Genomic DNA, 71,684 nt, shown 5'->3' on the forward strand with positions numbered 1-71,684 from the left:
ACTGGGGTCCTCAAGTTAATTTGTGCCAATACTTTACTGTGGAGTCCGAAGCAGTTTTAAGTTTTTGACATCTGTGGAAGTCAAAATCTAAAGTCTGTAGCATATAGACCAGCTGGTGATTTCAAAGCTAAACAGAAATCCTGTGACTAAACATACAAATTTACGATCCTCCTGTTTCTGAAACTTGTAAAAAAGAAATGAGGAAGACATCCCAAAGTGCTGTTTCCTGTTCTCAAAGTGAAACCAAGAAGACTGTGCAGGATCTCTTTGCCATCAGCCACAGGCTCTTGCAGGAGGCAAGGCGGGATGCCTTGGCTACCCCCCTGCACTCTCCTCCTGTGTGGAGGTATAGAATTACTGGGGAATATTTTGGTGCCAAAGGACTTCCCCTGGGAATTGTTCTGATTAACCTAAAATTTTGTTTTTATAACAGATCAATGACAATAATCAAAGCTAAAGTTCCTGTGGAAATCTTCATGTCATAGCTTTCAGTTATTAAGACATATACATACTACTGCTGACACATCAAGCTTGTATTGAATTCCCACCTCACAAAAATGTAACATGCTGCCTCTGTCAAGCAGAGTTGAAAATACAGGGTGTTTTAAGAATGTTCAGAACATAAAATAGCTTTTCTATATCTGCTTTTAATGAAAAAAAAAATATTGTATGAATAGAAATGGAAGTACAACAAAGATTTTTCAATCAGTCTAGGAAAATAAAGGGATAAATAGCACATGTAAAACAAATACTTTAATTCCAGGTTATTTGTATGTCACAAAACTCCTGTCCCTACTTACAGCCACTTATGTTTCAAAACAGCCCAGAAAATAAGAGCAAAACCTCTATGGTATTTTCACTGACATATTCTCAGTTGAAACTTTGACAGTAGGACTCTCATATTTTTTTTTTCATTTCTGTAAGGCCAAAAAGTACAAAAAAAAAAAAAACAGCTAACTTTTTATGCTTGAGGAAGGAAAATGATCTCATCTGTTTCCTTTCAATTTCATAACTTTCAAATTACTACTGACAAGCACTCAGTTGATAAAAAGCAATTGTGTTGCTTTAATTTTTTAATGAGCAATTTCTTGAATTTTATACAACACTGTAAAGTAGCTATGGGCTCATAAAGCATGTTTGCCACCCATAAGGAGATCCATTTTAAGATAACTTCCAAACGCTTTAGGTATGAGGAAAATAATTAAAAAAATCTTCACCAAACTAAAATTAACATACATGTATTCCATATATTAACATCACCCCTGCTGTATGCCTTAGTATGGTCCAGATTCCCAACACAGAGACTATTTATATCATTTTCTAGTGTGTCCATATCTTCTTAAATTGGAAGAAATATGTTTAGAAAAGAAACCTGATCTACTAGAACATATAATGGGGATAGATTAACTTCAATTATGTTACTTGAAATAAAATATCCATTATATAATGGATGAAATATCCATTATATTAAGCTACTGGCTGGTAAGCATTAAATCAAATATAGACCTCTACATACTCTGTATCTGTAGTAAAGTATTATAACATATTAAACAGACCTTTATTTTAAAATCTCTTTCTAGCACAGGAACAGTCCTGTATTATACTGCCTCAAATAAGCTAGCTGAGAGTTATGAGGATCCCTGTCTTTTTTGATACTGTATTCTGAGCTTTTCCAGTTGTTCTACACACTGCGTCTGGGCCAGCTTCAGTGTTCGATTCTCCTCTGTCAGTTCTGCATACTCCTTAGCCAGCTGAGCAGCATCCATGCTTTCTTTTTCCACTTGTTCCAGCCTGGCAATCAGCTCCTTTCTGATGAATATGAAAAAAAAAAAAAAAAAAAGGTTAAACATTGAAGCACACAAAATTTGAGTAGCTGATATGTTAAAGCTGCACTGTAGGTTGCTAATACGGCATTATCTGTCCTGTTGTGCAATAGAAAACTAATTGAGTCTTCCTTTTCCCTGGAAATAATAAGCTGTCAAAATCTCTGACATGTTTGTTCTCCACTGAAAACAAACCTGCAAAATGCTGACTGCCTTCAAATAGCTGTAATTTTAATTAGAGTCAAACTTGCAGAATCAAGTCCCTAGAGACTGTATGCTAACATTTTGCCTTTATGGCTCATAAGAAGAATAAAAATGCCCATATGGTTCATAAGAAGAATATAAAACATATTTGAAAGCAAAGGTGTTGTTGCTGTTGTTGTTATTTTGTACCTTTGGGTGGGTCTTTTGTTGGTTTTTTTTTCTTTTTTTTGGTTGGTTGGTTGGCTTTATTGGTAGAATCTATGAAATACACCTAGTTTCTTTTTCTCTGCCTTATAGAAAAATGCTCCTAGTAAAGACTAAGCACATGAATCTGAGCTACATGCATTATTTTTGTACCACTTTAAGCACAAGCAGACCTTATTTCTACTGCTAAGGACTACCAAACTGCAAACCTGACCCCTCCTGGTCTTTCTAAGGGCAGACACTCCAAGCTGTGGCTTCTTCCAGGAGGGAGTCACACAGTTCCCTGTATTCCCAGAGCGGACTTGAAGCAGCCCTCTCCTGGGCAGCATCCCTTGCAATGACCTCAGCAGACGTTGAGATAAAGGAGGTCTGTAACAACAGAGTATGAGTAACTCCTGGCGTATCTAATCGCTCTCCACTTAGTTAACCCAGCAGATTAGCCTGGCCTGCGCTTTTCTTCCCTCTCCAACTCAAATCACTTCTTCACCCCTGCTACAGGAAACCTCTTTTAAAAGGTTCTTAGCTCTTTTGATCATCCTATCTCCAAGATTAGTTAATCTTTAACTGTTCATAGCCCTGTGACTTTATTTCCCAGCCATGCCAAAGCAATGATTGTTTGTCACTGGGAAAAGATGCAACGTCCTCACGGCACAGAGCTTTTTCCACAAGCTTTGAAGGGCTCCAGCACTCTTGTCAAGCTGGACCAGAGCTTTCAGACAGGAAATTCTTATAGACTAGTAATTCTATCTCTGCAGGTCACAGAGYAGTCATAAAATGCTAAGTCTTCTATATTTGCATAAGGAAATATGTGTTCTTCAGTGCGACCTTCCCTCAGGACCAGCCTAATCTCGTGCTGTTTATTACAGCTCTCAGTGATAGCACAGTTTGCTTGGGGCTCAGTGGGTTGGCTGCAGTCACAGTGACTACAGCTCAAGGAGAGACCTTGGTACACGCTTTTCTATCAACTTGCTTCCCCTACAAAAGCTGCTAGAAAGAGGAGCAGCCATTACAGGAATTTTAACCTGTCCAAGCGTTGACGCATCCAGATATCCTCCCATAGCTAGACACAGCAGCCTTGTCTTATACCACTTTGGTTTGCGATAGCAAAAACCTCTTCTCTTTCCTTTCTTTAGGTCTATAGTACACTCACCAGGTATATCTGAACAACTTTTCAGGAGGAAATATTAAGGCTRTATTTTTGTTTAGCTGAATTCTATTAACATTTGGCATAATTCAGTCATAAAACCTGTAAGAGGAGGAAGCCATTAACAGGTTTATTTCTCTCTTCTTAGGCCATGCCAGACCAACCAGTTTTCAGATTGCCATGATGAATTGATCTGGCTTAGAAAGTTCAATATTCCAGCTCTTGATAATGGGTTATAGACCACAAAAGTGCAATTTCAAGTATATTTTAGGGAGTAAGAAATGCATTTAAGGATAATCGGACTTTATCTATTAGTTTAATCACTTCAGTCACCTAAAGCTTCCTCCGGAAGATTTCCTGTTTCTTGAAGCCAAATGTGAACTATAGTAGAATTCCTTTGCAGTTTTTCTGCTTCTGCAATGCTGGTCTGAAGGATGAAGCTTTTCCAAACTACAGATTGTTCACTCAGAAGTGTACCAAAAAAAAAAAAAAAAAAAAAAAAAAAAAAAAANAAAAAAAAAAAAAAAAATCAGATACATTCCTCCTTAGTTTTTTTATGCTTATCAAAGTCTTAAGGGAGGTGCAGTGAACACACTAATAAGTAATCAGTATCTTCAAAGCAGGTAAAACCTTTTCCGTTTTCAGTATATGCAAAAGAAAGTACCAAGTACTTCTACTGGAAACGAGCCAGGACTGGCACTAGCAGACAGTGTGTAAAAACAAACAGCTCTGCTAATGAATGTCAATCTGGATTTGATAAGAGCTGTTTGTTTCCAAGTCTGGCTCCCATGCTGCTTTGCGGGAAAAGTCATGCAGCACTTTTTTTTTTTATTATTTTTTTCCCAGAGATTTTGGCTTTCCTATTAAACAAGCTACAAATGGACTAAGATCAAAGTATGCCGGTTTCTGGAGAACCTCTCTCCCAGAAAGCAGCTTCCTTGAACTGAGGTAGTAAAATTGCCCACTTCTGAGTCAGCAGAACCTACTTATTCCCTTCCCATCAGTATCAACACCTGTTTACAGGGGAGGGTGATGTTTCAAGCAAATACTGCCAGCCTGCCACGSAGATCTAAAATTAGAGTACCAGGGAATTGCTAAATGTTATGAATGGTGTGGTTTACGAAGCTCACAAAATGATGAGGACACTAACTAACATTTGCTCCTGATCTCATCTAGGATTTGAACTAGCCCTCAGAGGTTAAAGAACATCCCACTAAGCTCTTGCACCATCTAGACTTTGTTATGGATGCTTAATAAATGGGCCTGGCGCTGTGTAATCCATGTTTTCTGTTAATGACTACCCTGTGTTGAAACATTAACAGCATCCACAGAGTCTTTTCTACTCTGTGCCAACATGCTGGAAGCTTTGAGACAACCTGTAATGTATACTCTCAGCGCCGTTTTTCAGAGATAAAGTGGGGTGAGAAGAGAAGGGCAGGGTGATTTGCATCATAAACAAAAAAACACAAGCCACACCATAGCAGGAAGGAAAAAAAAAAAAAGGCATTGTCTTAGTTAGAAATTACTTTTCCTGTCCTTAATGACTACCTGCGTGGACACTGGGCAACCTTATAGCAATACACTTAATGAATAAATACCAAGACAAGTTATTTTTACTAGCTCATCTCTGCTAACAAATGGAGCAGATTAGAGTTTCTGGAGGTAAGTCTATTTGGAGATAGAGTCCAGAGGCTGTTTTGTGCTTCTCCAGTTGTGGATGTATTCAGGATCCTGCATCTGTGCTGCCATACAGTTCTGAAGGTACAGTTGTACCTTCAAGTACAATAATGYCATAAGGTAAATTCCTTATTCTGTATCTGGCATAGCTTTCATAGAAGGAATAGGAGAGCCCAGCGAGCTGGCTGCTGACTGGGAAGACTGCCTTTGCATGTTCAARGTCTAGTAACTTATTTTTAAAACAATGGGAAATTCTATTTTAATGTAAATGACAGTTTTAACATAATGACACCCTTTCTCAGATACCAGCACATAAAAGGAAAGTTTGGCAGGCAGGTAGAGTCTTTTCTTTGATTGGGAAAGTTTTAATTTCCAATGACTTTGGCAGGTAATATGTATTTTGGATATGTGCAAATTGATGAGAAATCAAGTCTAGAAATATTAGTAAGATAAAGATGTTGTCTTCATGGTTTATATTTATACCTTTTTTTTTCTTTTTTTCTGTTTTTTCTAAAGTATCTGGAAGTCAGAAGACTACTTGCCTCGACAGTGTTGGGAGAGATGGTCTAGACACAATGTGCCTGGAGAAACCACTTGGATTTGGGGCCTTGGAAATACTCCTAGGATCATCAAAGCATTCTAAAGCATAAGGAATGGCCCCATAAATGAAAGAGACATCTCCAAGCATGTCAATGGTAATATGTGCAAATGAAGGAAAATAAATCACATCTATGACAAGAAAAGGAGTGATCCTAAATCAGGCGGTAGTCAAATTATATTTTCTGAAGAGTTATATTAGAATTGTCTGGGAGAGAAAAAGAGATAACCAGCCCGAGCTAAGAATATAAGATATAGCTAGCAACCATGGCAACTCTAATATTTAACTACATAATCCAGGGTCATTATCTAGTAATAGCAATATAACTAGTGCTCAAAATAAACAGCCATCCCATCCCTTTCACCCAAACTTAGATACCCCAAAACATCTGTTATGGAAATACATGTGTGTTTCTGGAACATAAATTAAATTACATTCTGTGACCTAAATGTGGTGTGTTCTCACTTCCACACCCTTTTCTTTCTTTTCTATCATGTCTCCCATTCCAGACTGATTTTGTCCTTCGCTTCACATTTTGTTGGCATAAATGGGCAATGTTTGAGTGAAGAGAACGAAGAGAGCTATGATCACTTGTAATAGCAAAAAAATCCAACCAGTTTTCTTATAAATTCTCTTGACTTTTTCCTTATCTTTATTTTTGAACTTCAGAATTTGGGAAAAAGACATTTTCTTTGAAGCAGATGTGTTTGGTTTTTTTTTACTAAAAGATTCCAGCACCACTAAGAACATTCACATCAGATTAACTTAAATGAATTATTTCTCCTAACCATCAATGCCAAAATATTAGATCAATCCATTTTCTGCTTTGATCCTGATCATCATCATCAATACTTCAAGTACAGTTTTCTGCTAGTAGACTTCACAGGTGCAGCTACTGACAGGTGGGATGTGACTTCCACAAATGAGTTGATCTCTTGRGAGAAAGTTAAGAAAACTGGGAGGACAATCATCCAGTAGCGTTTCTTGTTGCATTTGGTATAAAACGCAAATGGGAAAACACTGCACAACTTGTTATTTATTCACATTATAAGAAATAAAATTTTGTCTTTGTCCATTTTATTGCGTTTAATTTTAAAAATGTTATAGATACCAAGTGTATTAGACATCTGTGAACGCAGATCTCCATATCTTCAAATTCAAATGTAAAGATCAATATACTTGCAACTGTTCCTAATCTACTCAAATTTCAGAAAGCTCCAAACAACTCCACCTTCTAGATTTGATTACATCTATTTTTGAGGTTAAAAACTGCATCTCGTCAGATTTCTTTTCTAAAAGACAAAATGTCTCCTCTTCTGAGAATGGAATATTCAATATGCATATTGTCGCAGCCATCATGAACCAGTCTCAACCTCTACACCATAAACTTCCTTTAACTTTCAAACTGCTATTGTTGAGAATGTTTTTATTAAAAAAGTCATTGATCACTAGACAAAAAAAAAGCTTGCTGACTCCTCCTCTACCACACACATATCCTCTTTCTTTTTAGTATTATATAAAATCAAAGATAATGTGTTCAGACCACGCATGTGTATGTGTGTATATCCAAAGGAATTGAATCCACCTTCCAACTTAAAAAAAAAAAAAAAAAAAAAAACTTGATGAGAATGACACAGTCTCACAAAGAGTTTAGTTTTCATAGGTTTTATGAAAACATGCTTATGGAAAAGAAAGACACCAAGAAGGATGGAAAGGCAGTTTTATGAACCTCCCCCTAAATATAACACACAGGAAAATCTACCTGGAGAGGGACTTCATAAATAGTTCCCAGATAGAGAAAGAACTTCAGTTGACACTTGCACCTTTTTCAACCCCCAAATCAAATAATCACGGCACATCAATCTGCAGGATATTAAATATCCTTAATTCTAATACTTGTAGGATCACTTCTTCAGATTAGGGAACTTAGAAGTGGTGGAAGGTGCTGGACATCCTAAGGTTTAGGCATTTCACAGCCACATAGCATATCTATGCCACAAATACGTAACTACGGGGCCCATAAGAAAAACAGTAAGGGAATTTGCTCCGTTAATGATCTCTCTTATTTTAGCATGTGTTTACTGGGTAGCGAAGTCTATTATACACACAGAATAGGTTCATGAAAGATAGCAATAGTGGAAACTTCCTCACATTGTTCCAGTGCTGACACACACTCTTGGAGTCAAGATAAATGTCAGTTTGAGGCCTTTTAATTCATCCGGGATGACCACAGCTAAGAGGTTCATGGTTTCAGAGGTTGATTAGGGTAGCTTAGAGCTCAGGTGAATAATTCTGTGCATATATCTGTCATACTCAAAAAGCAAAATATTTCTAATTTGACTAGCACCATAGACTGCACAGGCATGCAAAAATGCACACAAAATTTCATTTTTGTAGATGCAAAAGTATATGTCTAGCCTTCAAGAGCCTCAAACTTATTTGTAAATATGCAAAACTAATTCAGGCATATCAATAACAACAATGCAGTTATATTAATACACTCCAAAAAAAACCTACTGCTATTTTTTTGAGTTTATACATGTAAAGCTAAGCACATAGAAGCATAGAATCCTTAAGGTTGGAAGCGACATTTATAGACCACTTAGTCCAACCCCCCTGTACACGCAGGGTCACCTAGAGCACGCGGCACAAGGCTGCATCCAAGCAGGTTTTAAAGATCTCCAAAGAAGGAGACTCCACAACCTCTGGGCAGCCTGTGCCAGCACTCTGTCACCCTCACAGTCAAGAAATTTTTCCTTAAGTTCCTGTGGAACTTTTGGTGCTTCAGTTTGTGGCCATTTCCTCTATTTCTATCAGTGGCCACCACCAGAGAGGCCACCCCATCCTCCTCACTCCATTTCTTGAGGTATTTATACACACTGATCAGATCCCACCTCAGCCCTCTCTTCTTCAAGCCAAACAGGTCCTCCCATGGCGCTCTCAGCCTTAAATCACCAGTTCACATAAAACACCAAATCACATAAATCACCAGTTAAAATTTTATATTCAGTTTGGATWTTCAGGGAGGTCAAGCTTGCATGTTTCCTACTGAAGTCACTGAAGTTACAAAAGACACATGTAAGCAGCTTACTTTAGACAATTAGTTTGACAAATCATTATAAATTTATTTTAATTATCTTCTATATTCAGGTCTTTAAATTCACCAATTAATTTTAATTGGCCATGTTTAATTAGCAAAATATCACATGCAAATACTGAAAGAACTTAGCGTCAATCTCTTTTGGTTATTTTTTTGTTCACCTCTACGCTAATGTGTCAGCAATGGAAGGGGATCTGGCAGTGCAAATCCTCAAGCTAATTCCAACATGTTAGGCAAAGGCTTACCATATTGTGCCTATAGTCATCAACGCCAATAAAGACAAGTCTCACTTTCCCACCCTGTGCAGTTTGGACTGAAGGAGATACCTGGCTATCTTTACTGCCAAGACTATAGCATATCAGCAATTTCCCCCACACCGTGCTTCTGCAGCTGAGGGCTCCCACAGATGCCAAGCCAGCTGAACTGCACAGTCAGTAAACTGCACAGTACTGAGACCACTATGAAACAGCTACAGTGATTCCTCCCTACGCTCAGAATCCTCTCTGCTCCTCTGACTTCTGTGGCCATACATCCCCTCCTTCATTCAGTTTCATTCCCTCTTTCATTATGTACTGCACCATCACAGAAAACTCATGCAATATTTGGTTTTACTTTCTCAAGAAAATCCACAGGTTCACACTGAGGCAACTCTCCTGTAGAAAGGCAACATTGCTTGAAGTCAACCCCAGTGCAAATGTGAAAACAGAAAAGCATCTGAAGGGGAAGGAGAATTTACCTAGCTGTAACTCTTCCTTGGGCTTTGTTGTCTGGTAAATACATTCTCTATTCACTGTCCTCCCTCTCTCTCTCTCTGAGAATGGCTTTGTCAGTTTTTATTTTGTGAAAAGGAACAGGGAGTCAYTGAGTGCACTTTGCCGTCTGAGAGCTGCATGAAAATGGAAGGAGTAGGAGTTTGGGTCATAGTCAAATAAAAAGTCGCCTACTTACACAGTTTGTGAGTATAAACAGAGGCATATAGAATGCTGTTAACTAATTTTAAGTCAAGTAATCTAAACCAAAGTGATGCATGAAATGATTCATGCATTTTTCATTAAAACACATGAGGTTAAGTTGAAAATCCTTAAAACTAAAAAAAGTCCTTAAAACTAAAAAATGGGCTTGCACCAGCTGAACTAGATTTCTGTGTAACAAAGATACACGTGTCCTAGAGGTTATCAATGAAAGTTTTAGAAAAGAGAGATGGATAAAGGAGGGCCTAGAGCTAGGAAAATCCTTAGTTCCCAGTATAGCCTAAGAACTGATGGCCTAGTTGTGACTGTCAGGCACAGCAATATCTTCAGAAACTATCATCTGAAATACACAACTTTAGACTGGGCTTTACAAAGAGAATATGCAACAGGAAATGCTTTGAAGTTACTTACTTTCTTTCTTCCAGCAGGGCAATTTCTTTCTTGACTTCATGGTACTCTTCTGCTATTTTGCAGTGCTGTTTGTAGACTTGCATAGATTCTTTAGAGTCATGACAAGGAGGCAGAGGCTTTACAAACAGAAGAAGAAAAGAATAAATACTGCTTTTGAATGACATATTAGAATAAATGCATCAGTTCTGTGATGATGACTTAGAGAAAATTCTTTTTAACTCTCATTGCAGCATCTAGCCTAACAGTCCGAGTAACAGCCTTTCACAGAAGAGATAAACACTTTTATGTATAAGAATATGCATTAACCTTCAAAACTTATTAGTTTTTTCAGAACTTTCCTTATAACCTTGTATCCTCAAGTATACCTGAAAGATTGTTCAATAGAAGATTTCTCCCTTACCCTGCTCTTTCTCTCTTATAAAAATGTTAAGGTTGGTTCACTGGTCATATCCACATCTACACTGTAACATAAAATGTAAGAGCATATTCTCACTGTAAAAGCTATACCACTAAGCAGAATGGTAATTTGAGTGCAAACAAGCTCTTATTTTCCAGTTGTGCAAGATGAGAAGGAAAGATATGGAAAGCTATTGACTATGCTTTTTTTTTTCACAGACAAAATGCTTTTCTCAGCTTAATACCAAATGGGACAGCACATGAATTTGAAGACTGAGGATGGGATGCTGATCCTGCTGGACTCAACAGAAGTGGTACTGCTGACTCCAGTGAAGTCAAGATTTCATGACAGGTTCAATTGTTGGAATGCCACAATCCAACATACTTAGTTAAGACAAATGATATGAGAGTTAAATGTTGCATTTGCCCAGTGTTTTGATTTTCCATGAGATGTGCAAATGAGAGTTAATAGTAGAAAGAAAACAACAGTAATTAAAAAAAAAACCACAAAGGGAGTGACTTGACTATCTACATCAGAGTAGAAAGGATATATATCTTTTAATGCACACTGAAGGTAATAAATATGTCAAAGAAGCCACTCTGCCTTGGAATTCCCCATTCCTCTACAGCTAAGATCTTGAAAAGATAGTCTGGTTAATTGTCAGTGTGTTTTTTGTTCCTTAAGAAGAATGTAACTTAATTTAGGCTTAATATCCGACTGCCACATTTTGGCCATAACACCTTCAGGAAGTATAGTATTTTTAAATGATTAGCTGTGAATCAATTGACTGTAAATGAATTCCAAATAACATGCTTGAGCCATCTGTCTGAAGCAAAAGGAAGCACTTAAAATAGTTGCTTTACTGCCCAGTTAAAGAACATCCATTTGCTTTTCATGATACAAGTGAACAATTTCTTCTTGTTGTCCTACTTTGACTCATATTTATAGTATAATACTGCAATGATACTGGTAGAAAAAGAAAAAAAAAGCACAAGGTCTTGGACATTTCCTGTTTCTGAACTTGCAACCCTCTGTTTCAGTGAATTTAAATTTCACTAAACATATTCAGAGACAAGGATTTATCCCATGGGCAGGGCATCAATAAGCAGATGTAGCTAGTATATGGAGCTTTGCAAATACTTGCATATGGTACATAGTTCCTCATGGATAAATTGAAATAGACACTCATTTTCCAAGTTTTGAATTTAAAAATGCTGACAGAATTGCTTTATGGAACAGCTCTGGATAACCTCAGGGAAAGAGCTGTCCGTTACTTGGTGAAGCTGATTCCTAGCAAAGGAATATTAGTTGTATTTCAATGGGATGAGCAATAGCACCATCCATATAGTCACCCAAATAATAAGCATAAATTTAACAGGACAGAATATAGAAGAAGTCTCAGTGCTCTAATCCGAGAATGCAAGGGTGAGCCAAAGTAGCTCTGGTATCTACCAGAGATCAGCAAACAACAAAYGCATCACAGTAAAACAATTTTGAACAGTATCCAGGGGGAAAGTCCCTAAACAGTGATCCTTTCAAAGAGAAAATAATTGGTTTTGCTTCCAACTTAGTTTATGCAAATCTAGCTGTTTTAAACCATTGTAAAAATTAAAGCAGCATTCAGTTTCTATATTCCATCTTCCCACTCAAAAGTTATATTTAGAGAGCTAAAAATTATCCAGTCATGCTGAGACTTAGTATCTAATTCCCACTTAGAACCAGTTGCTGACTTTCAAACCCCTTCCTCTCATTGTTTCCTCTTCAGTGTCATTTTTTCTTACATTAGTATTTTAAGGTTTTCTCTCAAAATGAACTTGCAACAAGAAACAGTCATTTACTAATATTCTTTTCATATAATTTTGTTTCAGTCTTGAGTGATGCTATCAAGTGCTAAATCGAGAACGTTTTTCACTCTGTAAAGCTTCCTGTTTACCATGTAAAAGTTAACGTTACATTTTTACTTTAAAATGTAAATTTGATTCTGATTTATTGGGAACAGATGACTGATCATTTCGGTTTGCTTTCTTGAAAGCTTGAAATTTCTATCAGAGGTTTTTGCAGATAATACTCAGATAAGTAGTATTTGCCCCCCAGTGCATGAAGCAAAAGCTTATGTGTTCCTTATGTAACAGATTGCTCAATTATAACGGCAAGAAAAATGTGGAGATAAAATACTCAATTTTCTTCTGCCAAACAGAAAATATAAAGCAACACATAAGCACAGACAAATTATTTTACCCATGTCTTCCAGCCTACTTTTTGAGATAAGCAAGAGTACAAAAAATTAATGACACATCTGTCCTCATCTGGAGAAGCATTTTCAGAAGATGTAGGGTAAAACTCCTTAAAAAACATATGCAGAAACAAAGACAAAACTCTCTTGTTTCGAAGCAGTAACCCTAGCTAGTCAGCAGATATTTACAGTGTTATTTTCACAAAAGAGAGAATAACAGAACAGTAATAATTACTCATCTAAATAGAGTTGGGAGGAGTCTACAAAACCCTTGAATCTTGCTATCACAGGCAAATCCTTGGATTCATGGGCTTATTAAGTTCTACYTTAGAACAATTTAAGTCCCCTGACCCAGTCAGAAAACTGTTTCAAATCCTCACCAAGGACTAGAAATCCCAATTTCCACTTAGATTTTATTGAAGACAAGTTTGTACATGTCTTTCCTGTGCCAGCATCATCCTTAATTTAAATAGCTCTTCTCTATCCTGACTGTTTTACCTCTGCGATGTATTATATAATTCTCAAGTCTACATCTTGGTAGGTCAACCAAGCTACATTCCTCTCATCTCTCCTAGGTGACATTTCCACTCTCTCTAGACTATTCTATCTGTCTGGTTCTGTCCCCTATTCCAGCTTCGATATCTTTTTTGAATGCCTATGACCAAGTCTTACATAGTATTATAGATGCTACATGGGTAGCATTCCCATTCCTTTCGCATTCCTTTGGCATTCATTTGGCATAGTAGCATTCCTTTGGCAACTCACCTCTGGCAGAAAAAAAGAAATGGAATTCCCAGGCAGAGTGATTTTCATGGATGAAGCCTGTCTTCTGTTTTTCAGAAAGATTTTACATAGGCAACTAATTTGAATATACCTGAATAAATGTCTGCTTTCAGTTTGTAATTTTTCACTCAGAATCTAACAAATACAATTTCTCCTCAGTACCACCCCGGCTTGCTACTTCATGACACATCTCACCCATCCAAAAATTAATATATATATAAAAGCATACTCGCTACATAAGCAAAAAGCCCCGCCAAAGAAAGTTATATTTAATGGCAACAGTTGCTACTTTTAATCCTGCTTATTTCAGGCTTCAGTGTCATCCACCCTCATTTTCCTGTACTGGCAAAACGTGTGTGCAGCATCTCTGATTTTCTTCACCAAGCTATTACAAAAGCTTTTACTGATACTACTGGTTTATCCTGTTTTCCCTTATTTTCAGCATGGGAAAAAAATTTCTGTAGTTTACCAAATAATGCACATTTTGACAATCTTTTTTCCAGAGTCTAGATACTAAGAAACCACTGTTACAGTCTTCTGCAACTGCAAAAGTGCATATATATATATATATATATGCATATGAGTACATACATATAAGTACATATATGCATATGAGACACACACACTACTTGTTTAAAATTTTATTTGGAATCAGTAAAGAAAGAAGTGGAAAAGACGCTATGAAAAGACATTTTGTAGAGAATAAGAGAGTCTGAGCTTACCTGGTTTTTAAGACAGGTTGAAGGAACTGTTCTAATTAAAATCTAGCAGATATCTTTTTTGGTTTTTTTTTTTTCAGTCTCTTTATTCACTTCACTGGCATGACAAAGTGTATTTTGCCCTTTTTTTTTTTTTACCTTCACATCTTAATATCAGCATTCTGTACCCACACATGTTCACAGCTGCACTASTAAGTTCTGTGTAGTCAATAGAATTACCTGAGTGTCCAAAAACATATAAACACTCTGTTTTTTAATGTACTGGGGTTGTTCACATTTACTTTTTGTTTCTAGGCTCTTTGAAACAAAAAAATCAAAGTGTGAAAAAAAATTAAGGTTTACAGAAAAATACTGTGTCATGCATTTTTGGCAGCTGAACATGTGGACCCATCTAGAGGACAATCGTCAGCATTGGTCTAATTAAGTGCTACCTCACTTTCTGTAGACTTGATTATTTGCAGGTAAACAAAGTCCATTGGCAATGCTTTGCACATGCCCGTGTTAATTATATGACCTTGTGTACTCCTCCACCATGAGAACAACCAAACTATACCACGCAAAAATGATAACTACACATTGCAACCAGGTCTTGTTGAGCAACTGCAAACCATCAGCTAATCTCACATATCTAGTCTAGGAGATCTGTAATCTATTTCTGAAGTTTATTACAAAAATAATCATCTAATCATCTCTCTTCCCTCCAAATATTTCAAAGCAGCAGATGGAAGAAATTGGCAATTTTCGTCTTCTTTATGAGAGATCTTCCATTCTTTTTCTAATCTTAGTATGGTGCTCTTAATCTGTCAATAGGTAGGATTTACATAACCTAAAATAACATTATAGTAATCACAGTAATATTAAAGTAGTCTTATCAAGTGCATAGGCCATGCAACCTAATTCCAGGCTACCAAGACACTTYGGAAATTCTCTTAGAATTCAATACATTTTCAAAAATACCACATATTATAAAATACAGTATATATTTTTTTAGCTTTCTAAAATTATCTGTATGTCTCTAGAGAGGTTATTGACAGCAAAAGTGAGATTTCCATTATTCAAATTCTAGAGTAAACAAGGTTTCTGTTAAATGTACGTGTCACATATAACAAACTGGCCCTTTCATAACATAAAATATCTTCATTGCTTTTTTTGTATAGAGATTTCCAACTGAAGCATGAAAAACATTCCCTTGACTTAATAAAATGATATGATAAATGACCGGAGCACCTTCTTTCTTGCAGCAATTTTATGGTCATCTAACTCCATTGATTTCGGAAGATTTATAGCACCAAATATGATATAAATGCCTCTATCAAGCTCATGATTTCATGCAATAAGGTGGCACGGAGTTATAAGACTTCCTGTGCTGTATATGAGTTCTTTCTTATTCAGTCTGAAATTCTCAGCTGGAATAAAGAGTTTCATAGGAAATAGAGAGAGAACTGAGCAAATCACAGGAAATGTTGGAACAGGAGAGACAAAACACAGGACTAAATAATGTAGGCATTTAACACGGGATACCTTCATCTATATTCAGTGACCTAAACAACAAGGCCTGAGATGCTGATGTAGTGTCTAAATATAGCAAATAACCACGAGTAGACTGTCTGTCAGGGAGGCCACTACCCAAGTGGCAGCTAATCAAAGAGGTTCCTGCCAAGGCCAAGGCCAACTTTTACATGGGGCAAAGGTTAACTTTTCCCAATAACAAACTGACAGACATAGTGAGCGTGGGCACTGCTCTGCACTTTTGACTTCATTAGCTACGCAAAGGGGAGGAAAAAAAACACTGAAACTCAAAAAAGCAAGTGCTTTATCCTCATTCAAAGTGCTGCTCCTCAGTGGGAAAATTAAAAAAAAAAATAGAAAGAAAAGATTGAAAATGAAAGAAATCAGAAGAAATGATTGTATTAATATGATCTTAGTTTTACTTGGGCATCTTAGGAGCTGCATTATTTTTATTAATCCTGAGAGATCTCTCTGCAAAAGAGACTAGGCTTTTATTGTACATAGTTTAATTTCTTTTATTCTAATGTATAGGGATTCTCTCTGAGGTGGCTCTACATACTATTTCTTAAAAATAAGATAAAATTAAAAAAATGAGTTAGAGATGTTATTTTCTTACAAATTATTTGCCAGAATATCTTCCCCTAAAAATAGCATTGAGAAGGTAACATTTTCAATCTSAGCGTAGTAATCCACACAGTAGATCAGAACGCTGGACTGATCATTTTTATTCTTCGGAAGGAAGCTCTAGCTTTCTGCTGTTAGGATTGTCTTCTAGCAAGAGCGGTTTTAGAGCATTACGTATTTGCAATTAGTCTTCCAGAAATACCTTCTCTCAAGCTAGTTCCACCTCTAAGCCTGCAAAGTTGGCATCAGTGCCTTGAGAGCAGGTTTCACGACCCAGGCAGGGGGAGGCTGCAGTGAACTTTCGCCCTGCCATTGGATACCAGTGCCTAGGGAGCAGGCATGGTAGGCTCGTAGTAGGAAAACTGGGAACACTAGGTAACGCTGCTCAAACAGCCAAGTTGTCTGCCAGGGCCTAACATAGAAGGACAAGGGCTTGAAGCCCAAAACAGAGGTGCAAATTGCTTGAGACTCAGGCTGTGGTCTGCTGCCTGCATGCATAAGATTCTAAGGCTCCCATTTTCCAAGTCATTCTACGAGCTTACATATCTTTCAAGCCACTTTCAAAATCCATCCCAAAGATCAACTAATTTGGGCTCTTCATTCTTACAAGTTTTGAAATCTTCCTCTGTATGTTGGAGCGCTGGCAAGTTACCACATTTTTTTAAGTGCATACTATTATATAGCCACCTACCAGGCATTTATAGTTACTTCTTTAAATAAAATACTAATGCCTTTGATTGTATTTACGGCATGGTGATGAAAATCTTGTGGGTCTAGCTGTGATATTTTTATTATGAAAGTATGTACCAGCACTCTCACAAATTCCAGCATTTCAAACTGCTGTGCCACAGCTGATTAAAGGGCACATTTACATGCAACCTCATGTGTGCTGCTTTATACTGGCTAACTTTAGGGTAGAGAAAAGCGTGGATGGAATGACAACGGACTCCACCATTCAATACTTAGACAGGTCCTGCTAAAGTCCATGTGGTTACAGTTAAATATCTATTTAATATGGGAGCTAGATCGTTTCAAGACTGGTTGGTTACATTAACATAAATTGCAACCACATGCGATACAGACCTGACATAGCATTACCAGTTTGGATCACAGTAATTAAAATAAAACAAAACAAACAATAATGTAAATAATAAGAAAATGCAACTAGGTAAATTATAACTTTGTTGCAGCTGTTGGGTGTTTGAAACATTAAAGCAGTTTACATATGATGCAATAATATTAAACAGTTATAACTTTTAAGGTGTGATCCAGACTAACAAAAGCAGAGAAATTCAAGTATTTACTGCTAAGGCAGAAAACCCTGCTATCACAGCATCAATTCAGAACCTTGTGTTGATACAACTACCTCAGCTTGAGCATAAAGGCATCAAAATATAAATGAACATATAAGCTTGAAAAGCTAAAGGACTAACACTGACTTCAGAGTGGCTGACTCAGCCAGATCCGTCTCATAAGTTATCCTTTGAACTCACTGCGAAAAAGAAAGTTTCTGAAGGATAATAAAAAGAGTATTATCTAAGTCAAAATCTTTCATTGTTTCTTTGAATTTATTGTCATCTTGAGATCATGAAGGTAATGGAAAGATTTAGGCTTCTCTTGAAAAAATGCTAAGTACTTAACAGATCAAAAGAGTGTACTTAGTGGAATTGCTCTGTGTGCACTTAAACTCTTACTGAAGGGCTATTATTTATCCAAAGGACTTGAATGCTTCCAGGGCAAAAATTTCAATCTATCATGAAAGTACACATTTACAGAGTACATTATATATTCCAGAAATGGGTTGTAAAAGTCTTAATAGAAATCATCATTTTGCCTGTAAAATATCGACATCTAACACTGGTAATTTTGTTTTTMCATACCAGTGTAGTAGTAATGATAATCATGCTTTGCTCTTTCAGAGCCCTCATCACCCACAGATCTCCATGTTCTTTAACAGAGAAGATAGAAAATATTAACCTCATCGCACAGACAGAGATGCAGCAACTTCTCCAGGATCACACAATCTGTCACTGACAGAGTGAGAAAAATAATGCAGTTTCTTGAATTTCAGTTCAGCACTTCAGCCACGAAACAGTATTGCTGTTCTCACATTTATTTCTGCTGAGGGAGAAWATACCAATTGTCCTTTGCTGTGCTGGAAGGTCAGCAGAACGAAGAGACGAACACAGAATCATTATGGTTGGAAAAGTCCTTTAGGACCATCAAGACCAACTATAAACCAAATGTACTTCCCTCTTCCCTCAGTGCAGATCTGAATTAGCTGTTCTCCCGTTTAATCTTGCCCAGCTATGCCCAGTGAAGGAATCTGCCTCTATTCTCAGAATTTGAGGGAGAGAACGAGTCTCTGCCCTTCTCAATTCCTTCTCCTTCTCCTTTTGATGAGAGCAACAGGAGAGAAAATAAAGTCCTTTAGATCAGCAGCACTCCTGTATTGTCTCKCTAGTTGATGGGGACAGGAAGGGTGACATCACTGGACAACATGGTCTGCTAATGCCATTCTCACTTTACACTCAGGAAACAACTGGCTGCATATTGAAATATCAGAGGAAGTCTAAATGCTCCTGGGACACAGATGATCTGAAGTACCYTGCAATGGCCAACAAACACTCCAGTATGGCCACAGAGGAAAGGGAAATAATCCCTGGATACAGGCCTGGCTCTGAGCCCGCTGAACCACAGAGTTTCCACAGACTGACGTCTCACTGAGCAATGCACCAGGGCTTCATCTTGCTGCTCCAGCATCACACAGCAGCCTGGTCACAAAAGCATTCACCTCTTCTGCCCTGAAACCACTCGGGTTGCTGGTTATGCAGAGTAAACTAAAGTAGCTCTGAGGATGTTATTATTTACAGTGGAGATTAAGCAAGATGAGAGATAAGATGTCACCGCAAAATATACCTCTACACTCTCTTGGAATGCTTCAGAGGAAGGTTATCGTACTGATCTTCACAYAACCTGCAGGTGTTAGCATAGTATGCCTGGCTCATACCTTCTCCCATTGAAAGYGAACAGGAACTGTTCATTGTATGGCAATTGTTCCTGGCCAGGTTTTGCATAGTAATTATAAAAAATAATTTTTAAAAAGCATGTGAGTCTTTAAAAATAGCCATAATTTTCTGCAATTGGATTAAAAATGTCAAATGATTGTTCTGCAGCTCTTGAAAGAAAGTTGTTTCCTCATATTGGAATGTGAAGTCTCAAGAAATGTCAACAATTTAAAGAAGTAATACTGAAAATCCTATCTCAATTTAACATTCAGATTTTTCTAATACAACAAATGTAATTAACATGAAGTAGAAGGGTAATTAAAAATTAATAAATACATACACACAAATAAACAAGTTTACCTGCAGCTGCTGATCTAGCTCTGGAAAAGCCAAAGAGAGGTCATTTTCAGGAGAAGCATCATCTAAAAGGTAAACATGAATTTAGAAGCTAATATCTACTAAAAAAAAAGGCATTTCAAATTATCTGTTCATGTAGCTGTACATTCAACACATCCATTATAGTATCAGGATCCYTCAAATACCTTTGCATTATGCCTACTTTTCTACACTTCAGATACTTTAATAAACTCCTTAGAAATAAGAAAATGTTTAAGTGTTAAAAAGTCAGAAACTCTACTTTGTACTGTGGTGATTAAGAAGCAAAACAAAACCAGTTACAGGAATACAGCATGTGACAATGTGAAAAATAAAATAAAACAAAGCAAAACAAAACAAAACAGCAAATTCAAACAGTCTTTCTTGTTGAGCTGTCTATWCAGTACAAAGAATTAAAGCAACTTGGACAGACAGCATCCTGCTGTCACAGAGGTCATGACTTCAATCAAAGGGAAAAGCCCCATCACAGTACAGTGGCTTAGTGGGGTTAAAACAGCAATAACATAAATGCTTTTCCCCACCTTTCACAGGCAACCGCAAAAAAACAGACTGGCAAAGCTGGAACTTGAAGCCTGTTGCCTAAACAGACACGTTTAGAATGGTGAAACACCATAAACCACTTCATGCTGTAAAGAAATGTCTTTACTATGACCTGTAGATAACTCTCCGTACGTGACAGGCTCATTTCATTTGTGACAATCCACCAAACTGTGCTTTTATTTTATTTTTTTATTTTTAGCACAGGCTTCCATTCCCCAGCAAGGTGGGACAGAGTGTGCCAGTTACGTCAGCGTTGTGATGTGGACACCTGCCCACTAGCAGTTGGACGGGGATCAGAAATATGAATCATGCTTGGTAGCGTCACAACCGGCCACCGCAATAYTTCTTACTCAGTGACTTTCACGCTATCAGTTTTGCATTGGATTGTGATGACTGCTGACGTATCTTACTACAGGTTATGGGAGGTAAAGAGAAGGTTACTATGAGCTAGCTTACGCAGTCAATTATTTGTAATGGGCCAAAATTAAACAGGGATGTCTCTCACAGGAGAAAACTGATAACGTATGTCACATCCTGCAAACTACCCTGTGCTGTTGGACTTGTACACTACAACAAAGTCCCAAAAAGACTAAAAGAACCATATGTCAAAGCAGTATCCCTCATATTCTTAATGAGACTGGGATCTACGTTACGGCTCAGATGTATTTTCTCTCTTTACCCTGCCACCAGTGGTCACACAGAAAATTAGGCTGGGGGAAAAACTGAAATAAGCCATCTTGTACTACCATRAGCAAACATACTAGCTAATTTACAGTCCAAACATTATCTCAACTAGTTGGGCACCAGGGAAAAAAGCTATCCTCAGGCTCAGTCTGTATGTTGTTGTGAAAATCAATGCAAACCAAAAGTCTTAGGAAGGGATTCTTGGAGAAGAAAAAGATACAGGGAGGTAGAGGCAAAAGCGAAACAACGAACTTCTGCAGAAACCAAAGTGAAGTACTATGTCTTTTGGGGCAGGATTCTTGCCCCAAAACTAACAATTATTATTATCCCTCACTCACATACTTTTTTTTCTATACCTTGTCCCAAATATTTCCCTTCTGGAAAATAAACTGTTGTAATTATACAGAGTTRTATCATCATGATATGAAAGTGTTTATCTTTAAGTTGCTGTTGTTTTCTTGTACAATATTTAAAAATAGACGAATATGCTAAAAGAAGAAAGATGAATCATATAGCAGGGCTAAAAGGAAGGACGGAATAAGACTCAGTTGGACTGGGAGCACAGCTGCTCTACAAATATTTGGCTGAATACTTGTTAAATATTCTGACAGCGATACTGGACCTGAGTCGTGGACAGCAGTTAAGCTGATATTTGTTTTGACAATTCCAGCAGTACAACCCTTGGTACAGGACCAGTAAGAAGGGACATTTGATGATTTTAACTTAATAGAAACAAGGCAAAAGTAACCCCAAGAAATTTTGAAGGAAAATTAGCTTTTTTTCCTCCTGAATCATCTATTAGTAATAAAAAGAAGTTAAAGCTGTATCAGGATATTGAAAAATATATTTTATTACCTTCAAAAAAAGAACCAATTAAAAAAAAATCAAAAGCTTGGGAATACTTTAAAAAAGATCAAATAGAGAAAGAAAGTATTAGAGAGGAAATCCTTTCAATAAGCAGATGTTCCCAGCTTATTTTCTGAACTCCAGTGACTGAGTCAATGGTACTAAAATTAGAACATACTGGTATCCTAACCATTGTGGCATACCATAGTACATTTTATAATGGGCCTGCCCTAGCATCTATTGAACAGCTGCTAGGGTTTTTTTTAGTTTTGCTAGTTTAAGACTTATTTGAATCGTATGATGTTCTGCACATCAGATAAGCTGGGGACTTTGTCGGCTTGAAATTTTTTTGAGTTCCTAATTCTCTTAGGCTCTTCTGAAATTCTCAGCTTAACTATTTAGTCCACAAAATGGAAATCTTTAACTGCAAGCTTGTTTCCCACAGAATAAACAAAAACTTTCCTCACAGCTTCCAGTGAAATAAATTACTTCTTCAGGTCAGTATGTATTTCAGTTTTGTCCAAATAAGAAACACAGCAATGACAAAAAAAAAAAAAAATCATTTGGCAAAATTAAGTACATGCTTAGGTTTCACAGAGAGGGAAATGGCAGCAATCAAAAAAAAAAAAAAAAAAAATCATTTGGCAAAATTAAGTACATGCTTAGGTTTCACAGAGAGGGAAATGGCAGCAATCACTCATCTCCCAAGACACTTTCGAGGATATTTTCAGAAAACTTTAGCCTTCTGCATGTTCTTCCAAAAGAATCAATGTTGCCCTTAAAGGCTGGGAGTTATGCAGGAAGTCAGACTAAATCACGGTGGCTTCTAGCCTTAAAAATGTGATTCAGAAAACTAGAAACAGTGAAAATACCTGAGATGGCAATGTCAATGAAATGTCAATTCTGAAGATCAAAAGATCCTCCCAATTATCTGCTTATCTACTTGTATTTGTTCTTTTCTATTCTGCATTTCTTCACTGGACAACAGAATCCAGAAAATTATCTGTTATTTGCTTTTCTCATCTAAATATTTTGCCAATATTTAATAAATTCTGAGACTGGAAYAAGTCATCATTGATACAATCAAGGACTCTTTCTCTAACTGTCAGTAGCTTTTTTATGCCTCACAAACCTGAAAATAAGCAGGCTGCTTCTACACCAAATACAAACTGCATCTCACCTTTTTGCCTTCCTTCTCCATCACTCCTAAACTGAATTTATAAATGAACAAAACCAATTTTGTTAAAAAGATGCTAAAATAAGAATGTTGCTGCATCTGCGATYGAGTCAAGATTCTGGTCAAAACCAAAAAGGAGGAAAAAATGTACRCATGTGTGTTTTGGCCACCCCCATAAAGCCACTCTCACTAACCCATGATGTGAGACGGTCAGGGACTTCAGCACCAGCCTTCAAAGTTCAGATAAGTATGTTAGGTGATTTCTAAGTGAGTAGCTCTTCCTGATTTCCTGCAGATCCTGACATTATTTTTGCTTAATGATTTAATCATGTTCCAGCCTTCTGAAGGTCCCAGTAGCCCAAACCCAAACCCAAATCATGTTCCAGCCCTTCTGAAGGTCCCAGTAGCACCGCAATGGTGACAAACAAGTAAAATTGCTCATACTTTACTGTCTTCCTAGGACAGTGAAGGGTACTGGCCTAGTATGTTCTTATATGGCTGCTCCATTGTGATGAATAAATACTTTAAGGAAAATATCTAAATACACTTGTAGAAAAACCTCACAAATTACAGTTTCTCTAGGATCTTCACAGTTGGAGAAGATCCTGCATGCAAAGGTAGATAGAAATAGAAGATACAAATCTGAATGTGTTAAAAGCACATCAAGGCTGCTAAATCAGGCACTCAAAAGTTAGGAAATGCCAATCACAACTCTGCTTCCTTGAGTAACTGAGTTATGATCCAGTCTTTAATTATATGATCAGGTACTATTTTTTTCTCCCCAAGCGTGGGCAAGTGTATTCAGATCTCTTCCTCCTAAATTAAAGAATGAAATTGGTAACGTAAGAAGGCTGTTATCCTGTAAGCGGATCAGCCCTTGCAGAGGAGCAGGGCTCAAACTGCTGCAAGTCGTGCAACTAGCTAGGGGACAAGAGGGGCTCGGGGGGTCCGGTCCCGGCCCTGGGAGTGCAGCGAGAGCTGGTGGCCACCGCAGTGGTTACCGACAGACAAACACAGACTTCTCAAATTCATCCTGGAAGGCTCTGTGGCTAAGTGACTGAGACTTGGCAGTGGTGTATGAAACTCCCTGGGTTCTATTCACAGCTCTGCCTGAGATGACCTTACACAACCTCGCGGTTACCTCACTCGTAAAATAGTGGGGAACGGTCACCGCCTGACCCAGGAATAGGCTATGAAGGCTCGCGCCGTAAGAGCTGTGGATGTCCCAAAGATAGCAACAGCTCATACCAGAGGAGATAAGCTCCATCTCCAGCATATCTCTAGCTCAGTAAGCCTGCACCTATGCCAAAAAGGTCCTGTGAAGACAACGCAGCCTCTGCCCCTCTGAGGATTAACTTCCTTAAGTTCCTCTCAAACTTCTACACAGGACAACAGTGGGTACTTCCTGTCCTAATGAGGTCCAGCTCTAATGACTGCTTAAAGATATGGTGCTGCAAAGACATGTCCAAGCTCTAGCTAAAAAGTGAAGGTACTGTGATGTTCTCACTAACTCCTAAAGTAATAATTTCTCATTTATATCACAAAAGCACTCCAAAGATCCCAAAGAGGGACCCATGCCGAAAGCCTCTGGACAGACAGCCAAAGAGGACGCATTTCTACTCTCCGGAGCTAACAGCGTATTTTAAGCCAGAATGGTTCTCATCATTTCCAGAAACCAAGGCATTTAATTGTATGCCGAGTTTAGATTTAGGAAATGAGTTTTGTAAATTTTAGCCCCCGACGGTTTTCAATCAATACACTGTCAGCTGGAAATCCTCTGTTGCTATTTCCACCAAAGTGAGGATGGAGAAAGGATGTGAAGGAGCTATTGAAGAAGCAGAACATCAATTCTTCAATTATCAACTACAAAAACAAAGCAAAACAAAACTTCATGGTCATGAGGATAACAACGAGGTGTAAAATAAGTCATTTGCTAATGCTTGCAAATACACAATGTTCCACTGCTTGTCAGCTTCTGCCTTTGGTATCAGTGCTTTTTCTGCAGAGTGCTTATTAAACGTAGACTAATTTCAAGCAAAATAAATAATTTCAAAAGCAGTCATTTACCATCCTGTGTCACCAGCAAAGYTTTTCAGCTAGATTCAGATTTTTATTTTAGGAAGTAAGGTGGGGGGRTGTTTACTTATAAAGCTTTCCTTAGAACAATTACACAATGCAAATCCACTATGCCAAATTTAATAAAGCTCCAATTATAGCCTATCTTAACTTGTGCATTAAATGGGATTTAATGATATAAATAAATACATACTGAATTTCATTGGGTTTATTAAACTGATGTTGCTAAATCACAGCAAGGTTTCCCTTTAGGAATGCTTATTTTACTTTTTGAATACCACATTCCAATTTAACTTCAATTAATCCCCAAATATATAAGGTGAGCTGAAACAAAATATCGCAAACTCTTTAACTTAAAAGRGTACCTAAAGCCAAACTGGTGCTATATGTTGTGCAGGTACATCCTGGGAAACCTATGTTTGATGCCAGCTTAAGTGAACTTCAGTTAAAAAGCCAAACATAGCTATCTATATATACAAGAATAAGAGACATAATACAATTGTATTCCTATATAGCATCCCTGTCAGCAGCTCAAGGGCTGATTCTGCGACTTCTAAGGAATTGGTTAGCCACCTTTCACATTGAAAATACTACACAAGGTTGGCCAGGATTTCTGTCATTGTGTGTTGACTGATAAATAATAGGACATAACTAAATTATTCTTGTATGCTCAGGATAAGCCAAATCCCTTCTTGTAGGTCCAGCTAACAGAAAGTAAGCCTCTTCTCTTGAGTTGAGTGCAGTCTCAACTCTCCTTTCAGTGCTTCTCACACCCAGCGCTTGGTCACAATCCTAGCCAGTGAGATAATCACCACCCAGAAGAAACATTCCATTTCCCCTTTTTATATCTAGTTATGCTGCAAGTTCCTTCTAGYAAGCACTTGTGCAGCTCCTGGGAGGGTAATACGGCCGTACTTGGTGAAACCTGTCACTGAGCCTTCCAAATGAGATAAAATTCAAGGGAAATTTTAAATCAGACAGATTCCCACTCCACTTAGCCCTAGTAAAGAACTTTTTTGTAACCTCACTTAATGCTTTACTATTACACTTAAAACAGACAACTTCTGTTTAAACTGAGAACAGTATCCTTGCCAAGAAGAAAAAAACACAGCAGGAASCCTTGTATATGCATGATGAATGACTGAAAATTATAGAAAATTTAACAAAAAGTAATGGCAAATACTACCTTTCTGTAACTGAGACTCTATAAACTCTAAGAGGGAGACTGGAATTATTAATGGGATAGAAAAGTAAAAAATAAATCATGATGCAAGGTTAAGGAAGTTAAAGCTTCCTGCCTTTCATGTCCTCCTCCTTCCAAGCTATTCACAACCCTGTCATTTCCTACTGCCTTCTCTTGTCACAAATTATTCTACCCTCTTTGATTTTCCCATGGTCTCAGCTTTCCCTGTCTTTAGTTTCTCACATAAGCATTCTTTCTCCATAATTTTAAGAGCACTCCTCTTTCTTTCATATTGCTCTTTAAGACAAGCAAATTTAACAAATTTATAATGTTATTAGAATTTGAGAGTTGGGAATTGTTCATAGTTTCTGTAGTAAAAATGTAATTATTTTAATTTATGAAAAAGAGGTTCATAGACAGCCACGTATATTTCATTATATTCCTTCTCCCAACTTCTCAGTATCACTTATCCTTATGAAATGTAAATTACGTGCAATGATGTATGAAAATGTGTATTTTAAGTCCCTTTGCACAGGCAACGAGATTCGACCTCAGGCTTGTGACCACAAATGAATATTACATAATAATTAACTAAGAAATCTGCTGTACATTTCAGAATATTTTGAATATGACAAAAATGTATCCAGGCTGAAACTGTACTCGCACAAAGCTCAGGAAGCTTCCTGACATAGCACCCCTACAATGCATGCCATCTCACAAAGCATTCAACAGGGGATTTCAATTACCGTTATCAGAGATCCTTGTATTTCACGCTAAAAAACACATCTCAACTTCTTTGCCTTCAGGCACTCACCTTTAACTAAAGCACACCTGGTATTTTTTTTGGGATGCTTCCCAGCTCCCGATTTACTTTATTTTACTCAAATTTTTACTGTATGCCAAAGCTCTCCAGACCTTAATAAAATTTGAAGGACAAGTCCTTTGGATTTTTCGAATCCAAAGGACTCACATCTGCACAGGTTGTGTAGGGGAAGTTAACGCTCAGTCAGCACTAACTGACAGGATAAACATCAGTGGAATTTCTGCTGCTCTGCCGGGGAACATGCCATGTGGGGCATCCGTTTCCTGAAAGCTTTCACCAGGTTGGGCACGTGTGGCACTTTTCAGCCTTCCTGCTGAAGGGAAGGACTCTTCCTGTTCTAGCCTTCAGTATGAAGTTCTTATCTTTTCTTCTCTTTATTAAAAAAAAAAAAAAAACCCAAAGCAGACCCCCAAACAACCCCAAATTTGATATACATGCAAATAAATTTGATAGTTAGTTACAGATCTAAGTATGTTCTACAGGCTGTCGGAAGAACGTTAACATCTGAAATGTCAGTCAAGTGATTTACATCCAGTGAAATTTTTAATGAAAACATTAAAAGTTACTGGGCAGTAAAACCAATCATACGCTATCACTCAGGAAAAAAAGAATCCACCCATAACATTGGACTTCACTCAATACTGTAAACATTAGCAAGAACACGTAAAATGTGAAAAGCAATTATTTCTTTATGGATCTCTCTGTAAATTACACTGTACCTGGGGACTCATTCAGGCTGAAGGCAATTCGCACTGGCTTATCAGCAGGTACTCTGGCGGTGGTGATCATGTGGGCACTCGAGTCAACGCTTTTACTTGTTTGTTCCAGCTGCAATAATAYAAACAATACATTCATTACAGAGCACATGACACCATCCAACAAACGAATTACAATGTTTTTCATGCATTCATAGCTGCCTTTATCATTCCGGCTAAGCAATGTTCAGCATCAAAGTCAAGGGAGTGCCATTTCATATTTTTTTTTCCAGTTAAAAAGGATTTAAGTGCAATTCAGCGCAGAGACTGCCCTTCCTCTGTTATTTGCAGATTAGATAGCGCAGTGGCAAAGGARGCGTCCCCTCTCCTCACCTGCTTGCTTCCTGCCATTGCCCCTCAGCAAGCCTTGACTCGTGGCAATGCCGCCTGGTTCTGAAGGTGAAGAAGGAAGAAGGGGTGGGGAGTGGAGAGTAACCTGACCCCAAGGCTGCCATGTGATTGGAAACGTGCACACCGCTCCAGATGGTGTCAACGAGGAGGAACCCATCCTCCTACCTTCCGCCCATGCTCCCCGACTCAAGCTGTGCCGCGTAGACACACGCATAATGGTCAGGAAGGTAACAGGCTCTCCAAACCTTGGTGGTGTTTCCTCAGTGGAACTCTACGCAGAGGTAGGGGTCTGCCTGCATGGGTTTGACTCCCGGATCGGGACCCTCAGTTACTCCTTTGCTCTTTCTTCCAAGACCACCAGCTCCAAAAAGTGGTTTCAGTGAGATGAAACCCTGTGCATTAAGAAAACTACTCATTCATTTCAAGCAGAGCACCATAGAGTCACTGAGCAACAGAAAGTTTAGTTACTGCTTATCTGTACTAGTACATAAACCATCTCCAAATAAAGTTGCAGTCATGGTTCTATTATATACATTTATCCTTTAGAACACTAAGCTTTGGTACAAGTCTATTAAACATAAAGTTATCTTCCTTGTATAGCGAGCACAAGGCTGCTAAAATTCACAGCTGTTAATCTCCTAATTAGCTCCATGTGTGCAGAACATGAAGTCAATGGGACTTGATGCATGCAAAGGATCTGCCCATAAATAAATAATTTTAAGACTGAAAACAATGCTATCCAGAGTGCACTGTACCCATACCAACTATGTGGACAATTATGATAGCACTTAAAATTACTGTAATGACTCCTCGATTAGAAACTTAAGTTCTTTATGAAAATACAATGAATGTACAACATGTCAATAGATAACATAGCACTTAGCTAGTGAAAACAAAAGCCAATCTATTCCTAAACTGATATTTTGCAGGTGTTCAGTGAAGTGGCTATTGCATTGTACTGAAAACCCAACTATCCATTTTAATTTAATTATTGGCAATCTCAGAAAATCRGTAGAACAGAAAAATGTTACAGGATTATCATCTTCCTTGGCGAGGCACAAGTGAATCAAATTCTTCCCTGGTATCACTGCCTCTGTCATTGGAAGAGTACCAAACTTGCATTTGGCTCATTCATTTCAGCATTTCTTTTACATAGGCTTCATCTGTCTTAGCATTAATCTGAGCAAAGAATTTGTTATTTAAAATGTTTATTTGAAAACAATAAGAAATATTCTAAAATCATTATTTTGAATTATCCTGATTAGCAGCTGAGTGTCTCGATACATGAAGGATCTTCAGTACAGTTCTTTATGCCCCATTGCTAATAATCACAGCACACAGAAACTGAACTGATCAATATGAACTGGACAGAGATACAGAAATGTGCACGAAACTGCCACAGTGTATATTTGTGATCTCAGGAAAAGATATCTGGGGATAAACTAAAATATTCTATTTTGAAGAGCATTGCATTACACTAAGTAATTTTCACCTTCTCAAAGTTATTGATCTCTTTTTTTTCAGAGCCTCACTTTTACAGAAACATTTGAGATATTTCACTCTCTTTTAAGAAGTGTAGCCCAACTACCCCAACATTATTTATCATATTTCCCTTCCATTCTTCCCAATTTAAGGTAAACCAAAACAAAAGTAGATGATGAACAAGGCTCTAAGACATGAGTCTATGTTGGTGGCACACATTCCCCTGACATCTGTTTACTAGCACCAGTGGTCTTCCACATTAGAAAATACTTCACATATCATAGCCTAAGAAATTAAAACAATACATTCACCCAGAGGATTTAAAATTGCCATAACAACACTGCGAGAAGCAAATCTCTTGTCTTATACCAGTCACATACTATGTAGTCTTTGATATTTTTAAATTGCCTCTTTTAACCACCCACCATGAGAGGGCAAAAATCAATATCCCATTCAGTGAGTAATCGTGAAATCCTTCTTCAGCCCAAAGAGCCTTTTCATCATTCACATAAAAAAAAACTCATCTCTGTATACACCAGTAACTCTGCTATCTGTAATTTTTTCTTTTAATGCAATACATCTCTTCACTTTTTTTTTTTTTTTTTAATGCAGATTCGTCAGGCTCTTCATCCCGAAGGACAAGCAAATGGGACAAAAAAGGGGATGGGAATGCTCTGCGTGCCAATAAAGGGATGCAGGAACAGGCTGCCTGCCCAGGCTTTCTKCAGGCACCGGGAGCAGTGTCTCTGTAGGCAGAAAGGTGGGCGAGCAGGCAACCTGTGGAATGCAGTGGGATTGAATGAGCAGCCCCCTTGTTCCTGGCAATTGCCTAAAGAGCCGGCTGATGCTTCCATAGGAAAAAAAAAGGGGGAAAAAAAAAGAAAAAAAAAAAAAAAGACATCCCTATCAGAGCTGAGATAAAGTGTTGCTACAGCTCGATCAATTTAGTCCGGTTTTCACACCTGTCGCCTTACCTCACTTAGTGGAGTGTCTGCACTTGTATAATCCCAGGCCGGCCACTGCCTTGGCTTCTCGCTGCCTCTATGCACTAAGGCTTCAATAAAAGAAAAGGCTGCACCTGCTGCATGGCAACAGGCTGACACGCTCTGAGGAGCTGGGACAGCTGTCAGGGCAACATGCTGCTACCTGCACTTCCCACGGGCTCTGCCGCCCCGAAAGTCGCCCTTTTCCGCTTCTCGCCACAATTCCGCTTCTCCTTCCTCTCCTTTCCCGTGGCAGGGGGTTACGACGCTGTCACGCCTCGGGGAGGAAAAAATCCTTCTGCCACAGGCATTATTAAGCAGCAAACTGCGGTGAGTGCAAGATTTTTAATTCATTAGTCCTGGCCAACCTAAAATACAAACAGACTTGCTTCATGGGACAGGAATGTTTTCAGCATGACCCAATCAGTGTCTGTGTCTATTCCAGCAAACTGGCAAAGATAGCATGACTCCAGTCAGCAAAAATGTCTGAGGCTCCAATCAGCTCGGGGTGACATTGCCAACTTGGACGGGCTGCAGCGGCAGCACGATCAAGCGGCAGCGGCGGCTGTCCAGGCGAGCGGCGAGGGCTGCCCTCGCGCCTCCGCCTTGGCCTCGCTGCACGGAGGCTGCGCTGGGAGCGCGCGCCGGGATCGCAGCGCCCGGGGACGGGGAGCGGGTTCCCCGGCGCGGCGGCCGTGAGAGCGCGCGCGTTTGCAGCCGGGCGGGCGAGGGTGAGGCTAAACGTGGGGTTCAACTGAACACGAGGGATTTACTGGCATGGGTCTTACTGGCAGCGCTTGCTGCTTTTAGAAGCGCAGGCAAGGAATAGATAAATCTCGAAATATCACAACGGAAAAGCCCTTCTGCAGCTTCAGGGTGTATCTGCTGTAGCTGTATCACATAGCCTGCCTACATGACCCTTTTTGATTGATTGCTATCACAGTGATTAAAACAAATGGAGGATAATGCAGAGCAATTACAGAATGATTAGCTCTATTATCATTGTATTTACTCTCCTCTGCTTGCACTTTTGTATTTTTGAGAAGTCCAAATGCAAAACCTTCACCTAACAGAAATCTCCTCTAAAGGCACTGCTCGAATCTCCGGGCTCAGCTGAGGAAGGCAGAGGCTGCCGGATATGTGGAGATGTGAAGGCCTGTCCTAAATCAAATTTCATCTCTCCTCACGCCCTCATCTCGCCTCTCTTTCTTAGCCTGGGATTGGTCTGATTGGTGCAAATCTCAGGAATCCAGGAGTTGCCCTTGCGGCCTCAAAGGACCTTTTTCATCCTCTGTGATGACTAAACTGCTAAGATATTCTACCTACACTTCCTTCCTCCAGCATTGAYCCCGGAGGGTATCAGACAGCAATTSCCTTACTTAGGCATCTGCTGAGGTCTTCTCTGTATGAGTACTGTGCTCCCAGATCAGACTGTAGGCTCTGGCCCAAAGGGGCAGCCAAAAGCAGCAACATGCCCCTGACCAGGCTCACCATTTTCTGCTCTTAATTTGGTCCTGAAAAGAGCAAGGATTCCTCCCTCTGTGTCCCCTTTGGAAGGAGAGAGAGCGAGATTTGTCTTTGCTCACAGCCATCRCTGCTAATAATACTCCATAACACAATGCCATCAGCAGTTGATATTGATCTCCAGCTCGGCGAGTAATTATTTTCAAAGTATTTATTTAAAGATGCAGAAAATCCTGGCTCCACTGAAACCACTGAATAATATTGTGCTTCAGTTTCCATGGAGCCAGGGTTTCCCCCAAATCACAAGATTCTCCTGTGCCTTATGTGGACAGATGGTACTTACACTGCATGAGTGACTTCATTACATGGCATAAAATAAAGTAAAGCCTAAAAAAGAAGCTCTACGTAAAACGCTAAGTCTTGCAAAATCTTCAGTAGCCCTCATTGCTTGCAAGGGTTTTGGTAGCGCACCGACATAGCTGTTACATAAGGAGTTCCTTTAAAATACTAACAAAATGGACTGAAATGATGGTTGAATAGCCCAGGGATAGTTTTTCCACGTGGCTCCACACTTCCAGAGTGACACCTTAGTTGCACACAGTTTAAACAGTACCTGCGTTTGCAAACTGAGTTCATAACCATTTTGTGTTCTATATCCATTGCAGATACATACTTCTTAAATGTTAGTGCTTCCAGTTCAATACTGTAGCATTATATACACTTTACAAAAAAGGTGGAATCATCTGTGCTTCACTTACTACACACATACCTCTTCTGATTAACATATTGCTTTGGAAGGCTGTGAATCATGTGCTAAGATATCAAAACTGCACAAACCAAAARGCCTCTGATCTCCATTTAAATGCTAGTTCTGTGCTGTACAAAATAATTAGTCATCTGAAACTACTACTGAGCAAAAGTCAGTGTATTTTAAAAATATGAGAACATTATGGCATTCTGTATATACAATATTCAGTCTGAAACATCAGGATAAATGATCAAATTGTAACTATTTTATCATCTATTCATTTTGGGGAGTATGTCTAAAAAAACAACATGGATTTAAACAGGATGTTTCAAAAGTTTCTCAAAATGATTTTGTGACAATAATGTGGGCAAGATTTAGTATATCAATTTTAAACAAAAGCAAAATTGAAATACATGGGTCTTCTGTGATTCTGAGAAGATTTGCTCACATTAATATTCAAAGGCACTGTAAATCTTAGGAAGAGATAAAACCCACTTTTCTTACTTCAGTAGGTTGATTGAAAGACATCCAAGAAAATTACTCTTTATTGCAGTACAATAAATACTTCTTTATAAGAGGCTACATATGCAATTTACAGTAATCTCTGTGAAAATCAGAGTGCTGATCGCTCCTCCTCTTTTTTTTTTTTTTCCTAGTCATCAGATGCCTGGTACCCAAGCAAAATTATTTCAGTACTGTATGACAATATAAAACTGGTGAAAATCTAGAAGAGTGGCACACAGGACACCATGTTCTATTTATCAAAGCAATTAAAGAAACATTTTAAATCAGGAATCCTGCCATTTATTGATATCTAGCAATAGAAATACGCAAATTTTAAAGATTTTTTTTAGGATGACGTATCAGTTATTCTACAGCTGGAAAAAAGGCCAACATCTGCTATCTAATAAAACACCTGTTGCTTTCCCTTTTTTTAGCTGTGCTACTTTCAATTCATTTCAATTTCCCAGTATAAGTAGTATTTTAGTAGCGTATGACCTCACTCCTGTTAAAGTGGTGTTTCAGAGATTGCCAGTCACTGTTTAAAAATACACTTAAAATATTGTAGCATATGGAAAATGTCCCAAGGAAAAAAACATCTTAAAAACACTTTGCCTAAAAACTAACATAGAATAACATTTTCACTTTACAGCTCTGAGTAGAAACAAATAATATTGTGGGGAATTTCTGATAAACATTTTTCTGCAGCAAAATCTGTTAAAAAAAAACTGTAGGAGGTAATTGTTTCCCTTGACTCTCATTTGGACTGATTAGGGTGAAATTGCTCCATGTTGTACATAACTAATTTTGAAGGTATAAACATTGTCAAGTCACCTCCTGTAATTCCATATTATCAGATGAATTTCCAATTCCATTTTGATTGTAAAGTTCAGAATCTAGTAAATATTAAAAGCTACAAGGTATATTTTAGCAGACAACAATGRTAATTAAGTGCCTTCAATCATCCACTAAAATATAAAGTCTTTGTTGATCTGATCTCTTCTTGCAGCCTAAGAGAATAATCATTTCATATCTGCATGGAATTGAGTAGTGGGGTTTTTTTAATGTTTGGTTGGTTGGTTTTGTTTTTATGACAGCAGCTATACCTGGTGAGATGAGAACATGGACTACAATGTGATCAAGCACAACAGCCACAACTTTCCCAGCTAGAAATCCCAAATCAGCACCAATACTGCTTTCTTATCTTTTGGGTAACAGAAAAGCGTGTATCAAATATAYATAAGTCTTGTGGTACTTCATTCACCATTTAGCATCCCAGCTCTTAACAACTGGAGTTGCTACAGAGAACCTCATTACTGTTCTTAGATTCCATCTCCAGTCTCTTTCCCTTGGTCTCTCCCACCTTACAGGACTGCTGTCAATTTCCTGCTTCCCGCTGCTGTCCTTCCATCTCAGCTCTAAGTTTCTCTCTCATAGCTGAAGGTCTCTGATCACACTTCCACTTCCTTTTCTCCTTTCATCACAGTTTCTTCATTTGGGTCTCTTCTCTTCGTTCTTTTCTTGGATGTTATTTTTGCTTCCTTCTCTTTCAAGAAGGCAGTTCCCCTTGTTCCCCGTCTTACTCTCTGAACTTGGTATCAGCAACATCCTAACTTTCCGAGAAAATCAGGCTCTAGATTCTATGAAGCAGGAACAGGACCTGACAATTTAAAACTGCACTTTGTCAAGGACTTACATTTTGGATGGGGTGGTTTCTCTGGGAAGGGAAGAGGTACATTTCTGATGAAAGTGCCACTTTCTTGCTGTATTTCAATTCTCTTCTTCCAAGAATTTGGAAAGCCATTAGTAGGAAATATCACTGGTAATTTTAACACAGATAAGATCATGTACTTTCTCCCAAGCTCTGCACTCATAAATGGCTGAACACTGTCAGATGAAATTAATTAAAATACGTGTTTTTTTTTCAAGGTCATGTTATCAATATCCATGAATGTGAGCACTGACTTGATGAGTAAATGTAGCACGTAAAATCCTTACAATTCATGGCAAATTGATGCAATATCTGAATACAGTTATATGGGATCATGTATATTTAATGAAAAAAAAAAGGGAGAAATTAAGAATTGGTTTTGCTCAGGGTAATGTGGAATTACAGGACCTGACTCAGCAATTTTTATATTTGCCTTGTGACCATCTAGAAAGAACAGTTAATCTTGAATCATTTGAAAATCTAACTGATGAAAAGCTCCATCTCATCCACAGTAACCTCTAGACAGAAAMTGTGGGAAGCTAATGCTGCTGACAGGAATAAAACTGAAGCCTTTGAGATATGATGCTGCCAAAGATCCTTGCATATCTCTTGGGCGGAAAATAAGATGAAAGCCGAGTTTAGAAATATTATTGGAAAAGGCTAACTCTGTTGTCAGAAATCAACAGGTGCAAACCTATATACTTCACTTGCATCAGCATGGAGATGGAAATAACCTTCAGAAACTAATTTTGGGAAGAATGGTGGTAGGTCATCTCGACAGAGGATAGCAAGGGAGGATACGGATGGAGATAGTGTAGCAGTTTGCTAGGAGGTCAGCAGCTGAACGTTCAAAGCTAGCATTGGCTTGAGCAGACTTCTGGAAATACTAGTAGAATGTCACAAATGCTTAACACACAAGTACATGGATTCTGCTTCATGACTGTGTCACTAATCCACATCCGACCCTCCAAGGGCAGGAAAATAATTCTGTTCCATGTAGAATTGGAGACATCACTCAAACTGGATCTGCTATTCTGCTAAGGTGATCCTTACATTACCTTAAGAACTTAGCTTAAAGACATTACAGGCTCAGTGGTTGATGGCTGAGGTCAAAATGCTCTCGTGCAGAAGACTTCTGACCCAGTATTTTTCACTGAGCCTTGCTCCTATCAGGAAGGGATCAACCTTTGCCAGAACCTGCAGTAAAATCCCCAGCAGCAGCTGGTGTTCTGTGCGCAGTGGAAGCCCCGCTGCTCATACAGCGCTGGAACTGCCTCTGCTTTAGCGCCAGCTGCAAACACGGAGGCAACTTTAGTAAGGATAAATGCTAGAGTCTTTATTAGCAAAAAACATTTCGTCATTTCTCATTTCAACATTTACGCACAACCTATTGGCCAGGATGTCCTCATGCTTCCTCTACATATATATTGTCTTTCACCCAAAGAGRCAATGTATATGGCATTATAACTAGCAAAGTGCAGAGCAGGGCAGACAGTTTCGGAGTGGAATGGATGCATCAGGCACTTAGGTGTTATGAAAGGCCAAAGTATAACATGAGTGCCTCCATTCATACTGTTCAATAGAATTAATTACACTAAAAAGGTATAATTATGGTTACAAAGTCAAACATTTGCAAACTTATAAACAGCCTGTCTACTTATAGGTGGTTCTAAACCTTTGTGCATCTATGATACACTCTTTCATGATGTTGGGTGGGTGCCCAAGCTATATTCCCCCAGGTACCCAAATCAGACAAACATGCTTGTTCAAAAAAAAAAAGAGAGATCAGCCCTATGAATTTAAAGTTTTTTTTCTTTATACAACTACACTAGTTTAAAAAAAAAGGGGGGAGGGGGGTTGTTCTGGCAGATGAATTACCCAAGACATGTTCTAAGGCCAGCATACCCATGACTAGTTGTTGCCCAGGAGACAAGACCTTACCCAATCTTCTACTTGAATGCTGGCAAGACAAATGGGGTAAGTAAGTAGAAATTGCCTCTTTTTTTATTCTTTTTTTTTTTTTTTCTCTTTTCCTGGCTATGCCCTTGAGATTGGACCAAATACCACCATTTTCTCATTATTAATGTCATATTCCTTCCTCTTACCATGGAATAAATAAAATATATATATACATATATATAGTGATCCATCATATAGGACTAACTCAGAGATTGAGACTTGAGATTATCATTGAGACTTGACATAATCTAATTAGCAGTAGTTGAAAAGATGACATATTGCTTCTAGAAATGACATAATATTGATATTTCTTGCAGGAAAGAAATGAAAATAGTCTTTTGTTTCTTCTCCTCCCCCTCCCCCCCCCCAAAAAAAAGAGATTAATAAAATATCCAACTCTTTTATATAATTTTTAGCATTCCATAAGCGAGAATGTCAATGTTTGAAGAACTTTATCTGAAACATGTCTGCTACTGGACTTTTGACAATACTGGCTCCCGAATATATTGGCTACCTTTGAAAACTGGTCATTCCAGAAAAAAAAAAAAAAAAAAAAAAAAAAAAAAGAGAGAGTAAGAACTAACCTGTTAGACCCTTACTTACATGTAGCCCATACTTGGGATAGAAACAGCCATTTTTAGGGCTATCTGTTCTTCAATGCTGCCCCCTAGAGGACACAGGCAAGAAATTCACCCATCCCAGAAGAAAGATCCTTTGAAGACAATACAAGGTGAACTGGACCAAGACAGGGCCCTTCGAAGCTCCTCGGCTCTTTCGATACTAACCATTCACAATGTGGGCATATTGACATGTAAAATTCCTTAATTACTTTAAGAAAATGTAATTACTTTACGAAATTGTGTTTGCTACATGAATTATTTTTCAAAAAATTAGCTGGATTCCCTGTACCACTTTTGCCCAAGCCCCTTAACATCATCCTGATTTTTATTTAATTTTTCTTCCTTGTCATCCACAATAATTCCACAATATAAGAAAAAAAATTTCCAAGCTAAAGCTGCATCAAATCTTCCTTTCCTTTTCCTTTCCTTCCMTTCCCTTCCCATCCYTTCCCCTTTCCTTCCCCTCCCTTCCCCTTTCCTTCCCCTTTTCCTTGCCTTGCCTTCCCTTTCCTTGCCTTTCCTTCCCTTCTTTCCTTTCCTTCCCTTTTCCCTTCCCTTTCATACCCCTAAATCCTGACTCATTTCTAAAAATGACAGGAATGGTATCTCAGCTATGCTCCTGCAATTACAAATTCCTACAATTGCAAGGAGGTATCAGGAAATACTGATGTCTAACACAGCTGACTGAGCTGCTGACAAAAATGTTTAAGATTTTCTTTATTTTCATGCTTTTGATGGTTCTGGGATATTTTAACTATCAAATCTGACAAGAGAATAACTAAATAAACCTCACCAATTCCAGCATCAATACCTCACCAATATGAATAATATGTGGGATACTTAATGTATATACTTTATATTTCAGTGTTTCATCTTGGACTATGGCTCAGTTATGTAACATCATTATTAACTCTTCCAATTCACGATCACTTTCAAAGGTCAACAGAATGGACCATTTTATTTTTCAGTTCACCTGCACATGCCACCAATATGAGAAAATAAAGGTGGAAGACAAATTGCTGGATAAACTGTATCACAGAGCTGTGAGGGAGGCCCAATGATGCAGCCCCATAAAGGAAAGCATCAAACTACCAGTCAACACAAAGGGAGTTACATTTTTGTTTTCCAGCATGCAGTAAATTGGACTAAACACTGCTGAACRACTCCTTTGGGTTTCTCATCTTTCCCAAAGACTTCTTTTTGAACTCTTTTCCACTGTTTGCTTGTTTATTTGAATTCATGCAAAAAGCAAATCTAACTGCCAAATATTTTCCCTCACAAAACACAAAACATGGTTCAAATGAACCAAAACAAACACACACAGCAGTACACTGTGAGCAGACTSTCTTCACCACTCCTTTCTGTGGAAGTGGTGTCTTTTGGACCAGCCTACCTAAAATCCTTGTAGGTGCTCAGCTGAGGCAGTTGCTCTCTCAGATCTTCTGCAGGTGTTGGGAACACAGATGACTCCCCGCTAAGGTGACGGCACGCTGGTGTTCAGGGTAAGAGCACAGTGCTCGGTGTGGCTCACTGCCACCCTTCGTCCCACCTCAGGAACAGGTTTAATGCATCCTACTGTCTCTTTGCCAGCTGGCTGGTAAAAATGGGCAGGTGTTAGTGGATCAAAATAACTTACGTGAAGCTTTAATATGTGTTTTGGACCATTTTCATGCAGAAGAATGACTAACAGAGAATCTTTCAGGAATCTCTTACGTGGCTCACCGATGTACCAAATTTCAGTGAACAGAATTCAGGACCTGGACCATAAAGAAAACACAACAAATAGGCATTCATTTTACTATTGATTTATATTAAAAAAGTAGAAGGGGAAAAGCTCAATGTATCATAAATAAATTATATTCTTCACTAAGAGTTGAACAGCTAGGCTGCAGAGTTCGTAAGATAAATACTGATGATAAAGAGCAGTTGTGATCATTATCCTTCAAAAGCACAAAGGCAGAGATTCCTTTATTGCTTGGTACTGTTTCATGACTCAACTCTAATATAGGATTCAGAATCAAATCTGGCTGATATCCAACTTGCTACTGCTGAGTCAGGGATCCGTTGTTGTTGTCACCTTCAATCCCTGCCCATTGCAGGCCCCAGTCCCAAGGTACTTCAGCGTGTTGTAACACCTTTTGCTCCACTGAGCTTTCCAGTGTTCATTTAACCCATTTGTTGTATATTGTGTGTGTATGTATATATATATATATACACATATAAAACAGCTACAGATCCAATACTTTGCAAATACATTGGAATCTGTGAGGATAAAGTCATGCAATACCTAAATAGCTGTAGATATTGTCATAGCACCATACAGACACTACTTACTACCATTCAACTGTACATTAAAATAATTTGTTTATTAAATAAACCTGCAAGACATTAACTTCGTGAACTCTTATTTCCGGTGTTGTGCTCATATTAACTGTAACCATTAACTGTTAAGTAGTTGTTTCAAAGGTGCTTATTAAAAATGTCCACTGCTTTTCTTTATATGTAAACTGTGCTGTACAACTTAAGTGCTGCTTAGGCAACTACCCATAATTGTTATACCAGATATAAATATCTAAATATTATTTTTTCTCTACTGTGCAATTTCAGTAACAGTATATTCTTCACCTTCAAAGTCTTTAGGGTGCTAATATGACTTTACTGCTCAGACTATGGTTAAGGGTCACAGTTGTGGGAGTTAGCATGCACTGCTGGGAACAAGTCTTGTGCTGTAATCCCTTATCTTGGCATGGATCCTTTCTGTGGCCTTTGGCGTGCCATTTGCTATCCACTAGGACATGATCTCCTGCTTTGTAACATGTGGAAGTAGTACCTCCTTCTTTGCTGAAAAGCATAGCATTTATTAATAATTCTTTTAAAAATTTTCAAGAAAGTTGTAGGAAATACTGTACATTACTGTGCAAGCCATGACTCCTAACTACCACTAAGAAGGTTATGCAGCACTGAAAAAAAAAAAAAAAAAAAAAAAAGGCTGCAAAGGTGTCCTTGGAAATCTTTTGATTCACAACCAGGGAAGAGTCAGGCCAATTTCCTAGCTGCTGGTAGATCTATGGGGCTGATGGAGTAGCCAGGAAATAACAGGATACATGGAAGTTCTCTAGGTCATGCTGATGGTCACACTCTCTCCTGGCGGCAAGACAGGAGTGCTGTACACATCCTTGGCCTGATTCAAAGAGAGCTGAGCCAGGAGACTCCCACTGATTGAGTTATGGAGACTTTATGGGCTTCTCAACAGGTTTATTCTTATCATTAAGAATCCTCAAATTAATTCCAAAATAAGATTGGAGCTCCAAAATAAGATTTGGAGCTACTTGGACAAGGTCTTTAAGCTTATTTGGGTAGAGAAACAAACTTCTAAATATTAAGAAAACTCTCCATCTTTGTCTTGAAGATCTAGTACTGTTTTAGACCCTCCTTAGAAAAGTCCAAATTGGGAATCCAAGTCAAGGCATGACACAGTGAAGATAAACTTAGAAGATAACACACCCCAAYACCTCCATTGTCAACCATCATGAGGTGTGGTCTTGGCCACAGAATCCTCTATCTTAGCTGCAGTTCTTATAGTGTTCAGAGAATTGAAAGTAATCCAAAATATGTGAGTAGAATCTTATTTCCAGGAGACTGCAGATAGCTGTCATTTCCTTTATGCTTCATGGCCTCAGATCGGTCTTATTTCTGCAGAAGTCTTTAGCTATTCAGTCCCCAACATGTCATCTTGTTCCACTATTTCCTTTCCTTTGCAAGAGCAGCCTAAAATGAATGGCCATTTCTCCCATTTGTCATTTTGAGGTTCTGAGTTTCCTTTTCCCTGAAGTACTGATAAATTATTCCCACCTCCACTAAGAATACCCAAATTTATAATAGCAGCTGGCTTGCATTTCTAGGCTGCTGTGTACTACCCTGGAGAAACTATCTATATGACCACACAGGATCACAGGATCACAGAAAGCTTAAGGTTGGAAGGGACCTCTAGAGAGCATCTAGCCCAACCCCCCTGCACATGCAGGGACACCCAGAGCACAGGGCACAGGGTTGCATCCAAGCGGGTTTTAAAGATCTTCAGAGAAGGAGACTCCACAACTTCTCTGGGCAGCCTGTTCCATGTCATCTTCAATSCCAAATGCACAGAAACGCTGCACTGATTTTCTTCTCTACTGTTTTATGGTATTCATCAGAGCACTTCCACCCTTCAGGTTTACAAAATATATTTTTTTACCCCCTGTGACTTATTTACCTCTTCAAATTCCATTTGCTTCAGCTTCATTTTATTATAACACTAGGTTTCCTTTGCTTCATACAGCACTAGATAACTAGTAATTGCCCCCCTATCCCTACTCCTTCACCTTGGTGCTGCCTCCTTTCATCCCCCTCTCTGCAGCCTTGATGTCGCTGGCTTGAGCAGCACTGGCATAACACCCATATTTATCAACTCAGCAGAGGTGATTAGCCCCCATTTCACAGAGCTGGGCGTCACCTTTAATGTTAGCATATCTCATTAGAAAGGCATGCCCTACCAGCTGGAGTGAGCGCCTAGAATCCTTCCAAGTTCAGTAAATAATGAATGGGAAGGAGTACATTTCTGTGTCTGAGCTCTCACCTTTTGAATATGGACTTAGTTATGCCCACAAGACGAAWGAGGGCTGTGCAGCATCCTAAGAACATAAYTGCAGCAGAATTCAGACACTGTTRAAAACATTACTCTTCCTTTGTGCACCCTGCCTTAGATTAAAGAGAAATGTTTCTCTAGGCCTTATCCAACCAGGGACTTCAACTCCTCATGGAAAACAGAATCCATAATCTAGACGATATATTGTCATTTTTACCTAGTTACTCTTGCCTTTTTGTGAGATGGAACCCAAAAAATCTCAGTAATGTTGCTTTCTCTCATGACAGACACCCTTAGATTGTGTTTTGGAGTGTGTTGCCCTGTTATCACAGCAAGATTTTATACCTCGATCAGATCCACAATAAAAAAAACAAAAAAGTCATTCTTTCTTTTTTTTCCATTCTTTGCCTATCATCCTTTCCAATCCTGTCTGTTYAGAGTAACCTCTGAACTCTTGAAACCTGTGAAGTAAAATGTAGCATAGTGGATCCTTAGATTAGCTAGGACTGTCAATACTCTTCTAAGTCAACATTTTCAAACTTCATCTTTGGCTCTCATGCAAGGGCAACACTTTTCTAAAATCCCCTGAAGTGCTTTCCAGTGACCCAAACTAGCTGGCTTAGCTATAGCAGAAAGCTATACTGATATATTGAGGTAGTTTCCAATAGATATAAAGATGCGCTCAGGTAGTTTCAAAATCTGGCTTTCCTGTCTAGCCTGTATCTTAAGCCTTGCACCCTAGTTCAAGCTAAGTCCAGCATGCAAGCAGCAATTTAGCCAGGAGCCATGGACCAATGACTTAAGAAATACTCATAGGCTGACTAGAGTGCTCCTTCTCACCATGCCAAAAGGGAGATAAGCACAAATTGAGATAGGCTAATGTAACTGCTCTGACGTTACTAAGAGAGAAATGCCCACCTTGAATACTCATGCCTGCGAGCCCTGTGAGGTTCTGTGTTTCTAGAATAATTTTGCAAACCAGGTTTGAACCTCAGGCTTGTCTCAACACGCCACTCAAGCTTTTATTTGGTCAAATATCATTGTTATTTGGCAAACACAGCTAGATATTGTACTTTCATCGGACATTTTTCTATTCCTTGTTTTCCGATTGTTCAGGTTCCCATTGCTAAATAAGTAACTAGAAAGTAAGTCCTGTAACATTCTGTCCTCCGCATGAACTTCTCAAAATTGTTTAAATTTTACCATCCCAGAATTTGACAAACATATGCCTACAGACAAGCTGGGGATTTCCATTTGTACAGTAATAGATTTTGGCTGGTGAAAGGGCAGCCAACTGCCAACAGCCAAACCTCTGACCTTTGGATGGTCCTTTAGCATGGCAATATCTGTGCAGAATATAAACAGAGTAGATGAGTGGCTAAAAAAAGATCAAGGCCAAGACAAAGTCATAATTAGACATTCAGCCCCAAATAGCTCCTATTTGGTTTTAGTGATGTTTTGTGATTTTTTGGGTGTGATTTTTTAGTGTTTTTTAGTGATAGTTTAATATAGATACATATAAACATATATATATGTCTATATATTTGTAATCAAACACAYAAACATATATTCACTAGCTTTCGTATGTTTTTGGCTTAAAAATGAAGCTGGCATAAGCTTCATTGAAGGTACTGTACCTACAAAGCAGTTCCACAAATATGAGATAACATAAGGCAGCACTGACACAGAAAGAGTTTGTTTCCCTGTCTCTTCATTCGACTTTGTGTTACACAAGTTTTTGCACAGCCATGTAGTGAGAGAGCTGAAAGATGATGAGGCTTCTCTTGGTTTAGTTTTAATGTAAGTTAATTCCCTAATTAATTTCACCATGTGGGTTCATAACTGTTTAGCTAAAGAGAATTTGAGTGGAGGAGGAGTGCGGAATTATTGACCACCACTCCTTTTCTTTATGAACCTCGAGTACTTTGAGTTAAACACTGGGAAATTTTACTTTCACAAAAAGATGTCTATATTGAAGAAAACTAGATAGTTGAAGTGCTGAATAAGAAGTGCTGAAATTATGGACGTGTTTTGCTCTTCTGAGCAAGTCATGCGTGTATTAGACCAAACACTAGACTGGAGTGTGAAAGGTTTTATGACTGGGTACTGCCCCCAGTGACTCTCGTAGTTCCTAACTCTGTTTTTAGACTCTGTATCACTACATGTACCCTGAGACACACCTGCRAGGCAAGAGGCTGAGCTAGACAGTGAGAAATAGTTTTTGATGAAGCCAATACGACCCATCACTGTGATACAACCTGTCACTACTTTACTGCTTGGACAATGTTCCTCAGGAAAAACCACCACCACTTCAGTGGTGCCCTTTACAAAAGCGGGCAGTGAGAAGACTAGCAACATAGGAAGTAAAGAAACTGCATCACTTGCTTCAGAAAAGTATGCTACGGATGCCTTTTTACATAAAATGACATAAATGTAAGTTGCTTCAAATACTGTAGAAATGAAATATATTTGGCTTCATTTAAGCAAAATACCAAGCCGTTGCGGGGGGAGGAGGGGGGGAACAGCCCTAATACAGTAATGTCTAATTGCTGCCCTTCTTGCAAGGCCACATCCTTTCAGAAATTCAGAACCCTTCTTTGAGGACAGGGCTTCGAGGCAAGAGGTTTCCGACCCCGCGGCCTGCCCTGCACCGTCTCATGAGCCCCGGGTCCGAGGTCGCCAGAGGTTCCCCAAGGGGAAGRGACAAGCAGCCGGCGCCGCGGCCGTTAAGGCGCCCAACGGCTCCCTCGCGCCCCGGCCCCGATCGACCTTCTCGGCGAGCGACTCCTGCCGCCTGCGGCGAGCGTGGTGCGCGTGCGCAGCGCGCCGCTCTCCCGTGGTCCCTGGCGCGCGGCGGCCGGAGCGGAGCGGAGCGGACATGGCGCTGCACGTCCCCAAGGCCCCGGGCTTCGCCCAGATGCTCAAGGAGGGCGCGAAGGTGGGAACGGCGGCGGTTGCTCCCGCGCGCCCCAGGGCCCCTCCTTCCTTGGTGGTGGGGAGGCGGCATGGCGGCGGCGAGGGAGGGAGGGAGGCGGCATGGCGGCACGGGGAAGCTTCTGGAAGGTTCCGCAGGCTGGCGGGGCCGGCGCTCCCTCTCCGGTGGCTACGGGCCCCAGGATCAAGCGTAGTGCTGCCCACCTGCCGGCACTGCTCGCCCTAGGCCGGGGCTGGCGGGGGGCGAGGCCTGGCGCCCGCGGCCTTCTAGAAAACTCTGCCCCCGGCTGGGGCTGGGGAGTCTCCCCTTGGTCACCTTCGAGCTGAGTGGCCAGCACGATGCTCTTTGGGGAGCGTTTGCAGGGAGTGATCAGCTCCTAGAGCTGGAGCCGATCTGTAAAGGCCAGGCTGCTTCCTGGCTGTGTTTCTTGGCTATTCTTCCACTTTTTTCTTTAAAAAAAAGGCACTGCAAAATAAGCAAGTAGCCATCATACAGTTGCATTTAGCATTAAACCAATATAATGATCGTAACTATAATATAATAATATTTTGACAATTATTAAATGCCTGATGGAGTGTTAGATTGAGAAAGCTGGTAGAAAACAAACTTTATTTTTTCTCTGACTGGGGTGGGGGAAATCTAGTTCTAACTGGATGCAAAAGCAGATTAGGCAGGTCAGAAAGCCCTGTTTTTCCTTTCCAGAATCTTTTCTGGAGGCAAGGAATAGCGTATTTCAGAGGGGTAGGGAAGAAACAGAATAGAACAGATCCTGGTTCTTTAAGATTCAAGAACAATGCCAGCTGTATTTTACAAAACAAGTGAGCACTTGACTCCCTAAAGTGCCTGTAATGTGCCCTGTTCTTTAGGCCCTATTTGGAGGGCCTCCTTCATTCCATAAAGCTTTCAGATAGAAGCTGAGTGGATTAGGTTCTCAGTCSCAACTATTTACTGTGTCATTGTGATTCCTTTTTATTTTTTTATTCAAAGTATGAATGTGTGTTTGAATATAGAGTATAGTTGATTGATCTCTGTAGAATACAAAGATGTGAATAAAAAAGTGTATGCTAAAGCAGAATGGACAAAAAACTTGTACTTTTCCAAGCTGATAAYGTTTTCCTGTGTAGCATTATTCAGGACTTGAAGAAGCTGTTTACAGGAACATCCAGGCATGCAAAGAACTTGCTCAAACCACCCGTACAGCTTATGGACCAAATGGTAAATAAATTCTAATATCACTTAATGTTTTTGAGAGAAAATATGATGTTCAAATGCTAATTCCACYTTGAGAAAGAAGCAACTGCTTATTTGTTTCATGAAAAATTGCATTGGACTCTCTGTTGAACTCTAAATACAGTCTTTGTGCTTATAAAGATTGCAGCTTCAGTTTAAGTGACTCTTAAGGTTTTTGTAGTATGATTATTTTTGTACAATTATTGTATCTTTTTTGCTACTGCTTGCTGAAGACCTACAAAATTAGAGGAGAGACGATCATAATTAGCATAACTGTATGGTGTTCTGACAAACATACCAGAAGATATTGCCAGTGTTGTTTAATTATGTAATGTACAAATATCTCTGGAGAGAAGTGGTTTATTCAGACATAAATGATTTCATCTGCAGGTAACATTTCCTAACCTAAATATCTTTAAGGGTCTCTGAAAGCTTGGAAGTACAGCTAATGCTTTAAGGCATAAGGTATACCTGTTCTGATTATGGAAAACTATGGAACACGCTTTTTAAACATTTTTTTTTTTTCCTCCCCTAGGAATGAACAAAATGGTTATTAATCATTTGGAGAAGCTTTTTGTTACAAATGATGCTGCTACCATCTTGAGAGAGCTGGAGGTAAGTTTTCTTCTTTTGGAAGATTTCAGTTAGGCTGAACTGGTGTTTCTCTTTATGTGGAACACTGCAGTTCTGAAAGTTAATAACTGGGATCGTGTCAACTTGCCTAGTGATCTCCATAGGTCATTTTGTAAATGATTTATTTTTTCACTATATTTGAGTGTGTGAAGTAAATGGACCATCTCCAGGTTAGAAATAGACTACTTTGTGAAACAGCGTTAAGCAGTTGCAGGTGTCAAGTAATTGCCTCCTTTATTCTCCTGAACCAGCATAGATTTAGAAAAGTGTTTGTCTAAGCAATATAGTGTTTAGAAAACTGAATGAGAATGTTGTTAATCATCTGACACTGGGACTTGTTGACTGAGAATATGGCAGCTGGAACGTGGAGATACATGGTGGTGGGGTATGGAGTTGTAGCAGCATCCATATGTGAACAGATAGAAGAATTGCAGAAAAAAATGAGCTATCCTGGCTTTTCTCTTACTACCATAGTATTTATATTGCTACATAAATATTTTACTCTGTGTTCAGTGTTTTTCAGTAGAAATAATGTTATAGAATAGTAGCAAGCAAGTACTGCAAAAGTAAAACTGTGTTTATTACATTTTGTAATGTGTCTTGTTTGTATCAGTGTGAGTGGGAAAAAGTGTGTAAGTCACAGTTCTTTCAAAATATCTGTAAACAACTTAATTTCATGAGTGTTTTATCTTACTTTCTGGGATAAGATGATAGGTGCTCTAAAGATATTCAGGGATAATGTATTTTTATTACACTTCCCTGAAAGAGAAAATAATGTCTATGCAGATGGCAAAGCATTAGAATTAACACATAATGTAGTTCTCTGTTCTAAAGTTATGGATATATGAGCTCAGGGTAAAACCATCAGACTACTTTTTTGGTTGCAAAATTTGATTGTGAAGCCACTGCATCTTGTCAAACCAGCAGAAACAAGTAACAAGGATGTGCAAATAATGTTGAAGAATTGTAGTTAAGTTCTGTGAAATTTTCATAGATGCAGTACTTTATTATGGAAATTATCAGTTAATTGTATTTCTGTACTGTGCATTCTTGGTATGATTAAATATAACTTAAATTCAAAGAGCTTGTGCTTGAAGCATGGAAAAGTCTAGAGCTCTAGTCCAAGTGGGGCTAGTTAAATTTATTTTGGCTTAATTTAGCAGCTAAATTAAGATATGCGACTTCTTTCAAAGGTCCAGCATCCTGCTGCAAAAATGATTGTGATGGCTTCCCATATGCAAGAGCAAGAAGTTGGAGATGGAACAAACTTTGTCCTTGTTTTTGCTGGAGTCCTTCTGGAGTTAGCAGAGGACCTTCTGAGAATGGGATTATCTGTGTCAGAGGTGAGTTACAATTAATGATTTGGTGTACCCTGAATCAGACAGTTCTTGGTTCCATTTAATACTGTGTTTCCTTCAAAACTGATTTTTAGATAAAAATCTATGAAGAAGAGTAGCATATTTTACTCTGTGCGATTGCAGCACTTATAAGCTCTTTCCCTTTTTTATATAGTTATATGTTTTATATCCCTTTCTAGAGAAGATATGCACAGTAAGAATGTATAGTGATGTGGAATAGTGAACTTCTATTGCTTGCTATACAGGTGATTGAAGGATATGAAAAGGCTTGCAAGAAAGCCCTAGAAATTCTTCCAGACTTGGTTTGCTGTTCTGCAAAGAATCTTCGAGATGTGGAAGAAGTGGCCTCCTTGCTGYACACCTCAGTGATGAGTAAACAATATGGCAATGAACAGTTTCTGGCCAAACTTATCGCACAGGCTTGTGGTAAGTGGGCGAATGTGGTTGCATTTAGTAAATGGTGTGAGTTGGACATGATGATTTTCGTATAAGATGAAAAGATACGGTTAGTAATAGTTAGTTACAAGATAGAAAAGATAGGATTATCAGATTCAATAGTATTTGTGGCTCAGACAGGTTTGTGTTTTCTAGGAAATGTTTATAGAAGTAGCATGCCACTGCATTGTCTTTTCAGCACAGACAGATCTTTTTCATCACTTTTCATTAGAAAGATGCGTTACACTTCAGAAAAGCTTTTCACTAGCTGCAGACACAGGACAGTGAAAGCAAGAAGTCACTGCATTCCTTATGTTGTCACCATTTCAGTTTGATAAGCAACGTAAATTCTTTTTTATTTTCATACAGTTTCTATTCTTCCTGATTCTGGTCATTTCAATGTCGACAATATCAGAGTGTGCAAAATTGTGGTAAGTTGGATGTAGCTCACTTTACTGTAGAGCTAAGCTCAAAAGTTTAATGGAGTTAATTTTTAGATCTTTGAACTTAGAAACTTCTTTTTCTATTCTAATCTCCGGTCAGTTAGCTTACTTGGTTAAGTTCTGGAAACTGATCCTTGTATTAAAATACTTCAGAGTTCAGGACTTRGTTTCAGGAACGGGACTCATGAATATGGAGAGTTTAAGCTAAATCAGATCTGTTAACTTAATTATGCCCCGRGATATTGATTGCATCTTTGATTTAGAAGCATTCAGATGGCCAGGCATAGGCAGGCTAGAGGGACAGCAACAGTTTAGTCTTGCACCGTTTTTGTCAGTGGAATATTAGGCCTTAATATGGCCCGTAGAATTGCACCAAGTTTACATCTCATGAATTTCCCCAATTTTTTATTCCTGGTTAACAAATATACAAAAGTTTAGCATAGAAGGTGTATGTTACAGGCTGTAATTAATGTTCTCAGAGCACTGAAGCTGTTGAACTGATAAAACACTGTTTAGTCTCCCCTGCTACAATGCAAAGTTAACGGCTACATTCAAATGAATGTAAGGACTGCTTCTTGTTAGGGATAAAGTGGTCAGTAGGGACAGTAGGTGGTCAGTTATGAGGCTTTGCTTTATTTCATCTCTGCTTTCAGGGAGCTGGTATCTCTGCTTCGTCGGTACTGCATGGCATGGTTTTTAAAAAAGAAACTGAAGGAGATGTTACCTCTGTTAAAGATGCAAAGATAGCAGTATATTCTTGCCCTTTTGATGGTATGATAACTGAAACGAAGGTATGTAGAAGCCTCGGATAAGTTTTGTATCTATTTATTTTCATGTGCAGTTCTAAATCTCTTATTTTAGACTTAATCTCTATGAATCAAGAATATTTATAGTTGAGTTACTACTTTTAATCACTTCAGCAGTTTAAAAAAGTTCATAGATATTCTTTGAAATTTATTTTGCTTTATAGTTTACTTGTGAACCAAGTATATGCTAAAATACCCGAAGCTTGGGCTTTTTAAAAAGTGCTAGAATTGTCTTTATTTGACTTTTGCTACTCCATTGCTTTGGAAAGGTATCAATTTGATTAAAAAAAAAAAAAAAAAAGGGTTGAGGTTATGAGTAGGTTGACACTGTCATATAAGTATTTTTTGGGTGTGTTTGTCTGTTACTTTTCTAAGTATGTATGCAGTTAATACTGAGTTGATGATAGCCTATTTGTTTGCTAGGGCACTGTACTTATAAAGAATGCTGAAGAACTGATGAATTTCAGTAAGGGAGAAGAAAATCTGATGGAYGTGCAGGTGAAAGCTATTGCTGATACTGGTGCAAATGTTATAGTAACTGGTGGCAAAGTGGCAGACATGGCACTTCATTATGCCAACAAATACAACCTTATGTTAGTCAGGTAGGTACTAAAACAGTGTAAAACTTTTTATCTGTGAGGTTTATGAAATTTGTTTACCATATTGATTCTTGTCTCTCTAATTACTTTGCAAAGTATTGGTGATCATTGGACTAGTGGAGCAAAACCTGTGCAGTAGTTCAGTTGTGTGCGTAGCCTATGTTCCTTATTTCACCTTTATATGAAAGCTAATTGGAAGGTGACTTGTGTATGTGGCACGGTTGAGCTGGAAAGGCATTTAAATTAACCATTTTAATTCAAGTTAAATGTATATAGAATTTGTGGAGTTGAGGGGGACTGTGTGGCCACAGAGGTTAAGGCCATATCCTAATGGTTCTTCCTGGCCACAGTCTACATGCGGTGCTTTTTCAGTGGTGTGAAATACACATCAGTACATTTCTAATGTAGTGACAGATAGGTATGTAGTAAGTGGGGTAGGAGGAGTGTGTGGGGGGAGTCAATCTTACTTCATTTACAACTGAGATGATTTATATTTGTACATCTGTRAAATACATTTTGCAAAACATCAGAGTTAAATTTTGATGACATCTCTTCCATCTTGTGCAGAGAAGTGGTCCTTCTCTTTTGGAAACTATGCTTGATTGTTGGTGATTCAAAAAACTGAATTTCTGGAAAGGGAGCATGGTRCTATGAACAGGAAGGACTAGAAATAGAATACAGAGGAATGTAAGGATAAATTCAAGTATAAGATTCCTGAAAATATGTGATTATAACTGTGGGAAGGGGAGGGAGAGGAACTAAGAGGAGTTTGTAACTTGATTCCTTAAATTTTGGTATAGTGAATTTACAAAATGTTTCCAAACTGTAGAGTAATAACTTGAATGTGTTAACATTTGTTCTGAAAACTTTTTTTTTTTTTCCCCCAAGGTTGAACTCTAAATGGGATCTGAGGAGACTCTGTAAAACTGTTGGTGCAACAGCCCTCCCCAGACTGGTATGTAGTTTTCACATGAGAATCAGCATAGAGAGAGTTGGTTCTTCTTGTTAAGTGTGTTTTTTTCCCTTTCTAGACTCCCCCTACTCTAGAAGAAATGGGTCACTGTGACAGTGTGTATCTCTCAGAGGTTGGAGATACTCAGGTGGTTGTGTTTAAGCACGGTACGTATGTTCTGTAAAGTCCTAATGCTGCTATTTTGCAAGTAAGATATTTGTGGTTGTTTTACTTCTAACAAACTGAATTCAATAATGGACATGTTCTCCTTAACAGAAAAGGAAGATGGTGCCATATCTACCATACTCATTCGTGGATCTACAGACAACCTGATGGATGATATAGAGCGAGCAGTGGATGATGGAGTAAATACTTTCAAAGTCCTCACCAGAGTAAGTAAAGGGAACAATTCAGGTGCCATAGCAGAGCTAGGGATCAGTTTGTTGGATCAATTGGACAAGTGTCCTGCTTGCTCGACAGTCTTCATTGGGCACAACTGCTGCAAGCAGCTATTTACACGGTGAACTTAGGAGTGTCCTTGGGGTGTAGAGGCTGTTGTGTGGCATGATGCTGCCACCCCTATCAGTACAGTGTGTGTAAGATTGAGGCCAGCGCATACTGCGCTCACACGGACTGGTTCTGAGGCGGGTCTTTGAAGATAAAGTTCACTGCAGCATTTTTTAACAGCAGTCAGGTCTTCGGCTGTTGCCACAAACCCCTTGTTATGTCCCTTGGGAAGCAGACACAGCAGAAGAGCTAGGAGTGCAGTGTTTTGTGGTTTGGTTTGGTTTTGTGGGCTATCCTCACAAACTGACTGGTTTCACAATGTACTTCTAGTTAAAGGATGACAAGATTTACTTCTTCTACATGCTTATGACAGATTTTATTAATAGAATAATTCAGTATTTTCTAATTTTTTTTTTTTGGCTTGTATTTTTTTTCTTCTTTGGGAGAGGGGAGGGGAGAAAGGCAAAGGTTGTATATTTAGAAGATGAAAAGATAGGAAAGTGTAGGAATTTTGTTCTTAGTAAGTCATGAGTTAAAATCATTCTTCAAAAAAGCATTTTATTTTTATGACATGATGAGACTCAGTTTTGGGGATATTACTGTTAAAGCTTATTTGTTTTGAAGTAGTGCTTAACAAGTCTGCAAAGTTTTGTTGTGTTCTTGCTGTTTGAATTTGAAAAGTAAAAACAATTTGCTGCTGTAAGAAGTCTGTGGGATGTTTTGTTCACAGGATAAGCGTCTTGTTCCAGGAGGTGGTGCAACAGAGATTGAATTAGCCAAACAGATCACATCTTATGGAGAGGTACCTTTTTTTTTTTTTTTTTTTTTTTAAATATATATGTGTGTGTGTAAAACAGATTAATTGATATGCATATATATTACTGTATTCTTAATATGCAAAGTGTAATCATGCAGATGTCCCTCTCTACCTTTCTGGTCCTCCTTGTATTCATTGTAAAAAGCTGAACGGTTTTCACCTTCACTTTAGACATGCCCCGGGCTTGACCAGTACGCAATCAAGAAGTTTGCTGAGGCATTTGAGGCCATTCCTCGAGCACTAGCAGAAAACTCTGGAGTGAAGGCTAATGAAGTCATCTCCAAACTTTATGCTGTGCATCAAGAAGGCAACAAAAATGTTGGCTTTGATATTGAGGTAAATAGTCTCACACAGTAGTTGCTCTTCAGAAATGAAGGATTGTGGGTACTGCCCTCAGTATGAAGCATGAAATTATTGGAGCTCTATTGGGCGTAGTCAAGAGGAGTAACTTTTAAAATGATTGTCAGCAGGCAAGTTAAAATCAGTATAGCAGAGTGGCCTTGTGTAGGAGGTGAAATGAAGAATTGAACCAATATGGTGAACAAAAGATTAACAGAAGATTTTCAGTAATTACCTTTTTGTGTTTTGTCTTCCTGCAATGGATTAGGAGTGAAGGGATGTGTGTGTGTTGTCTCTTTTTAAGATGAAAGCAAGATCAGGAAAGTTATGTTTTGTTCCAAACACATAACTTTGAAAACCCAATAACTTCCAACAAGAAGCATGAGAAACCTGAAAACTGCTTTTTCTCCTGTCTGACAGGCTGAAGCTCCTGCTGTGAAGGATATGTTGGAAGCCGGAGTATTAGACACGTACCTTGGAAAATGCTGGGGGATCAAGCTGGCTACTAATGCTGCAGTGACTGTTTTAAGGGTGGATCAGGTAAAGCTTAGAAGCAACGTGGATGCTAAACTGAAACAACTGCTCTAACTTGCAGAATGCTGATGCAAAATACTTGAATGTATTCGAGTATTCATTGATTCAGCATTCATTGATGTTCGCTGTTCTTCTGTTCATGAAAAGTGGTAGCACTCAGACTTGTGTTTTGGAATGGTACAATGTTGCCACTTCATACAAGCACTGTACATGCTATATATGTATATTGTAACACATGCATGTATAGTGTACATTTTTAAGATTTGGTGGTTGACAGCGCTTGATACCATGTTCAAAAAGTTACCTAAACCTTTCTAAGAATGGGGTCAAAAAATCCCATGAAAATCCCATTTAACAGTGGTAATGATCTTACTGAGAAAWGTCTTAGTTTTGAATGATATTTTGTGAAAGTCTAGCAAAAACCTGTCTGCATGTAAAATTTCTGTAGATTATTATGGCAAAAGCGGCAGGCGGTCCAAAAGCCCCTAAACAGCAAGGACACTGGGATAAGGATGACTGGAAAGATGAACCCGAACAATAGTATGCAGGAAGCTCTGTTTCTCCAGCAGAGAAGTATAAGTGTGTGTGAATGCATGTATGAATGTATTGACACGCTGATCTTCTTAAGAGCACACGTGTGACGTTACTGACCTAAGAAATGTAACAGTATTTATTTTTGTTACTGCAAATGAACTTTAAAAATCCCAAACCTGAGCTCTCGCTGAAAGGTGGCCAAGCACAGTTTCAGTGGTGTGTTACTTGTAAGGTCAATGCAGCAAGGGCAACAACTCTGCCTTTAACAACGTGTCACCAGGGGACACTGCTTAAGAAGTGTGATGTTTACAGGCTCAAGAATGTAGAACTCCAATACTAATAATTYTTCTAATGCTTCCTGTAGTGTGCAGCATGTAAACCAGTCACTGGCGAGTTTGGTTGAGTTTTACACTTTCGCTAGACTAACCAAAGTTTAACTTGCATGGAAACATGAGGTAAAAGTTGTGGTTTTACTCCATATTAGGGCTCAGTTTCTGCTGTTTTCAAGGTAAAATACCTCATTTTTATGAATCAGCGGTGTAAGTGCAGAGCCTAGAAACTGCATGGATTTTGTGAATGCTGATGGCAATATATAAGGAGAAAAATCTCATTCTCCCTCTAYCTCTTCTTTCTCCCTGTTACAGATTATCATGGCAAAGCCGGCTGGTGGTCCTAAGCCTCCATCAGGAAAGAAAGACTGGGATGAAGACCAAAATGACTGAACAGCTTAACTGTGGTTCCCAAGTGTCATGGTTGTTTGAGTTTTGTCATGTTTCAGCTAGGGCCTGTTGTCATGAGTTTTCTGCCTTATCTTTTAAGTTATGAGACTTATGTCCAGCAACGTGCGGAACTTTGAATACTTCAATAAATGCACTTGTCCTTATAAATTATGTTGACTATGAGTTTCTTTGAACTAAGCATGAGTAAGTCTGTAAACAGGTGGATTTGTGGGTGGGTGATGTAGAACATGGCAAGGGAGGGCTTTAGGCTTGGGAGGGGAGGTGGCTGAGTTGCCCTTTACATGATAGAGCAACTGGAATGCATGGAGCTCAGCACAGGGGAAGTGCGGAGYGTGTGGATGAGGATTAAAGGGCAGGCCAACAAGGGCGATGCTGTCATGGAAGTTTGCTACAGGCCTCCTGACCAGGAAAGGGAAGTGGATGAGACTTCTACAGGCAGCTGCAAGAAGCCTCCCGATCACAGACTCTCATCCTTATGGAGAACTTCAACCACCCTGATGTCTGCTGGGATAATCACAATCCAGGMAGTTCCTGCAGAACGTTGCAGATAGCTTTTTGATGCAGGTGGTTGATGAGCCAAGGAGGGGCACTGCTGGAGCTGATACTAACAGAGATGGTCTAGCTGGAAATGCGAGGGTTGAGGGCAATCTTGACTGCAGTGACCATGACATGTTTGAATTCATGATCCTGTGAGGAGGAAGCTGGGCAAGAATTAGAATTGTAACCCTGGACTTTTGGAGAGCTAACTAAGACCAGAGCCCTAGAAGGAAAGGGGGCCTAGGAGCACTGGCTGCTATTCAAGCACCACTATCTCCAAGCCTAGCATCTGTGCATTCCTCCAAGAAGTTGAACAAGGCGAGTAGGAGACCTTGGGTAAACTTCATGAGAAAAAAAGATCCATACTGTGGAAGAAGTGTCACACCACATGGGAAGAAGATGGGCCTGTTTAGCCTGGAAAAGAGAAGGTTGAGAGGGGATCTGATTCATGTGTATAAATAGCTGAAGGGGGAATGTAGGGAGGAAGGGGCCAAGCTCTCTTCAGTGGGGGCCAGTGTCAGGTCAAGGGATAATGGGTGCAAGTTGCAACACAGGCAGTTCCATCTCCAGGTGAGGAGGAACTTCTTTACTGTGAGGGTGAGGGAGCCCTGGACCAGGCTGCCCAGGGAGGTTGTGGAGTCTCCTTCTCGGGAGGTCTTCAAAACCCRCCTGATGCCACCCTGTGCCCAATGCTCTAGGTGTGCCTGCTGGAGCAGGAGGGTTGGACTAGATGATCTCTATMGGTCCCTTCCAACCTCAACCATTCTGTGATTCTGTGAATATAGGAACATTGTCAAGGAATGCCAAAACCCACTTGGAATTAGAGTTAGCAAGGGGTGTCAGGGATAGCAGGAATGGTTTCTATAAATACATATAAATCAGCATCAGAGGAAGACTAGGGAAAACATGAGTTGGCTGCTGAATAGGGTGGGTGCCTTGGTGACAGAGGATGCAGGGCCAGCAGAGTTTCTAAATGCCTTCTTTGCTTCTTTATGGCTAAGGSTGGTCCCCATAAACTGCAGAGCCCGGACACAAGAGAGAGGAGCAGGAAAGAGACTTCTGGCTAGTCAAGGAGAACTGGGTTAGGGATTATTTGGGCAAACCGGCCACCCATATATCTATGGGCCCATATGGGATGCACCCAAGAGTGCTGAGGCAACTGGCRGGGGTTATTGCTCAGCCGCTCAAGAGGTCCTGGAGAGCAGGGGAGGTGCCCGAGGACTGGAAGAGAGCCAACATCACTCCAGTCTTCAAAAAGGGCAAGAGGGAGGAGCCGGTCAGCCTCACCTCCGTCCTTGGGAAGATGATAGAGTGATGGAGCAGCTCATCCTAGAGAACATTTCTAGGCATGTGTAAGAAAATAAGGTGATCGGGAGTAATCAGTATGCATTCACCAAAAGGAAGTCATGTTTGATGAACCTGTTTGTTAGCCTTCTATGAAGGGATGACTGGCCAGATGATGAGGAGAGAGTGGTGGATGTTGTCTACCTTGACTTAAGCAAGGCTTTTGACACTGTCTCCCATAATATCCTCATACGGAAGCTCCGGGACAGTGGACTAGACGAGTGCACGGTGCGGTGGATCGAGGGCTGGCTGGATGGCAGAGCTCAGAGGGTGGTGATAAACGGGGCCGGGTCCAGTTGGAGGCCTGTGGCCAGTGGTGTCCCCCCAGGGGTCAGTGCTGGGCCCGGTGCTGTTCAGTTTGTTCATCAATGACCTGGACGAGGGCACGGAGTGCACCCTGAGCACGTTTGCAGATGACACCAAGCTGGGTGGAGTGGCCGACACTCCGGAGGGCTGTGCTGCTATCCAGAGGGACCTGGACAGGCTGGTGAGTTGGGCAGAGAGGAACCTCATGAGGTTCAACAAGGACAAGGGCAGGGTCCTGCACCTGGGCAGGAATAACCCCAGGCACCAGTACAGATTAGGGGTCGACCTGCTGGAAAGCAGCTCCAGGGAGTGGGACCTGGGAGTCCTGGTTGGCACCAAGTTAACCATGAGTCAGCAGTGTGCCCTCGTGGCCAAGAAGGCCAATGGGATCCTGGCCTGCATCAGGAGGAGTGTTGCCAGCAGGTCAAGGGAGGTGATTCTGCCCCTCTGCTCAGCTCTGATGAGGCCGCACCTGGAGTACTGTGTGCAGTTCTGGGCTCCCCAGTATRAGAGGGATGTGGAGCTCCTAGAGAGGGTCCAGCGGAGAGCAACCAAGATGATTAAGGGGCTGAAGCATCTATCGTATGAGGARAGACTGAGTTGGGCCTGTTTAGCTTGGAGAAGACTGAGAGGAGATAGGATCAATCTGTATAAACACCTGAGGTGAGGGTGATASGATGGGACCAAACTTCTTGCTGGTGGCCAGTGACAGGACAAGGGGTAATGGGTGCAAGCTGCAACACATGCAGTTCCATCTCCATGTGAGGAAGAACTTATTTCCTGTGAGGGTGACAGAGCCCTGGCACAGGCTGCCCAGAGAGGCTGTGGAGTCTCCTTCTCTGGAGGTCTTCAAAACCTGCCTGGACGTCACCCTGTGCCCCGTGCTGCAGATGTCCCTGCTGGAGCTGGAGGGTTGGACTAGGTGATCTCTAGAGGTCCCTTCCAACCTCAACCATTCTGTGATTCTGTTGTGAAGGAGGTGGAGTGTAGGCCTGGTGCAGAGAACTTATAATTCCTGGCACCTGTGATCTAGTCTGGGCAGCAGTGTGCTGTGACACTGTGCACCTTAGTCAGAGTATACAAAATCAAATTAGGTAAAAGAATAAGCACAGTACTAGTTCAATGTCTTTGTACAGTTTTGTTACATGCATCTAATTCTTCATCCTTCCACAGTCCCTGTGCTCTCAAAGGCAACAGTGGTTAAATGTATCTCTTGCTGCTAGAGTGAATTAAGCTGCCTTAAAAATAAATAGCGGCTCAGCGAAAGAGAGGCAGAAGTGTCAGGCCTATCATAGAGTGAACTGGAATCCTTTAAAGGCGCATAAGGGGGAAATTGGGAGACCTGTGTTAAGCTCTTTACATGCCCATAAAAATTCTTAYGCCTTTTAAGTCAAAAGGGAGAAGTGCAGTTGAAATTCAAGCTCCATTAATAATTACTASTTTTCTGACTCCTGCCAGCACTATTCCATTTCACAGCCAGAAGGGAGTGGAAGGCTAAATCAAGTCTGGAGCTTTCTTCTGCCTAAATAAGGCTGTCCTGCACCAGCTCCTCTCCTGCTTGCTTTTTATGCTGTTGCTGGTGTGGCTGAAACTTCAACTCAGCAATTTTTCAGAGAGGATTGGCATACCGAATCATCCACRCAGAGACTACTGCTGCTGGCACCTCAAAGGGCAAGAGGAACACATATACGGGCACCTCTCTTCTTAGCAGGTTGGTGGGTGGAAAGAATACACAACTTGAAAGAGGCACGAGGAAGGTGCAGTTCAAGCATGTAGGAACCAGAATTTCACTTGTGTAAATGCTACRTGCAGCCTAGCCTGCAGGGAAGACAACTTTAAACAAAAACTACAACTCCCCTCAGTTTAATTTTTCTTATTCCTGAAACAGAGACTGCCTGAGGTGCTGTTAGTGAAATGAAAAGAGGAATTCAAGTCCTTAAGCTTGTCCAAAATACTCTGTCAAAGAATTCCTAGAGAGTTTGCAACTCGAGTGCTTATGTTCTAGAAATAAAGGGTCAGTGGAAAGAGAGCTAGTGCTGAATGTCTCAGGTCTTAGGAAGAGACAGCATCTTGTCCTTAGAACTACATGCAGATATGTAACTGAGATAATTATATATAGTTCAAGTTTATAGAACCAGTCTCTTTAAAGTGACATCTGCTGACTAAAAGCTATTAGCAGGCAAGAAACATTAAGAAAACAGTGTTTGATTGGACTCACAAGCTATTCTTTAGAAACTCAAGGCTGTAATTTTGAAAAAAACAAAAAGACTTTTATTTAAGAGTAGTGAAAATGCTGGGAAAAAAGTATAAGTTAGTCATTTCATTTGTCAGTATCTAAGAAGCATAAAGCATATTCCTGCGGTTGTACCCGGCAGCTCCGTGGTGTAACAACATGATTTGCAAGTCCATCCCTTCCCTGAGGGAGCTTCAACATGGTTGCAGAGGCAGGAGGGCTGCTCCGCGCCGCTAGAGCAGCCGCTCGTAGAACAGGAGATAGGCCTGTGCGCTCAGCACCTTGGCCGCAGGCACGGCTTGCACGTGGGTATCACTAATATGGAACCACTGCCCTTTTATTGGTTCAGCTCCTAAAGCTGCAGAACAAAATTTAGGASGCAAAAACGTATTAAAACATACAGAAGTAGATATGCCACGGCTCTGCAGTAAGAGCTGATTAAATCCTAACTTAAAGAGCTASTTCATTTCTAACATTCACCTTGAGTCGATTCTCCTCGGAGGACAAGCTCAGAAAGGTGACTGTTGATATTTCTCATTTTGGCATAGGCAGTGTAGTGCCCGGATCTCATGGTGCCGCTGTGTTCCACAACTCCATACAGAGAATACAGCACCTTCGTACTCCCCTTGGCCACGTTCTATAGAAGCAGAAGTGCAGGTTTGTCCCTGAGCTACTGGATTTTAGCAAGGCTAGAATATAAGCTCCTCCATCTTCTCTTTAGTGAAGCACTGAATATTAGTCACCAGACTCATGCAAGTAGCCACAACCACGATCAGTAGGGGACCAGAAAACTAACATATTCATGTGCAAGTTACAAGATAGCCTGTACTAGCATGCAAAATAACTGAAACTTAATAAACATTGGATGAAGGATTCTGCTAAGCAGCCTAATTTTGGAAACATGGTAAAATATGGAAAGGGAGAATCTGCTCCCCTACTTCGCCAGCACTTACTTTACATTTAACTGAGCAGAACGGAGCCAGGTCTAACACCTCTGGAAACTTGATATGCCTGTTAACTTTCCGTAGATTAAATCCAGCCTTAATAGGACATAAAGAAAAAAAAAGCCAGGGTGTTAGAATTCAACATATTTAGAACCATGTTTCTCTCATCATTTACTAGATATTTCCTATCAAAGACCTAGGAATCCTAACAAGACACACAAAATCAGTCCTACAGTATAAGATGGACAAAATGGCTTCTGCCTCCCCTCTCTCCCTGCCTCTTTCCCCAGCTCACTCCAAGCTTCTCTGGCACTGCCCCCTTAAGGTTAGCTCTTTAACTCACTCTTCTGGTACCTTAGCAATGGAAGCAGAAATGGAGAAGAACCCCAGTAAYAACCTAAGTAACTACTGTGAAGGCAGGGTAGTTCCTGCTTCTCAAATGCTGCAGAACTGTAACATGCCAGACAGGCTCCATTCAAACTGCCAGAACTGAAGGAATTTCTACTTCTACCCCATTCAAATTATACACTGGTATCACAAAAAAAAAAAAAAGAAGAAAGATAAAAGGAAATAGAAGTTGTCTTTTCCTCAATTGTGTCATAGTCACTTTGAGTATTTGATTATYCTATATATTTCTATTTACTCTGTARAATTGATTTTCATCTGCTTAAAAGCTCCACCCCTTATTTTTTCAAGCATTTTGACTCAATCAGTTGAATGCTTTAAGTTCAGGGAAAGGCAATACTAATACTGTCTTCCATACCCTTCCATCCCTTTCCTCTTTCTTTCTTGAACCCTAAAGCCCTAGAATAAAAAGATTCCCATAACTTGGAAGCAAGGCTAAGCCACTTTTCCTTTGGTGTCYGCAGGTAAGGCTCAAGCTCCCTGCCTTCCATTCCCCTTTCCCAGCTTCCCCCTAAGGCTTCCCCCTCCTCTCCTGACTCCRCTGTCCCCTTCACTGCATTTGTTTAGCGACGGATCTTACCCTGCCTGCTCTCCAATGGAACAGTCCAAGACCTGCTGCTGGAGCAGCAAGCAATAAATACTTACTTGATAAAGTAAGCAGTAATATCAGCAAATGAATACATTACAATAATATATTCCCCAAAATGGTATTTCCCAAAAACTGGCAGAATCTTCTTTCAGTYAAAGCACACACTACCATAATCATAAAAAAAAAAAAAACCAATGCCTCCCACCCTAAGAAAGAACAGCTTTACAGAAAATTAAAGCATGTTAACACCAGTTCTGTGTTAAGCCAGAACTATACAGCTATTTACACAGTAAGCTGGTACTATATAAGTATGTACTTTAGCAACAACAGCCTGTAAATTACCTGTTGAAATCTCTTTAAATGAAGAGTTAAAATTGGAGGAGCAAAAGAAATAAGCATTTGTTTTTTGGCATTGGTATAAATATACTTCTTTTCACCTAAAGAAAACAAAAAGTATCAATTATTAACATCTAAACAAATGTTAGAGCAAGAAATCAATAGCTTTCAGTATATACAGGATTGCAATGTCACCCGCTCATCTACTAGCACGACTGGGGAACTGAACACTCCCCACTAACAGGATTAGCTGGACAAGAGCTGCCTTCTTGCAGCACCCACGGGCCTAAAGCACTCGGCGGGCACCATGTGCGAGCAGCATCAGAGGGAGCTTTCATCCATGATCTCTACAACTCCCACACTCAGAATCTGTATGGGGCTTTTCGTGGTCTTTTGAGTAAATGTCAACATCCTTCCCTTGCAACTGTTACAGAAATTCTACATTACAGAACAACAAGAAAAGCAATTTGCTAAATAACCGCTCTCTACATTCATCCACACAAGGTTTTAGATTGAAAAACCCTAAACCAAAATTATCCCTTCTTTTCAACCGTCTTTCCATCCTGCAGTATCCTCTACTCAAGCTTATAAACCTAGTACTCTGCTTGCATAAGAACTTTCTGGTGCTAAACTGTGCAAAAGTAACAGATTTTCATGGTCTGTCCTTTAAATATRAAGTTCTACTGATCCATGGTTAGGTTGCAAGCCACACAGCTGCTGCCTCAGGTACATAACCTGCCCACCAACCCAAGCGGCAGATAGGGATGGTTTTAGAGTTTTGCGAGATAATTTGTCGTACTTTTTAAGTTCTTCTTTGGTCCACAATGTCTTTGTGTACAAACATCACAGAGGAGTTTATTGGTCTCACTAAGTTTTTCATTACGGGTAAACTGATACAAGCAGTGATGGATTGAACTTTCTTCTAGGTTCAGGTCTTCCCTGCTTGCAAGAGTACAAAATGCCGTTTCGGGATCTTCAGTCACCACCTCATGAATCTTCGTTGGAACAGTCTGAAGGTCATCTAAAATACTCATATCAGATTCAGTATTGGCACACAACTGTAGTTTTGAAAAGTCAGTAGCAAGCTCCTCATTCTCCTCTTCATCATCATCTTTCAAGGGTACATGGTCAAGGCCATTGACAAACTTTATAGGAGATTCAGAGTCTTCCATAGGGAGATCTGTGTGAGATTCATCTTCCACATGTTCTTGGTCTGGCTCTCCTGTATTTTCAGGCAACACTTGAACATTTGCACTGTTTTGCTGCATACTTAAGTCTCTCTGCGTTAAGCAGGGATCTTCACCATCATTTGCCAATTCCTCTTCTTGCTTCAGGTCAGGTTTTTCAGAGTAAACTTCTGCCTTTATTTCCTCGTTACACTCTGGATCTTCCTCCGATTGCTCAATAGCACAGATGTCTGTCAAATGAAGTACCTTGCCCTGAAGCTTTTGTTGACGACGCTGGTTCTAAAAATCGGAATGCATGATACGTAAGAACAGAAAATTTAAATAGTGTTTAGCATTTTAGACCGTTTCTTATCAAAATCTTTACAGTATGCAGTAGGTGTCAAAGTGGAGCGAGTAAGAGTGCAAAATCTACGAGTTTGAATTGATGAAATCAGATCACTAACTACCTAATGGTAAATTCACTTTAACTGAAACGTAGTTCTTCACCCTTTTTCTTTAAAGTATCTTTAGAATATAGCTAACACTTTCCCTTATATCTTCCTGATCTTTTTTTCACATCTGTATTCCTAAGTTTTACATTACAGGAGAACAGCTATATGATACAACTTAATTCTGCTGCAGACAAGTAACATAAATTCCACATTGCTGTGGTGTTAACTTATTTCTAGCACAGCAGCTTTCAGCAAAACAAGCAACTTCTTAATAGCTGCGACATAGATGCAATTGCTCTGCTCAGATGCAAATTTGCACAAGGAAAAACTGTAACTTACCCTTTTGTCAGTGGTTCTTCTTCTAAATTGAGGAAGTAAACAAAAAATTTTGTTTTACCAGAATTTGCAAATGCTTCATTAATAAAAGAGAAATATTTATCAAAACCAACCTTGGCTTGCTTTTTGGCCTGTTTCTTTGCTTTCTTCTGAAGGTGTTTACTTGTACTAGGGAGTTCATCTCTCTGTTTAACATAACCATCGTTGTTTTTATTTTCATCATCATCTTCAGATTCCCTTTCTTTGTTTTTCTTAATATTTCTTTCATTTGTATTTTTGAATTTCTACAAAAAAATAAACAAACCCTCAGAACAAGCACAAAATTAGTTGTTATTCTGCAGAACAACATAATGGCAATCCAAAAAAAACTGCAGGGACGAGCATGTTATTCAAGGAGTTTTTCAATTCAAGAGGTAACATTTTAGACACTACAGAACAAATCTAACCCAATTATGACAACCTAAAGCCAACCATTCCAACAGATACCTTACTCCAGAGGGAGTAACCAAGTAAAATAAATAAAAAAGTATCAACAAGTAAGGCTAACAGGGTCAAATTATAAGCATGTAAAAGAGCAACATTATCATTGTATTTAACAAATGTAATTAAAATCTCCGAAGACTAACACTTTACAAAACCAGACATACTTTAAATTGAACTACCTGCCCCACATATTGCAATTTTTGCTCATTGMAGAAGACATGATCCCCGCTTTGGCTGAGGAGATTTCATTTTAATCTTTAGTCATTAGTGTTTGCATGAACAGTGCTAACGAAAAATTTGAAAGTGTATACACACAGATTATCAAAATGAAACAGAGAGAACAAGTCTCAACTATTTTGAGTGTCTAGAAATTGATCTATTCTGTTTATTAATTATCGTTCTGACAATATTATCTACTGTTTATTATTGATTGACTCTATTCTAACAACMATTTTTAAGTTTGTCCAATATTCTGAAAGTGTTAATCTTCTCAACAAATAAAAATTGAATGAAAGTAATTAAAATGTAAAGCACTCAAGCATATGATGGGGAACCCATCACTGTCATCTAATTTAATTTAGACATACACTGTGAAGATGAATTCGAAACACTATTCTTTACAACTTGATCTTCTATTGTGCTAAGACAACATTGGAATTTACAAGATAATCTGATTTTGCTTATGGAATAAACTGACAAAGCAGCAAAATCACCAACACACTATCAGCATCTTCCCAAAGACCTCCCATGAGCCACAATTTATAGGAATGATTMTTGAGAAATTCTCGCTCATTTGCACATTTTTGTGCAAATTCAAGACATTGATTTTTAAGAGACACTTTAGAATGATACATATAGCCAATCCCTAATAACCATGTAGTTGAGTAATTTTTATTTTCATACACCAAAACAAGTTTAAAAACAAACAAACAAACAAAAAAAACCCATATAGTTTCTTACCTGATCATCTAGTACTGGAAGTGATAAATCAAGGAAAGACTCATGGACCAAGGACACCTTAAAATAATATTAAATGCATATTAAAGAGTTCTTTTTAAAGTGGCTAGCTTCCTGTTAGCATATATTTAAAAAAAAAAACAACAGCCTTTCTCTGCATTCAACGCATGCATTTACTTGCATGTACAAATATAAAACACAGTTTTAATCTACACTCCTAATCAGCTATCCATGACCTCCAAATCTAGTTGTCACATTACCACAGAAATAAGCAATACATTTTCCACATTGACCAATTTCCTTGTGGCTTAAAACATGTACACTCATCTTAGACTGCAGATACCTATCTTGCAGGTCCTATCAAGGACATCCATCTGGCCAATTGACTAACACTTCATTCTCACAATGAATTATCCTGATAGTGCACTTTTTCTGTAGCTATTTTCCTCGTACCTCCCAGTCATTCCAGTGTGGGAAAGCGGAATAATCTGATGGAAAATGCATGAGGGCCTTAGGCAGCATACTGCCAGTAGCTGAGCAATTCAAGCCCTTTACAATTTGCTGGAAAAGGATCACCAGGAATTCAAGACCATTTTTTTCCAACAGACAGCTTGCTCCCGCAGTCCTTTTCTTTGGAGGCCCTTTGGAAGGGACTAAAAGATGCACTTTAGACTATAAGGGAAGAGAGATTCCAGGCAAACTATGCCTCTCTTTAATAGGTATGCAGCTAGTCAAAACCTAGAAGCGTATTAATTGAACCCATCTTCTTTAATTCCACTTTATTTCTATATATAGTTCCTTTGGGGTTCTTCCACAGATTACAAAAATTATATTTTGGATTATTCAAAGACAGCAGGCTCCTTACTGTTCTGCATTCCTCGCACATAATTGTACTGGTTAATTCTCCACCAAAGATTCGATCGACGAAGCTTCGTATTCCCTTTTTCTTTTCGTATTCTGAGAATTGAAAATAAAATATAAAAGTCAATATTCTATACAATATTTCAGGGATCTACTTGGTTATTGTATACCAAATACATACTGTATCCTCTGTTTYCATAAGATGTTTAATGGAATATGTTAAGACATTTTTATTTTCCCCCTAAAGTACTGCAAGATTCTAAGCTCTGTTAGGGGACTTCAAGGTAATGGAAGTGAAAATACATTCCCAGGAGAAGACTATTTGACTGGACCAACACCTTTACTAATTTCCTAGCTCAAATGCATTTCTTTATTTTCCCAGAAGAAAACTCTTTCTAGGAAGAGCTCCTATTTTTTTCTTTCACAAGATGGTTAAACAATTGAATCTAAAAAAAATGATGTACCAGTACTCATCAAGATAGGTGCTCTACAAACAAAAATAATTTCCTCAATTAATATTCTCAGTATAGCAGATACTTTTGAACTTAATTTTGTTCATCTTTGAGCCTGATTGTTGAAAAGTTTACAAATTCTTCCGTTCAGTGTTTTTTTTTTTTTTAAACACTTACGTAATTATGGACTATTAGGACTGATAAAGTCATTACATTCACGTGTTAATACTTTATTTTTTTTACATGGCATTTGGATGATGAAACATAGCCCAAACATCTTTTAATGTATAGTCACTATGGAATCAGTTCTGTCTTACTCTGTTCAAGAAAGGAGCTCCACCAAGGTCAGTGAAACCTTTTAAAAAACTCTTCAAGATATCCAAGTCATACATTCTAGACACATATTCAAGATATGGCAGTAAGTTGTTTGCTTAAATACACGTCCTTTAGTTGATAATTGCAATGTTACTCTGCGTACTTCAATGAATCTGAAAAGTCTGAACGACTGCAACATTACTAAGTTTATTTTACCTTTAATTTTCTTTTTAAGTTCTTCTTCATTTTGCTTGTTAGAGTCAGTCAGTGCCTTCARTATTCCAGCACTTACTCGCTGAAAGTTTAAAAACAAGTATTTATCATACAATTCCCTAAACTAATTCAGTCCGTTTTAMAAAGAAATCTTTACCATTTAAGAGAACCAGTAGAAAAACAACAAGTGCCTGTAAAGACACAAAATATGTTCTGTTTGGGTATAAAGAAAAAGGGAAAAAAAAAAAAAAGGAAAGGGAAAAACACGCAAAACTCAATCTTTCTACTTAATTTTACTGGAAGAGCATAGGAGAAAAAAAAGAAGAAGAGCACATTTGCACCTCAGAAAAATAAAATCCTCCCAAAATAAAACAAACAATAACAGATGTATTGTTACATATACTCAACGTCCACCTCACAAAGCTCTGAAACAAGCACTCACTTGGATTTCTTCTGCTCTCATTCCATCAAGTAAGTAACGAAGCAGCTCCTGACTGTCTTGCTGTTGATAGCCTTTAAATCGTATTGCTCTGTTAAATGAAAAACAGTTGAAAGGTATAATTCATCTTAATAGTGGTCAGTCATGCTTAAGACTTTGTCCATTATGTTTGCTTTTAATTTTTCTATGAAAGCAATGAGTGTGAGTATATAGAAGCTTCCAAAAATATGAAGTAGTTCTCACTAGGCTTCTTTCATTTTATTCATTTTATTCATTTTATTCATTTTATTCATTTATATTTGTCCCTTACTCTATTCTTTCAAAACTTAATAACAATTATACAATTACTGTGATGTAAACTCAATAAAATTAAAAAAAAAATGCCCTTCTTTTCAAAAACATAGAAAGTTCTTTTGTTTGTTTGTTTGTTTGTTTGTTTGTTACTATGCTGGGCAATTGAACAGATACTCACTTTTTACAAACCTGAGCAAAAAGTTCCTTAGGCGTGACTATTCCTTTCTTTGTCTCTTGCATTTCTGTCAGGAACTGATACATGGCTAATGTCAGAGGACCAGGCTGATCCAGCCGTATCAGCTGAGGTTCCTGTTTTAAACAGAAGAACATCGTTGCACTTTACATTGGTGAGAGATCTATCTGTGARTATTTTTTTTTTCCTAAAACTCAATTCTTCAGTTCTTGAAAACATTCTTATAAAACAGGATACACAAAATCCCTAAATAGCAGTAAGTTAACCTGACAAAAACAACCCAAAAAAATTTTTTTTCATAATACAGAATCAAAACACTTAGCTAAGGATCTAAGGATCAGTAATTACTTATTGCTTAAATTTACCACATTGCTCATTTTACCACATTGCTCATATATTTTGCTTATGTAACTTCAACTCTGGATTTCCTAGATTTATCATTTTATCAAAAAAATGTAACTTCTTAAAATGAACAACCCTTCTTTCCTAGCCAAATTCTGATTTTCATGATAAATATAATATCTAAAAGTTAACACTAGAGACATGTTCCAGTTTATTAGTATGAATTTAGACAAACGACAACATGCCCAAAGTAACAGTTTTATCCTTTATATCCCTTAAATACTTAGTTATGGTGTATTTACTTCTGACAACAACTAATGCACATAGTATCAAATCAGTGCTCTCCCACTTTCAATGAAGTCAATGGTGAAGTCCTTACTGAATTTACATCTTATTCTTGTTAGCTTTTAACTGATTTCAAAAATCTAGAGAGGAAAGTACTGCTTATACTTTAACATACTTAAAGAAAAAAAAAAGTCACTATGGTAGCATATATACCATGGAGAACTCAGGCGGTTCTATTTTAATAGTTGCATCAGACATTTTAGCTTCTTTAAGCAGCTCCCTCAGGGCTGGAGTTTGTGATAAATTCTGAAGAAGAAAGAAAAAGTTTGGTAACTGTGGCACAAGCAGAAAGTCAGAGTACTTCCACTTAYACATTTTCTGGAAATCATATTAGCAGCAGATTAGTTTCTTCCAAAAACCAGTATGACGAGGTTTACAAAACTTAACTGTTAGAGACATACAAGAATCCTCACCATAYGTGACGTTAGACTGCAACAATCCTACATGTACCATCCTTCTACAGACTGACCTTTTGATCCAGTCTATTTACTAATACCTATTTCCAAACCAAGAAGTAGCATGCAGTAAATCTATTTCTTTTGATTAAAGCATAGTACACATTATCAAACATCTTGCTAAACTCTCTAAGTGGGAAATTTGCTTGAATAAAAAGTGAATATAAAGGCCYAAAGAGCACAAGATTCCATGTAAGACTTAAAACATACAGAAGGGTGAGTTCCTTCTATCTAAACATTTACTAGCTGAGGCAGAYGGACAAGATGGCAATGTATTACATGCGTCCAGTTAACATTTAGCTGTACTTGATTTCTTGCTGCTGAGAAAGGGATTTTTATTTCAACGAGCAGCGGTCTTTGAGTATTAATCTCTCATATTCTAAGAAGTCAGCAAGAGTGATGTACCAGGCCATGTTTTTATTTACTAAATTAGGCAGTTGGCACACTCGGATGCGGTCCCTCAAAAATAAGGCAATTGGTTGCATCTTCTCTTAGTACAAGTCAGAACCTGCAGCCTCACTGCTCCACATTCCTCTGGGCCAACTCCGTATTTTTAGCACGAACCTGTCATTCTTGGCAGATAAAAATGCATTCCAGTTGTGTAGCTGTACAGTATGGTATGTTTAAAACTTTTTTTTTCTGCTATTGCTTCTTGCTGCATTTTTTTAATTTAAAAAAGCAGTAACAACCATCATACCTGCATTACTGCATTAAAGAAACATGTATTCCCCAAGTTACTAAGTCCTTTCACAGTCACTTCTGAATTGGTACTTGAGTGAGAATTCTCTTCTTTGAGCGAGACTTCTTTTTCTTGCTCATTTCTGTTGTCTTTTATTATTTTTTTATTTTCAAGTTGTTTGCTTTCCTCTTGTTTTTTAACTGAAATAACAAAAAGCATACCATATATTAATCCAGTTAGTAGGAATTGGGCTAGGAAAAAACTTATTATAGACAGCAGAAGTCTTCAAACTTTTAAATKTAAACACACAATTAGAAAATCAGCATAAATCAAAAAACTACTATTTAAGGTTTTTAAAACTGTCAGGAGGTATGATTAACAGAAAAGAAACAAAAAAAAACACAAAAAATGTGAAATTCTGTTTCAGATTAGCGTATGATTGAAACAGACTATGCAGCCAACAAGTCATTCATGCCAACAATCCTTGAAACTCAGTATGTGTTATTTGAAATTTCATTCCAGTTAGAGCATCGTCTACATTAGGGCTTTCCATAACATCCATCAGGGCGGCATCTGAGATAACACCCTGTGTAACACAGCACTCTTGCGCGGAACGAAACGCAACAAAATTCTMCCACTCTCCAAGCCATCTTAGGCTCATTTCATTAATGTAAAAGGCAGAAACCAGGAAGCTTCCATTCTTCAATAGCTATCAAGAAAATTTCTCCAAAATTACCTCTGTGTTTAGCTCAAAGTTTCACTGACTTGTTTAACAAAACTGTAAGGTAGCACCAGGGGCTTTTCAGAGTAATTCCTGTACTAGTTCTGCCAGTGTACCAGGCTTCTAACAAAGTTCTTACCAAGTGCAGGCCAATATTAACTTCAAAGCACAGAAACACCAGCTTAGGAAAAGAAGCAGGATGATACACCATTTTCAGATAGAAAAAAAAAGCAAGGACAACAGATGGAAGACCTGGAACAGGCAACTTGTGYACCCAGGTATTCATCCAGTTCCAGTTCAAACTTGAACAAATATTGTGCAATATGAAGCTCAAATATTAAGCATACAGAAAAGGAAAGACTAAGCAAAAGTCATCAAAGACTAAGCAAAAGAGATCAAAGAGCATGGTCCCTTGTCAGAAACGCTCAGCTTCTTCTTGAAGAAATACTTGAAGACAACTACTGGGAATTGCTAAGTGGTTGCTTTTTCCCAAAAGGAATGTGATTTTACTGTAGATTGTTGCTGGATTTTTTGATAACTATTACTTATTCTGATATGCACATTCTTCTAATTCTTGCAATGGAAATGCTACGTAGATTAACAATTTTGCGGGGAACTGTTGTGGATTTTTTTTTCAAATAAATGAAAAAATTGCAGGTAGATTGCAGGCTGAAAACACTGTTTCAGAGTGCTGAATGCACAGGAGCCACATACGTCAAACGCATGGATTCAGAAGACAGATTTTCCTGCACTTCCATTAGAAAACGTCCTGCTGAGTTGCAATAGCCGGGGACCTAATCGCTTCAGCTCATGTATTCAAGAATGACTGAAGAAATACTTAGAAATTCAAAATAACAACAACAAAAGCCCAAAATAAATTAGAGAAAGAAAATCACACTATCCTTAAGCAAGCAAATTTTAAGTTTTCCCTCAAATCATAAGACAGACTGAGTCTTGATAAGTAATTGTGATATTGATAGCGGATTCCTTATTTGCACAACAATCTATCACCATTCCCACATTCCCTCTCCCATTACAAATCTTTTATTAAGACTGTATCTTTTAATTCCCATTCCTGTATTTTTTTCTGACAAGTT

The 71,684-nt window shown here is 38.9% G+C and overlaps 3 protein-coding genes across 5 annotated transcripts in view; 1 reads left to right on the forward strand and 2 right to left on the reverse strand.

Annotated features, from left to right (window-relative positions):
- Window positions 1-1,276: 1,276 nt before the first annotated feature.
- On the reverse strand, window positions 1,277-31,060 carry MAP3K7CL (MAP3K7 C-terminal like). Of its 2 annotated transcripts, XM_026033668.1 has the most exons (6): window positions 30,693-31,060; window positions 28,482-28,628; window positions 27,850-27,958; window positions 19,766-19,827; window positions 10,133-10,248; window positions 1,277-1,809 (listed from the first exon to the last, which is right to left on the reverse strand). In XM_026033668.1, the coding sequence occupies exons 3-6, from the start codon at window positions 27,917-27,919 to the stop codon at window positions 1,629-1,631; spliced, it is 429 nt and encodes a 142-aa protein (XP_025889453.1). In that variant the 5' UTR covers window positions 27,920-27,958; window positions 28,482-28,628; window positions 30,693-31,060; the 3' UTR covers window positions 1,277-1,628. The 2 variants fall into 2 exon arrangements, with proteins under 2 accessions (XP_025889453.1, XP_025889451.1); XM_026033666.1 differs by lacking the exons at window positions 28,482-28,628; window positions 30,693-31,060 and adding an exon at window positions 28,219-28,253.
- A 14,121-nt stretch (window positions 31,061-45,181) lies between these two features.
- On the forward strand, window positions 45,182-55,326 carry CCT8 (chaperonin containing TCP1 subunit 8). Its single transcript, XM_026033651.1, has 15 exons — window positions 45,182-45,266; window positions 46,388-46,478; window positions 47,029-47,108; window positions 48,320-48,469; window positions 48,730-48,910; window positions 49,289-49,350; window positions 50,016-50,153; window positions 50,592-50,770; window positions 51,656-51,722; window positions 51,799-51,886; window positions 51,996-52,111; window positions 52,957-53,028; window positions 53,215-53,379; window positions 53,803-53,922; window positions 55,095-55,326. The coding sequence occupies exons 1-15, from the start codon at window positions 45,207-45,209 to the stop codon at window positions 55,170-55,172; spliced, it is 1,647 nt and encodes a 548-aa protein (XP_025889436.1). The 5' UTR covers window positions 45,182-45,206; the 3' UTR covers window positions 55,173-55,326.
- Window positions 55,327-59,641: 4,315 nt separating this feature from the next.
- USP16 (ubiquitin specific peptidase 16) overlaps window positions 59,642-71,684 on the reverse strand; it is a 19,592-nt gene continuing 7,549 nt past the window's right edge. For both annotated transcript variants that reach the window (XM_026033662.1, XM_026033663.1), the window contains 13 exons: window positions 69,885-70,066; window positions 68,886-68,978; window positions 68,031-68,161; window positions 67,562-67,649; window positions 67,123-67,201; window positions 66,144-66,235; window positions 65,282-65,338; window positions 63,952-64,122; window positions 62,684-63,350; window positions 61,891-61,985; window positions 60,564-60,650; window positions 60,091-60,247; window positions 59,642-59,968 (listed from right to left, as the gene is read on the reverse strand). In XM_026033662.1, coding sequence (XP_025889447.1) covers window positions 59,844-59,968; window positions 60,091-60,247; window positions 60,564-60,650; window positions 61,891-61,985; window positions 62,684-63,350; window positions 63,952-64,122; window positions 65,282-65,338; window positions 66,144-66,235; window positions 67,123-67,201; window positions 67,562-67,649; window positions 68,031-68,161; window positions 68,886-68,978; window positions 69,885-70,066 — 2,024 coding nt within the window. In that variant the 3' untranslated portion in view covers window positions 59,642-59,843. The remainder of the gene's footprint in view (window positions 59,969-60,090; window positions 60,248-60,563; window positions 60,651-61,890; window positions 61,986-62,683; window positions 63,351-63,951; window positions 64,123-65,281; window positions 65,339-66,143; window positions 66,236-67,122; window positions 67,202-67,561; window positions 67,650-68,030; window positions 68,162-68,885; window positions 68,979-69,884; window positions 70,067-71,684) is intronic.

Source organism: Nothoprocta perdicaria, unplaced genomic scaffold (assembly GCF_003342845.1).
Source record: "Nothoprocta perdicaria isolate Ctin4 unplaced genomic scaffold, notPer1 scaffold_130, whole genome shotgun sequence".
Lineage (NCBI taxonomy): Eukaryota > Metazoa > Chordata > Aves > Tinamiformes > Tinamidae > Nothoprocta > Nothoprocta perdicaria.

Excerpts from the sequence above, each read along its gene's own strand:
- MAP3K7CL (XM_026033666.1), bottom strand. Across the intron at positions 19,828-27,849 it reads CAGCCTGAATGAGTCCCCAG|ATGATGCTTCTCCTGAAAAT; the intron begins GTACAGTGTAAT and ends TTTACCTTTTAG. Across the intron at positions 10,249-19,765 it reads AGCTAGATCAGCAGCTGCAG|CCTCTGCCTCCTTGTCATGA; the intron begins GTAAACTTGTTT and ends CTGTTTGTAAAG.